The sequence below is a fragment of the Salvelinus alpinus genome, chromosome 2 (assembly GCF_045679555.1).
Source record: "Salvelinus alpinus chromosome 2, SLU_Salpinus.1, whole genome shotgun sequence".
Lineage (NCBI taxonomy): Eukaryota > Metazoa > Chordata > Actinopteri > Salmoniformes > Salmonidae > Salvelinus > Salvelinus alpinus.
The window spans coordinates 48713308-48785396 of record NC_092087.1 but is presented as its reverse complement, the minus strand read 5'-3'; the positions used below and the strand labels follow the sequence as shown (position 1 = coordinate 48785396).

At 43.0% G+C, this 72089-nt stretch overlaps 1 protein-coding gene and 3 long non-coding RNA genes across 7 annotated transcripts; 2 read left to right on the top strand and 2 right to left on the bottom strand.

Moving 5' to 3' along the window:
- Nucleotides 1-848: 848 nt before the first annotated feature.
- Nucleotides 849-1345, top strand: LOC139550972 (uncharacterized). The gene is made up of 3 exons (XR_011670168.1): nucleotides 849-927; nucleotides 1143-1204; nucleotides 1300-1345. It is a non-coding gene; the product is annotated as an uncharacterized lncRNA (long non-coding RNA).
- Nucleotides 1346-23899: 22554 nt separating this feature from the next.
- Nucleotides 23900-71067, bottom strand: LOC139564012 (uncharacterized). 2 transcript variants are annotated; one of them, XM_071383144.1, is made up of 6 exons: nucleotides 70745-71067; nucleotides 70190-70471; nucleotides 69641-69925; nucleotides 66930-67241; nucleotides 66728-66784; nucleotides 66135-66226 (listed from the first exon to the last, which is right to left on the bottom strand). In XM_071383144.1, exons 1-6 carry the CDS (start codon nucleotides 70968-70970, stop codon nucleotides 66147-66149), a joined length of 1242 nt encoding a protein of 413 aa, XP_071239245.1. In that variant the 5' UTR covers nucleotides 70971-71067; the 3' UTR covers nucleotides 66135-66146. The 2 variants fall into 2 exon arrangements, with proteins under 2 accessions (XP_071239256.1, XP_071239245.1); XM_071383155.1 differs by lacking the exons at nucleotides 66135-66226; nucleotides 66728-66784 and adding an exon at nucleotides 23900-24014.
- On the top strand, nucleotides 48704-49204 carry LOC139550967 (uncharacterized). Its single transcript, XR_011670163.1, has 3 exons — nucleotides 48704-48782; nucleotides 48998-49059; nucleotides 49159-49204. It is a non-coding gene; the product is annotated as an uncharacterized lncRNA (long non-coding RNA).
- Nucleotides 61046-65996, bottom strand: LOC139564005 (uncharacterized). Of its 3 annotated transcripts, none has more exons than XR_011672686.1 (5): nucleotides 65971-65996; nucleotides 65663-65710; nucleotides 65413-65466; nucleotides 62279-64970; nucleotides 61046-61300 (listed from the first exon to the last, which is right to left on the bottom strand). It is a non-coding gene; the product is annotated as an uncharacterized lncRNA (long non-coding RNA). The 3 variants fall into 3 exon arrangements; XR_011672685.1 differs by having other exon boundaries at nucleotides 61048-62183; XR_011672684.1 differs by having other exon boundaries at nucleotides 61048-64970.
- Nucleotides 71068-72089: the final 1022 nt, after the last annotated feature.

Genomic DNA, 72089 nt, shown 5'->3' with positions numbered 1-72089 from the left:
GTGCAAATCAAACTGAGCGAAGAGGCTATCTACACCCTATATCAGAGACACAGATTCACTGAATCATCATGGTAAAACCTATCAGAGACACTTTGAATCGCCACGGTAACCCACAGAGATACAGTACACAGGGTTAACTAAATAGATCTATTGAGTGGGGTGTGGGGGTGGAAAATAGGCTGCAGATGACACTCAATCACAAGTTAGGGAGAGTGAGCTACTGTATATTAGAGAAGCTGGGTTGTGTTGTACAGCTCATCTCTCTCACTGCTGTCTGTAATTAATGTGCCCCACTTTCTTCCCACTGAGGGACGGAGAGGATCAGGATCACACTGTTGTTCCCTGTTGTCTACCAGCCTCTTCCTTCCTCTAACTGCTCTCATCCCTTAGTCTGTTGTAAAATATCCCTCCTTTACTATCACCTCCCCTGTTTAATACTGTAACCTCCTCCAACAATCCGTGTCCCCAGAGGTTCTGTAGATCTAGTACCAGAACTGTTTATTTTCATAAGAACGCATCACTCTCTCTGTGTCAGAATCACTTCAAACACCCTGGTTGTAGGCTACTGATGGGATTCCATCACTGAGTGTAGTGCTGTGGGTTGCTATTGCCTGCTGAAATCTGTGGGTATGGCGCCATCTTTTGGCTTGAAAAGGAGTATTCCCTTTTGTTTCTGTGACTTGGTTTTCCAGCTGTGATTAATTATGCTGAGGTGCTGAGGGTGGAATGGAATATATAGTGTATTTTATAAGATCTATTGAAAAAGTAGGAATTGTTCTTTTCCATTTACACAACATTTGTTGATTGAGGCTAATATCGGTGCTTCTCTGTGTTCCTGTTTTACTCCAGGAAATGAGAATAAGAGTGTGGTTTGGGCCAGCACTGCCATACAACTGCTGGATGACAGGAAGTCGCCTATTGTTGCTTGTAAGCTCCCTGAAAAGCCCCTAACTTCTCCCTTAACTTCTCCCTGACATAGAGAGCTACTGTACCTGTTATAGGCTTGTAACTGTAATGTTTTAAACGATATTAAGCCTCCTTTGAAGACGTGAAGAAACTCTTTAATACATTTTTAAATCCTCTTCTAGATGTACAGTGTGCTGATTGTGTTCTGTTTGTGTTTTTGTTAAAACCCACTATAGGCGTTGGGATTCAGATGAAGCTGGAATTCTTTCAGAGGAAGTTCTGGACCGCTAGTAGACAGGTAGACACACACACACACACACACAATATCCAGTGCTGTGAGACATGCTTTATGGATTATTCTAATAATTTATTCATCTTATTGATTCGATCCAGTGTGCTGCTCTGGATGGGAAGTGCTCCATTAGCTGTGATAATGAGGTAAGACCAGACAGTAGCTGTCTGTCACTGGCTCATGCTACTTCCTGTTTCTTAGCCTGTGGTCCGTGTCTCAGCTTTTCTACTTCCTGTCTGTACTGTCTGTGACCTTTCTCTGTTTCCTCTCAGTGTTGAATTATTAAATGATGTCATGCTTTGAAGATCTGAATTAATGTTCCTTTCTTTTTTTCTAACAGGACATCAAGTGTTACCTTATAGACAACAACGGATTTATTCTGGTCACAGAGGACTACTCTCAGGTACCATTAATAATATACTAGATGTGTGTCCTGTAGCTCCCCTGGTTCCTAGTATTTACATTTAAATAAACATCTTCTTCCTCAGACGGGGCTGTTCTTTGGAGAGGTGGAGAGTGCTGTTATGAACAAGCTGCTTCTCATGGGTTCCTTCAAAAGGTTAGAGGAGAAATCATGTTAAAGTCATACCCTGAACACACACACACACACACACACACACACACACACACACACACACAATGAATGGTCTATTTTTTCTTCTCTCTAGGATCACTCTGTATGACTACCAGGCTCTCTGTAGAGAGTATGCTGGCAGCAGTGACAGCGCACGCTCTCTATCACATGTACGTACTGCCCCTAAATATTGTCACATGTAAGTACTGCCCCTAAATATTGTCACATGTAAGTACTGTCCCTAAATATTGTCACATGCAAGTACTGTCCCTAAATATTGTCACTTGTAGTACCGTCCCTAAATATTATCACATGTACATACTGTCCCTAAACTACTCATCAGACTTACATACATCCAGTCAATGCTAATTATTTAATGTCTTCTCTCCCAGCCCTGACCAAACTTGTCATGTGAGAATAATAAAATAATCACCGTGATACGATAAAATAATGAGATGCACTGATTATCATCCATGGTACATATTATGGTACTATTATATCAATGTATGTTTGTGTTTTCCTTATCAGTTTCCTGCTGGAGTTCAACCTTTACAACTGGTGGCATGTTGATCTCTCTGTCAAAGGTCAGTGTGTGTAAGAATATACCTTGAGGTGTGTGTGTGTGTGGGTGCAGGCACACATGCATGTGTGTGTGTGAGTCTTTCGTGTTTTTATTATGTTAAGATTTACATGTCCCATTTCCAGCCCAAAGGTCAAGGGGAAAGACCATGATGGTGCCATGTGACACGGAGTACCCTGCCTTCGTCTCTGAGCGTACCATCAAAGAGACCACGGGAAACATCGACAGTAAGGGCTGTGCCAGGTACTTGTAACACAGTTAGCTTACCTGTGTATTAGGCACCGATAAACTCACTTAACCTGTGTGTTGATGGTGTATACACAATACAGGGTAATTTCATGCGTTAGGTCTGGGATAGGCGTCCCGCTAGCGGGACAACTTCCGGTGAAACTGGAGGATACGCAATTCAAATAAATAATCATAAAATTATGGATATTAAACATTTGGGTACATACAATCGTCTTATATCGGTTGAAAGCTTAAATTCTTGTTAATCTAACTGCAGTGTCCGATTTACAGTAGGCTTTACAGCGAAAGCCTGCCATATGATTGTTTGAGGACGGCGCCCCACATCAAAATATTTTTCCACCGGCACAGGTTTCATAAATTCACAAATAGCGATTAAATATTCACATACTTTTTGAAAATCTTCCTCTGATTTGTCATCCAAAAGGTCCCAGCTATAACATGTAGTGTTGTTTTGTTAGATAAAATCCTTCTTTATATCCCAAAAAGTATTTTGTTGGCGCCATCGATTTGAGTAATCCACTCGTTCAACGTGCCAAGATAGGAATCCGAAAATCTACCCCTAAACTTTGTTTCAACAAGTCAAAATATGTTTCTATTTAATCCTCAAATACCCTAAAATGTAATTAAACTATAATATTTCATATGGAAAGAATTATGTTCAATAGGAAAACGATATTAGCAGGTGCGTGTCCTCATCATCGCGCGCATACACAGATTTCCAAGTCTGTATCATTTTTCTTACTCGTTTTGTAAGAAACAAGCCTGAAACCTTGAAAAAAGACTACTGACACCCAGTGGAAGCCATAGGAATTGCATACTGGGAGCTAGATTTAATTATTTCCCTATCCGTTCCATTGTAAGAGCATGGGCTCCCCCCCAAAAAACATTACAGGTTGGTTTTTCTTTGGATTTTCTCCGACCATGTCTATTGTGTTATAGTCTCCTACATTATTTTAACATTTCTACAAACTTCAAAGTGTCTTCTTTCCAATGGTACAATTATATGCGTATTCTGGCTTCAGGGCCTGAACAACAGGCAGTTTACTTTGGGCACGTCAGTCAGACAGGAAGTGGAGAAAATAGGGACCTAGCCTTATGTTAAAAGTATCAACTGAATCAGCTCAACTCTCTTTCTCTCTCTCCCTCCTCAGATCTTTTGTAATTCAGCAGATTCCCAGCAGTAATCTCTTAATGGTTGTCGTGGACAACAAGTGTGACTGCAGCTCTGCAACCCTGGTTTCCATGGATCCCATCGAGATTATGTATATCCTTTACTAACCCTCAATAAGTTTGAGGTGTTTGAGTGGATTTTTTGTGCAAAGCTTTTGTGTGTTTTTTAGTATAAATGTTTTGTAAGTAAATGGGTTTTGTAAGTTAACAGTAAGTGAACTCTGAACTTAGACTTTAGTTTTGTGTGAATGTGAATAGCTTCTTCATTGTCAGAGGTATTAATCCATATCTCATACATGTAGCTATTTATGAAGCGTGCATTACGGTTTGGTTTTCTCATCATGCTAGAATGATGTTGCAGAAACGGTCACCACAGTATCAGTTAAATGTATCTGAGGTGTGGTTCATCATCAGTATTTCTATCCTTAACCCCTCTGCACACAATGAGTCTCTGAAATGTGATAGGCTGAGGTTTCAGAAAGACAGAAAGCGGCCAGAATCGTGTCATCCTTTTCAACCTGAGGTACGCAGTATGTAGATATGTGTGTGCGTATGCGTCACAATTCTGTGATTACACAGAAAGTACATGAACGCCTGTTTATGAGTGTTTAATAACACGACATTAATCATATATGTGACCATCTGTATATTGTCTGAACCATATAGATACATAGTGTATGTATTCATTCATTTCTATGGTCTGAAACTCCTGTGATGCCCCCTGTGTCTGATGCAGGAGAATGCCATGGAGTGTGGAGGAGCAGCAGGCCTCTCTGCCCCCCTTACAGCAGCACTGCTCCCCCTACTGGCCACTCTCATTAGCAGGTGACCACACCGCCCTCGAGGCCCACCGTCCTGGACCCAACACTGGACCTAACACTGGAGAGATTGATAGACTGGCGCACCATCATAATGTTAGTAACTATTCACACAAGATCATGACATTATTACTTCAGATCAGACATCTTATTGAGCTCACGTTATTTAGTAGCAACGGCAATACCCCTCTAGGCAAAAAACTACATATTCAAAAGTAGAATGGACTGATAAATTGAGACATCAACTTACAACAGTTATAGCTGTAGACTACTACAAGAACTTGGAATGGAAGAATAACTCACAGACAAGGAGGATGACCAAAAACAGATGACCAGCCATATCAGGGGTGAACAACACCATTTTCACAGATCCTCCGACTCTCACAAACTACTAGGAGTATGGTGTCTGTGACTGAGAGAACGGTTTGAATAGAGAGGTAGATGAGAAACTTCCTCGCAGGAAAACCACTAAGTCCATTAACTATCAAGTAGTGTCTCACATCATGAGGTTGGGGGAAGGTCAATCAGTCAAAGTTCTGTAGTTATATTTTGATCCTAAAATATAAAATGAACCTAAAAGCATTAGCTTCACTGTCAGAGTAAATTCATATGTTTTATTTGAGGCCTTTTTGACTGTGACAACTTTGATAAAAGTTAACAGTTAATATTCTGGCTGTGACTCCATGTCTGGCTCTGAAACTCAACAACACTACATTTCTGTTGACATCTTGAGGTGCTTACAGTAATTGTCAGAAGCACTCATTTGTTTCTCATGTTGGTATTTTTAGAGGCTGTATTTAGTTTGGGTTTTCATATCTAAATAGTCTGGTAAAGATGTTAAATGTAACCATAGTGTCTGTTGAATGTATCTGAGGTTTGGTTCAACTTCAACAGTTGCTTTTATGTGTAAGGTGGATGTTGGTGTTGTTTTACAGTTTGCTTAACTGACACCTAATGGAATTAGCTAAACAAATGAATAAAAAGCCAATATACTTATCAAGCCACCTCAGTTTATCAGAATAAAAACATGAGAAATAGAAATACAATAACAGAGACAAGCGTAAGAGATAGGTAGGTGTTTAACAGAAAGTCTTATTGTCTGACCATTAAACTCAAGACATGCTCTATATACAGCATCCTGTGAGATGAGCATTTAACTTGTTGAGCGGAACATACATATGACATTATATAAGAGGGGTATTCTGGGATCTGTAGCTAGAGAAAGTGACAGTTGTGGTTTCACTATGAGTTTGCTGGTCTGTCGGGGATTGAGCTGAACATGTGGTGCATATCAGAGTACAAGACAGAAAGAGACAATTTGACAAATAGGCCTACAGTATTTTGCATATAAATGATATGGTAAGAACATTTTAAAGAAGTGCAGAACACATTCACATGGGTGATGGTGAATGAGACAAACTATGGCTATCATTTTTATTTGTGCTGTACTTTTTGAGATGCCTGCGTATCCACTCCAACAGTGGGCATTAATGCGGATGGTACAGAAGTGATCAGTTTCCTGTATCCCCTGAATCCACCTGGAAGAGAGAGAGAGAAAAATAGATCTTACTTATCCTGTCTGTCTGTCTGTCTGGAACAGCAATCAACCAACTGTTGGTTTGAAACTTGAATGTTCAAGGGTCATTCTTGAATTGCGGTGGCATTTGGGCATTAATACATTTTTGTTGATTATGTATTAATTTAAATGTATTTGGGTACATCTTCCCATTATAAATCAACTGATATGGCAGCTTAATGACTTTAAATCATGTTTACCATTATGGTAACATTGTGACACCAGTAGAGTAACACCAATGACAATGTTTTGGTCGTTTTAGTTAATTACCCGTTAAAAATAATTGACTAAATCGATGTGATTAATCGTTTTGCTCACAATTAAATTGAGTTACACCAATGGCACTTTGTATTTAACACATCAAACGATCAATGGAGTCCTCAAGTGTACGGCACAATAAAAGGGAGGGAATCTTTTAGAATGTTCTTTAATGGCCTCCTGAGTGGCGCAGCGGTCTAAGGCACCGCGTTGCGGGGTCACTACAGCCTGGGGTTCGATCCCGTGTGTCACGATCGGCTGTGATTGGGCAGTCCCATAGGGCGGCGCACAATTGGCTCAGCATTGTCCGAGATTGGCTGGGGGGTTGGCTGGGGGGGGCTTTACTTGGCTCATCACGCTCTAGCAACTCCTTGTGGTGGGCTGGGCACCTGCAGGCTGACTCCGGTCATCAGTTGAATGGTGTTTCCTCTGACACATTGGTGCAACTGGATTCCAGTTTAAGCAAGCGGGTGTTAAGAAGCACGGCTTGGTGGGTCATGTTTTGAAAGACACATGACTTGACCTTCGCCTCTCCTGAGCCAGTTGGGGAGTTGCAGCGATGAGAAAAGATCGTAGTCACGAAATTGGGGAAAATACAAATTCATTCTTTAATATAGACCCCTCCCCTGCAGGGCCGTAAAAACATAGGAGCGCACCAAGATCTAGACCTCTGTAATTTCCTCTAATTTAAAACATATTTAATAGTAAAAATATATATTTTGTACACAGTAAAGAAAATCAATTATGGGCCAACATCTATATATTGCTCCCAGCGCCTATCTTTTTGATCTGTCTGAGGTCTAATCGTGCATGCCTCTGTGAACGAGTGGAATTATTAACAGTGATTTGGTCGTTAGCAGCATATTCACCACTCTCCAGAGCCGCTGGAAGTAGTTAGCCGCGTTGAAGACATCTATATCAGTGCGCTAATACAGGACTAGTAATGGCCCAGTGGACTACTTTTGTGAGAATCTTTTTTACTTAAAGTATTTGTGTGTTTACAGCATTTTTTTACTTGTGTCTGATAATTATCTGAAGAAAAGTTAATCTGATAATACCTGTGGAATATAAAAATACTTGCTTGATATACACTACCGTTTAAAAGTTTGGGGTCACGTAGAAATGTCCTTGTTTTTGAAAGAAAATAAAATGTTTTATCTATTAAAATAACATGAAATTGATCAGAAATACAGTGTAGACATTGTTAATGTTGTAAATGATATTTGTAGCTGGAAACGGCTGATTCTTTATGGAATATCTACATAGACGTACAGAGGCCCATTATCAGCAACCATCACTCCTGTGTTCCAATGAAACGTTGTGTTAGCTAATCCAAGTTTATCATTTAAAAGGGTAATTGATCATTAGAAAAACCTTTTGCAATTATGTTAGCACAGCTAAAAACTGTTGTTCTGATTAAAGAAGCAATAAAACTGGCCTTCTATAGACTAGTTGAGTATCTGGAGCATCAGCATTCATGGGTTCGATTACAGGCTCAAAATGGTCAGTCTATTCTTGTTCTGAGAAATGAAGGCTATTCCATGCGAGAAATTGCCAAAAAACTGAAGATCTCGTACAACGCTGTGTACTACTCCCTTCACAGAACAGCGCAAACTGGCTTTAATCAGAATAGAAAGAGGAGTGGGAGGCCCCGGTGCACAACTGATTAAGAGGACAAGTACATTAGAGTGTCTAGTTTGAGAAACAGACGCCTCACAACTCCTCAACTGGCAGCTTCATTAAATCTTACCCGCAAAACACCAGTCTCAACGTCAACAGTGAAGAGGCGACTCCGGGATGTTGACCTTCTAGGCAGAGTTCCTCTGTTCAGTGTCTGTGTTCTTTTGCCCATCTTAATCTTTTATTTTTATTGGCCAGTCTGAGATATGGCTTTTTCTTTGCGACTCTGCCTAGAAGGCCAGCATCCCAGAGTTGCTTCTTCACTGTTGACGTTGAGACTGGTGATTTGCGGGTACTATTTAATGAAGCTGCCAGTTGAGGACTTGCTGCCAGAGAGACTAGGCGATCACAAACTGTCTCCCCAACTCCCAGTGACCTCTGTTACCAGGCCACCAATAGGTTGCTAGGGAGCAGGACACCTGACAGTCCTTCTGCCTGCTCAGGTCAGAGCCTCCTCAGTCTTTCTCCAAGTGGACAAGAGTGATGGAGTGCGTGGACAGAAGTGAGTGATGTTGTTATTGAAAGTTGTGCATTTACTGTTGGTTGTTACTTTTGCTGGTGGTTAATAGTAGTTGATGCTGTGTCTTATACAGTCCTTTGCTTATGTCACTATCTCCTTATACAGTTAATTTTATTATTGCTCATGTGCTGTTACTCATTCCTTCTCATGCTATGTTTATTAGTATATTCATTCATATTATTCTCTGTTCAGAACCACATCCATCTCATATGTCCTCTGGAAATTAAGTTATTTAGTGTGAGTAACGCTGTGCGGTTGCCGTAATCCTCTGACTGGGAAAGGTGGGTTTTTCATGCTCAGCAGTTTACCGTGTGTATCAATAATGATCTACCACCAAATGGACATCTAGCCAACTTGACACAACTGTGGGAAGCATTGGAGTCAACATGGGCCAGCATCCCTGTGGAACGCTTTCGACACCTTGTGGAGTCCATATTTTGAGTCTCTTATTTTCCCTCAGACTGTCTGTCTGTCCGTCCGAAAACCAGTATGTATCTACAGTGAGGGAAAAAAGTATTTGATCCCCTGCTGATTTTGTACGTTTGCCCACTGACAAAGAAATGATCAGTCTATAATTTTAATGGTAGGTTTATTTGAACAGTGAGAGACAGAATATCAACAAAAAAATCCAGAAAAACGCATGTCAAAAATGTTATGAATTGATTTGCATTTTAATGAGGGAAATAAGTATTTGACCCCTCTGCAAAACATGACTTACTACTTGGTGGCAAAACCCTTGTTGGCAATCACAGAGGTCAGACGTTTCTTGTAGTTGGCCACCAGGTTTGCACACATCTCAGGAGGGATTTTGTCCCACTCCTCTTTGCAGATCTTCTTCAAGTCATTAAGGTTTCGAGGCTGACGTTTGGCAACTCGAACCTTCAGCTCCCTCCACAGATTTTCTATGGGATTAAGGTCTGGAGTCTGGCTAGGCCACTCCAGGACCTTAATGTGCTTCTTCTTGAGCCACTCCTTTGTTGCCTTGGCCGTGTGTTTTGGGTCATTGTCATGCTGGAATACCCATCCACGACCCATTTTCAATACCCTGGCTGAGGGAAGGAGGTTTTCACCCAAGATTTGACGGTACATGGCCCCGTCCATCGTCCCTTTGATGCAGTGAAGTTGTCCTGTCCCTTTAGCAGAAAAACACCCCCAAAGCATAATGTTTCCACCTCCATGTTTGACGGTGGGGATGGTTTCTTGGGGTCATAGGCAGCATTCCTCCTCCTCCAAACACGGCAAGTTGGGTTGATGCCAAAGAACTCCATTTTGGTCTCATCTGACCACAACACGTTCACCCAGTTGTCCTCTGAATCATTCAGATGTTCATTGGCAAACTTCAGACGGGCATGTATATGTGCTTTCTTGAGCAGGGGGACCTTGCGGGCGCTGCAGGATTTCAGTCCTTCACGGCATAGTGTGTTACCAATTGTTTTCTTGATGACTATGGTCCCAGCTGCCTTGAGATCATTGACAAGATCCTCCTGTGTAGTTCTGGGCTGATTCCTCACCGTTCTCATGATCATTGCAACTCCACGAGGTGAGATCTTGCATGGAGCCCCAGGCTGAGGGAGATTGACAGTTCTTTTGTGTTTCTTCCATTTGCGAATAATCACAGAAACTGTTGTCACCTTCTCACCAAGCTGCTTGGCGATGGTCTTGTAGCCCATTCCAGCCTTGTGTAGGTCTACAATCTTGTCCCTGACATCCTTGGAGAGCTCTTTGGTCTTGGCCATGGTGGAGAGTTTGGAATCTGATTGATTGATTGCTTCTGTGGACAGGTATCTTTTATACAGGTAAGAAACTGAGATTAGGAGCACTCCCTTTAAGAGTGTGCTCCTAATCTCCGTTCGTTACCTGTATGAAAGACACCTGGGAGCCAGAAATCTTTTTGATTGAGAAGGGGTCAAATACTTATTTCCCTCATTAAAATGCAAATCAATTTATAACATTTTTGACATGCATTTTTCTGGATATTTTTGTTGTTATTCTGTCTCTCACTGTTCAAATAAACCTACCATTAAAATTATAGACTGATAATTTCTTTGTCAGTGGGCAAACGTACAAAATCAGCAGGGGATCAAATACTTTTTTCCCTCACTGTATATCCAAGGTAATTAATTTTTGCTGTACTTACATCTTCATTTGCAGATAGCTGCACAGGACCTGCACCTCACAGAGAGAGACAAAGACACAAGTAAGAGTTTTTTTCTGGGGGGCAGAAGAAGTGAATATAACAGGTCTTGATGTCACATCACACTTCTCCTCCTGACTCAAACCACCCTGGAGACTTACAGCTCTGTTCTCACGCTTTCAAGATGCTCTGACTAAAAAATGTAAGTTAGTATGGTTGGCATTGAGTGATTAAGTGTTATTGTACTGAGGGTCCCAAATTCACATCCCAGGTCAGGAAGACAGGGACAGAAGACCTTCTGTTACAAACTCACCTGAGGGCAAAAATGTGGACGGTACATAGGTGATGAGAGAATAGATCCCAGCATCCCTTGAATCCAACATGCCTGCACTGCTCATAGCTCCCATCACCAAATCATCTACAACAGAAACAAAATGAAAATGAAATTAGAATATGTGTTTGTACATGCATGTGTGTAGTTGTGTTAGTAGTGTGTGCAGTGTTTGATATATTTTGTTTGGAACATACATTGTCTGTGATCATCCTGTCTGGCTGTAGGTCTGTACAACATAAAAGTATAAGAAGGTTGTGGTAAGAACATCTCATCATGGACAATACAGAACTAAAGGTTGATACAATCTGCATCATATTCACAAGGAGAATTCTTACCTCTGAGAATTGGTTTTCTCTGAAAAACAGATTAGGCTAAATGAATGATATTGAATATAGCTTACACTACACAATATCACCAAAAGGAGTTGAAAGATTAACCCATGTCAAAGGCACTTACATTAATATGAGAAAGGAAAATGTTTGCAAATTATTTGTTATGCAGAAACAGAAGTACTCACTGGTCCTCCTGTAGAGACAGACAGCTGTCAATCCCATCAGGAACACCCCCACTCCAGAAGCCATACCCACTGCTGCCTGCCATAATTGCACCGCTGTTTGGTGACATGATGACATCAGAAGAGGTCATTAGCTCTTAATCCAAATGTAAATACTTCAATGGTAGACAGGTGTTAGAATACCACTTTATTATTAGTCTTGGTAAATGTTTCCGTTTTCATATGTGAGAAAAGTTAGCTAAACATTCTACATTTGAGTCTGTGAAGGAAAATGTTATGTTTGTGCTTTTCTAATAACCAATTAGACTGGGTTCATGCAAGTGACTGATTGATCGTGACTGGGAGGAATCCTCACTATCAGTATAAGCAATTTGGCAGTGCGCCAAGAACATTGTTTTGAAAACCGAAAGGGGTGTCTCAGTTTCAAGGTCTCAGCTTGAAGAGAAGAAGCCTCGTGAGGTATTGGTTGGTCACATGCATGAACCAAACGTTAATGATGAATTCATTATGAATAATGAATAAGCTAAATCTTGCAAATATAACTTGTCTCTTTAAGCAGCATATAAGACAACTAATGGGACTTCCCCGGCCGACCGACGTGTACTATAGTACATTAAGTTTGTTGGAACCTCTCCAGCTTGCTGATAATAAATAATTATTCATTTCATATTGACTTCAGGTGTCCCTGATAGAAATTTCCACGACAAGTCATTTAGCAGAGGCTCTTATCCAGAGTGACGTACATTAGTGCATTCATCTTAAGATAGCTTGGTGAGGGAACAACATATCACAATCACAACAAGTACATTTTCCATCAACAAAGTAGTTATCAGCAAAGTCAGTGCTAGCAGGAAAAGACAAGTGCATTTTTGCTGTGGGATTACTAAATAAGGATACTTATCCTTATACTGTTTGAATTCACAACGCTGTCTATGGAGCTTTGACCTCCTGTGCACATGCAAGATAGAGACGGTTTGTTAACAGTTAACACACATCACAACTTAATAAACACCAATAAACTAAAATCGTGTGGCCATACTCACTTTCAGTTGGACTCTTTGGTGTGTCAGTTGTCAAAGTAAGACTAACAGTCGCATCTAGTGCAAAGCAAAGTCATTGGATCTGGTTATATGGGATGATTTAATCAATCCAATATCAACCTCTTTTATAGTAATTAGGCACATTTGTGATGAAAAAATAATACAAAGACCTGGGTAAGACAAAATATGTCTTTTTTTTCTCAGTTGTACTAACTAAAGATGACCAACACACCTGATGTAGGATTCACTGCTGTGCTGGGGGCCAAAGGAGATGAGAAGAGAAATGTACATTTGTTTCATATCAAATAACAGCCCCGTCAATGTGAATGGGAGCGTGCTTGTTGTCTTGGCATCACACTGCCAGGTCTCTGACCTAATCCCTATAGGCTGTCTCATCATTGTCGGTGATCAGGCCTACCACCATTCTGTCGTCGGCAAACTTAATGATGGTGTTGGAGACGTGCATGACCACGCAGTTGAGGGTGAACAGGTAGTACACGAGGGGACTCAACACGCACCTTTGACAGGCCCCTGTGTTGAGGATCAATGAGGCAGATTTTGTTGTTGCCTACCCTTACAACCTGGGGAAGGCCCATCAGGAAGTCCAGGATCCAGTTGCAGAGGGAGGATTTTAGGCCCTGGGTACTTAGTTTAGTGATGAGCTTGAAGGGGAACTATGGTGTTGAACGCTGAGCTTTAGTCAGCAAACATCATTCTCACGTAGGTGTTCCTTTTGTCCAGGTGGGAAAAGGCAGTGTGGAGATAGCGATTGCGTCATTTGTGGATCTGTTGGAGCGGTATGTGAATTGTAGTGGGTCTAGGGTTTCTGGGTTGATGGTGTTGATGTGAGCCATGACCAGTCTTTGAAAGCACGTCATGGCTACCGATGTGACTGCTACGGGCCAGTAGTCATTTAGGCAGGTTACCTTGGTGTTCTCGGGCACAGGGAATATGGTGGTCTGCTTGAAACATGTTGGTATTACAGACTCGGTCAGGGAGAGGTTGAAAATGTCAGTGAAGACACTTGACACTTGTAATCCATCTGGCCCTGCAACCTTGTGAATGTTGACCTGTTTAAAGGTCTTACTCACATAGGCTACGGAGAGCGTGATCTCACATTCATCCGAAACAGCTGATGATCTCATGCATGGTTCAGTGTTGCTTGCCTTGAAGCAAGCATAGAAGGAATTTAGCTCGTTTGGTAGGCTTTCGTCACTGGGCAGCTCACGGTTGGGTTTCCATTGTAATCCGCAAATCTGCCACATCCGACAAGCGTCAGAGCCAGTGTAGTAAGATTCAATCTTAGCCCTGTATTACTGCTTTGCCTGTTTAATGGTTCGTCTGAGGGCATAGCGGGATTTATTATAAGCGTCCGGATTAGTGTCCCGTTCCTTGAAAGCGGCAGCTCTAGCTTTTTGCTCAGTGCGGATGTTGCCTGTAATCCATGGCTTCTGGTTGGAATATGTATGTACAGATGAAGTCGGTGAATGATGTGGTGTACTCCTCAATGCCATCAGATGAATCCCAAAACATAATTCCAGTCTGTGCTAGCAAAACAGTCCTGTAGCTTAGTATGCGTGTCATCTGACCACTTCCGTAATGAGCGAGTCACTGGTAAGTCCTGCTTGCGTTTTTACTTGTTAGCAGGAATCAGGAGGATAGAATTATGGTCAGATTTGCCAAATGGAGGGCGAGGGAGCTATTTGTATGCATATCTGTGTGTGGAGTAAAGGTGGTCTAGAGATTTTTTTCCCTCTGTTTGCACATTTGACATGCTGGTAGAAATTAGGTAAAATATGTTTACGTTTTCCTGCATTAAAGTCCCCAGCCACTAGGAGCGCCGCTTCTGGATGAGCATTCTCTTTTTACAGCTCGTTGAGTGCGGTCTTAGTGCCTGCATCGGTTTGTGGTGGTAAATAGACAGCTACGAAAAATATAGATGAACTCTCTTGGTAAATAGTGTGGTCTACAGCTTATCATGAGATAGTCTACCTCAGACGAGGAAAACCTCTAGACTTCCTTAATATTAGAGATTGCGCACCAGTTGTTATTGACAAATAGACACAGACCACCAGCCTTCGTCTTACTGGAGGTTTATTGTTCAATCTAGCCGATGCACGGAAAACCCAGCCAACTGTATATGATCCATGTTCTCGTTCAGCCATGACTCAGTGAAACATAAGATATGGATGGTAAAGCAGGATTATTGACTTGCAGATGAAATCTCACCAAGCATCAGGATCTGCGGCCCCTGTATCGGCATCTCCTCTTCATGTGAATGATCTTTCTCCTTCAATTCATTAAAGAAAAAATCTTCGCCCAGTGAGTAATCGCTGTTCTTATTGTCCAGAAACTATTTTCGGTCATAAGAGACGGTGGCAGAAACATTATGTACAAAACAAGTTACAAACAACGCAACAACAAAAACACCCAGAATGACACAATTGGTTAGGAACCTGTAAAACGGCAGCCATCCCCTCCGGGGGCCATTCATATCTAAGAAAAGTACAACAAAGTAGAGTGACCGTACAAGCAGCCATGAATAAGTCTATGAGTAAACCTGTTGGAGCTTTAGTGAATGAGAGTGAACTAAAAAATGTAATTGTAAAGTAAGGGATACTTACTAGTTGGTCTCACCGTGATGTCAGGGGTCAAAGTAGAAGTAACAGTCGAAACTGCTGGAAAGTAATACAAGTCAATTCTGTATCTGATTACACAAATAGAAAGGTATTCATTATTTCTGTTAGAGAACAACACAACTCAGTCAGTAGAAAGATTAAATGCTCACAATTACATAATTTGGCATATTACTGTTAAAACCCAGAACCTTAAAAGCTTATGGTGTACCATGGGATGCCCCGTTAACATCCCACATAATGCTTACATGGATATTCCCTACATTAACTTCTAGAATGGTCTCTGCCACTTATGATTGCCTGCTGTCTGTTAAATTGTCACGTTCTGACCATAGTTCTTGTGTGTTTTGCTTGTTTTAGTGTTGGTCAGGACGTGAGCTGGGTGGGCATTCTATGTTGTGTGTCTAGTTTGTCTGTTTCTATGTTTGGCCTAATATGGTTCTCAATCAGAGGCAGATGTTTTGTGTTGTCTCTGATTGGGAATCATATATAGGTGGCTTGTTTTGTGTTGGGGTTTGTGGGTGGTTGTTTCCTGTCTCTGTGTTTTCTCTGCACCAGCTAGGACTGTATCGGTTTGCCACATTTATTATTTTGTTATTTGTAAGTGTTCACAGTTTCGTAACCTGTTGGGGACCAGGGGGTGCTATTTTAACTTTTGGTGAAAATCGTATGATTTTTAAACGGCCTCGTACTCAATTCTTGCTCGTACAATATGCATATTATTATTACTATTGGATAGAAAACAGTCTCTAGTTTCTAAAAACGTTTGAATTATTTCTCTAAGTGGAACAGAACTCCTTTTACAGACCATTTCCTAACCGGAAGTGAGATTTCCAAAAGCGAACTCTCTCTTCAAGAGCTTGTCTATAAAAGGGCATGTCACTTATGACTGTAGAAACACGTCATACGCCTTCGCCTGGGTGTCATGCGGAAGTGAGAGAAAAAATCAGTTGATTATCTCGACCAGGGACTGAACACAACCTCTTGGACTGAGACGTGCGCACTTGTATTTTTTTCCTGGGCGCGAAATAGGACCTGTACTCGGCTCATGGAAGAACCTTTTTAAACGTGAATATGATCTCCGGCTTCGATTTTCTTTGATACATGTCATAATATCATCCTAAAGTATGTTTTTTCAATATAGTTTAATTATATTATTGAAATTTATTCTGGACTTTAGACGTAATGCGTCGCAAGAATTGGTTCAAGAACGAGAGGCTAGCAACGCACTGCCAGTGTGTTTGCTAATTCTGAGGGAAATCGTTCGTTATGGATCCAAATAAAGTCGGTTCTGAACAAAGGACCCCTTGGAGAACATTCTGATGGAAGATCAACAAAGATAAGGACCCAATTTGGGATGCTTTTTCATATATATCTGTCAAACTGTGCTATGCTACCGTTTGACTAGAATCACTGCTGCTGTGTGCTAGCTATTGTAGTAAGCTAATATAACGATATATTGTATTTTCGCTGTAAAACACTTCAAAAATCGGAAATATTGGTTCTGTTCACAAGATCTTATTCTTTCATTAGCTATCCACCATATATTGTTCTGAAATGTTTTATGATGTGTAATTAGTAGTTGACGTTGGTGTCTGTATTTTCTCTGGCTACTGCCGTGCGATTTCTGACTGTAGCTGTGATGGTGGCTATGATGGTAGCAGTAATGTAAAACTGATTTATAGCTAAAATATGCACATTTTTCGAACAAAACATAGATTTATTGTGTAACATGTTATAGGACTGTCATCTGAGGGAGTTTTTTCTAGGTTATTTAGGTTGGTTCTAGGTTAGTTAGGTTAGCTACTTGCATGCTACCGTTGCTGTGAAAAACTGTCTGTCTGTCTTTTGTATTTGGTGGTGAACTAACATAAATATATGTGGTGTTTTCGCTGTAAAACACTTCAACAATCGGAAATATTGTCTGTATTCACAAGATATTTGTCTTTCATTAGCTATCCACCATATATTTGTCTGAAATGTTTTATGATGTGTAATTAGGTAGTTGGTGTCTGTATTTACTCTGGCTACTCCCGTGCGATTTCTGACTGTAGCTATGATGGTAGCAGTAATGTAAAACTGATTTATAGCTAAAATATGCAATTTTTTTTAACAAAACATAGATTTATTGTGTAACATGTTATAGGACTGTCATCTGAGGGAGTTTTTTCTAGGTTATTTAGGTTGGTTCTAGGTTAGTTAGGTTGGCTTGTGCATGCTACCTGCAGCCTACTTGTGCTGTGAAAAATGTCTGTCTGTCTTTTTTTATTTGGTGGTGACCTAACATAAATATATGTGGTGTTTTCTCTGTAAAACATTAAAAAAATCGGACATGTTGGATGGATTGACAAGATGTTTATCTTTCAAATGCTGTATTGGACTTGTTAATGTGTGAAAGTTAAATATTTCAATTATTTTTTTTGAATTTGCCGCTCTGCCTTTTCAATGGAATGTGGGAGGAGTGCCGCTAGCGGCACCCCTGGCCTAAACAGGTTAAACATGTTGAGCACTGGTTACGCTGCGTGTTGGTCTGATCCTTGCTACACCTTCTCTTCACGTGAAGAGGAGGAAGGCTGCCGTTACAGAACCACCCACCAAACTCGGACCAAGCAGCGTGGCTACGGGCAGCAGCAGCAGCGAGTTCAGGAATGGACATGGGAGGACGAGCTGGACGGAAAAGGACCCTGGGCAGAGCCAGAGGAATGTCGCCGCCCCAAAGCAGAGCTGGAGGCAGCAAAAGCAGAGAGGCGGCATTATGAGGCGCTAGCAAGGCAGAGCGGCTGGAAGCCCGAGAGGCTCCCCCAAAAATTTATTGGGGGGGGGATAAAGGGAGGTGTAGCTGGGTCAAGTAGGAGACTTGAGCCAACTCCCCCTGCTTACCGTAAGGAGCCAAGGATGGAACCAGAGCCGGTGAGGGCGGTATTGGAGGTGAGCGAAGTAGAGACTGTGAAGGATCTAATGGGGAAATTGGAGGAGAGAGAAATGAGGGATTTGCTGGTTTGGTGCATGAGACACGACATCCGCCCGACGGAGCGTGTCGGGGATTTGATGTCACCGGAGTCAGCTCTCCATACTCATCCTGAGGTGCGGGCTAGCCGTCTGGTGAAGACTGTACCAGCCTCACGCACCAGGCCTCCTGTGCGCCTCCCTAGCCCTGCACGTCCTGTGCCAGCTCAGCGCACCAGCTCTCCTGTGGCAGCCCCATGCACCAGCTCTCCGGTGCCAGCGCCACGTACCAGGCCTCCACTTTCAGCACCCCGCACTCGCCTTGAGGTGCGTGCCCTCAGCCCAGTACCATCGGTGCCAACACCACGCACCAGGCTTCCAGTGCGTCTCCAGAACTCTGTTGCTCCTCCACGCACTCTCCCTGTGGTGCGTGTCTCCAAGCTTACTGTGCGTATCCAGAGCCCTGTACGCACTGTTCCTTCTCCCCGCACTCGCCCTGAGGTGCGTGCCCTCAGCACGGTACCACCAGTGCCGGTACCACGCACCAGGTGTATAGTACGCCTCGAGAGTCCACTGTGCCCTGTTCCTGCTCCCCGCACTAGCCTTGAGGTGCGTGTCTACAAACCGGTACCACCAATTCCGGCAACACGCACCAGGCCTACTGTGCGCCTCAGCAGGTCTGAGCTGCGTGCCTGCCCAGCGCCGTCTGAGCTGCCTGCCTGCCCAGCGCCATCTGAGCTGCCTGCCTGCCCAGCGCCATTTGAGCCATCCGTTTGCCCAGCGCCATCTGAGCCATCCGTCTGCCCAGCGCCGTCTGAGCCGCCCGTCTGTCCCGAGCCGTCAGAGCCGCCCGTCTGTCCCGAGCCATTAGAGCCGCCCGTCAGTCAGGAGCCGCCAGAGCCGCCAACCAGTCAGGAGCCGCCAGAGCCGCCAGCCAGTCAGGAGCCGCCAGAGCCGCCAGCCAGTCAGGAGCCGCCAGAGCCGCCAGCCAGTCAGGAGCCGCCAGAGCCGCCAGCCAGTCAGGAGCCGCCAGAGCCGCCAGCCAGTCAGGAGCCGCCAGAGCCGCCAGCCAGTCAGGAGCCGCCAGAGCCGCCAGCCAGTCAGGAGCCGCCAGCCAGTCAGGAGCCGCCAGCCAGTCAGGAGCCGCCAGCCAGTCAGGAGCCGCCAGCCAGTCAGGAGCCGCCAGCCAGTCAGGAGCCGCCAGCCAGTCAGGAGCCGCCAGAGCCGCCAGCCAGTCAGGAGCCGCCAGAGCCGCCAGCCAGCCAGGAGCCGCCAGAGCCGCCAGCCAGCCAGGAGCCGCCCAAGCCGCCAGCCAGCCAGGAGCCGCCAGAGCCGCCAGCCAGCCAGGAGCCGCCAGAGCCGCCAGCCAGGAGCCGCCAGAGCCGCCAGCCAGTCAGGAGCCGCCAGAGCCGCCAGCCAGGAGCCGCCAGAGCCGCCAGCCAGTCAGGAGCCGCCAGCCAGTCAGGAGCCGCCAGAGCCGCCAGCCAGTCAGGAGCCGTCAGGAGCCGCCAGCCAGTCAGGAGCCGCCAGGAGCCGCCAGCCAGTCAGGAGCCGCCAGAGCCGCTAGCCAGTCAGGAGCCGCCAGAGCCGCCAGCCAGTCAGGAGCCGCCAGAGCCGCCAGCCAGTCAGGAGCCGCCAGAGCCGCCAGCCAGTCAGGAGCCGCCAGAGCCGCCAGCCAGTCAGGAGCCGCCAGAGCCGCCAGCCAGTCAGGAGCCGCCAGAGCCGCCAGCCAGTCAGGAGCCGCCAGCCAGTCAGGAGCCGCCAGCCAGTCAGGAGCCGCCAGCCAGTCAGGAGCCGCCAGCCAGTCAGGAGCCGCCAGCCAGTCAGGAGCCGCCAGCCAGTCAGGAGCCGCCAGCCAGTCAGGAGCCGCCAGCCAGTCAGGAGCCGCCAGAGCCGCCAGCCAGTCAGGAGCCGCCAGAGCCGCCAGCCAGCCAGGAGCCGCCAGAGCCGCCAGCCAGCCAGGAGCCGCCCAAGCCGCCAGCCAGCCAGGAGCCGCCAGAGCCGCCAGCCAGCCAGGAGCCGCCAGAGCCGCCAGCCAGGAGCCGCCAGAGCCGCCAGCCAGTCAGGAGCCGCCAGAGCCGCCAGCCAGGAGCCGCCAGAGCCGCCAGCCAGTCAGGAGCCGCCAGCCAGTCAGGAGCCGCCAGAGCCGCCAGCCAGTCAGGAGCCGTCAGGAGCCGCCAGCCAGTCAGGAGCCGCCAGGAGCCGCCAGCCAGTCAGGAGCCGCCAGAGCCGCTAGCCAGTCAGGAGCCGCCAGAGCCGCCAGCCAGTCAGGAGCCGCCAGAGCCGCCAGCCAGTCAGGAGCCGCCAGAGCCGCCAGCCAGTCAGGAGCCGCCAGAGCCGCCAGCCAGTCAGGAGCCGCAAGAGCCGCCAGCCAGTCAGGAGCCGCCAGAGCCGCCAGCCAGTCAGGAGCCGCCAGAGCCGCCAGCCAGTCAGGAGCCGCCAGAGCCGCCAGCCAGTCAGGAGCCGCCAGAGCCGCCAGCCAGTCAGGAGCCGCCCGCCAGTCAGGAGCCGCCCGCCAGTCAGGAGCCGCCCGCCAGTCAGGAGCCGCCCGCCAGTCATGAGCCGCCCGCCAGTCATGAGCCGCCCGCCAGTCATGAGCCGCCCGCCAGTCATGAGCCGCCCGCCAGTCATGAGCCGCCCGCCAGTCATGAGCCGCCCGCCAGTCATGAGCCGCCCGCCAGTCATGAGCCGCCACTCAGTCATGAGCCGCCCGCCAGTCATGAGCCGCCACTCAGTCATGAGCCGCCCGCCAGTCATGAGCCGCCCGCCAGTCATGAGCCGCCCGCCAGTCATGAGCCGCCCGCCAGTCATGAGCCGCCCGCCAGTCATGAGCCGCCCGCCAGTCATGAGCCGCCCGCCAGTCATGAGCCGCCCGCCAGTCATGAGCCGCCCGCCAGTCATGAGCCGCCACTCAGTCCGGAGCTGCCTCTCTGTCCTGAGCTACATCTCTGTCCTGAGCTACCTCTCTGTTCTAAGCTGTCTCCTCAGTCTGATGGGGCCCTTTGTGAGGGTTCCTAGGCCAAGGTCGGCGGCGAGGGTCGCCACTCAAAGGACGCTAAGGAGGTGGACAAAGACAATGGTGGAGTGGTGTCCTCGTCCAGCGCCGGAGCCGCCACCGCGGACAGATGCCCACCCAGACCCTCCCCTAGAGTTTTAGGGGGTGCGTTCGGAGTCCGCACCTCAGGAGGGGGGTACTGTCACGTTCTGACCATAGTTCTTGTGTGTTTTGCTTGTTTTAGTGTTGGTCAGGACGTGAGCTGGGTGGGCATTCTATGTTGTGTGTCTAGTTTGTCTGTTTCTATGTTTGGCCTAATATGGTTCTCAATCAGAGGCAGATGTTTTGTGTTGTCTCTGATTGGGAATCATATATAGGTGGCTTGTTTTGTGTTGGGGTTTGTGGGTGGTTGTTTCCTGTCTTTGTGTTTTCTCTGCACCAGCTAGGACTGTATTGGTTTGCCACATTTATTATTTTGTTATTTGTAAGTGTTCACAGTTTCGTATTAAACATGTTGAGCACTGGCTACGCTGCGTGTTGGTCTGATCCTTGCTACATCTTCTCTTCACGTTAAGAGGAGGAAGGCTGCCATTACATAAATGCTCTACATTGAGTGTCACTCTAATATGGAACCGTGAAATGCAAGGATTGGGGCACAACCTGAACTGGGATACCATTTGGGAAAATGTATTTGTTACCTCTAAAAACCAAGCACACCAGCTTGTACATTATAAGCTTATACATAGAAGTTATGCAACACCATTAAATGTTAAGATGAAGCTGATTCCTACTCCAATATGTGAGAGATGCTGTATGAATACTGTTGTAACACTAATGTTTTGGGAATGTCCTGTGGTGTCCCAGTTCTGTTCACATGTTCCAAATGTCCTTACAAAAATGTGTTTCCCTGTGAATATCCACTTAAATTTTGGTTGAATGATAACTGGTTCAGAAAATAATCATTAATGCTGGGTTAACAACAGCAAAAAAGGTTATCCTTAGTGGATTACCCCTACAATCCTCTTGCCTCAAACACGGTTATCATATTTTCAAGATATTGTTCGTATAGAGCGATCAGTGGCCATGATAAACAAATCTCGGGCAAATACAATTGAGGCATGGGATGTATTAACCAAAACTCTATCAGATATCAACACCTCTTGAACAAGCAATGGACCTACATGGTAAGGGAGTTGGAGATAGACATTTTATTTTCTGAGAATAATATAGAATATTTTTTATTGTAAACTTCACTTCCTTCCTGTAAATGTCTAATTTGTCTGAGAAAAGACAGGTAGTCAGCTAGAGATGGATGCTTACCCAGAACGCTTTCTGTGGAGCTTTGACCTCCTGGGCACATGCAAGAGAGAGACTGTTTAATAACAGGTAACACACAACACAACTTATTACGCCACTAAACTAAAATCATGTGGACTCTTTGGGGTGTCAGTTGTCAAAGTAGAACTAGTAGTTGAACCTGGTGCAAAGCAAAGTCATTGGATCTGATTATACAAAAATAAAGGTATTTAAATGGGTTGATTTAATTAATGAAATATCAACCTCTTTTTTTAATCAGGGGAAATTTGTGAGTAAGAACCTGGGTAAAATAAAGCTAGTCAATTTGTTTAGGTCCTATCTGCTAACTAGAAAAAGATGACCAACACACCTGATGTAGGATTCACTGCTGTGCTGGGGGTCAAAGGAGAGGTCAAACCTGGTGAGAAGAGATTACACAAGAACGCGTGTAAATTAATTTAAGATCTGAGGTTATTCAATAAGGAGAAAGAGAAGTACACTACACATTACCTTCAAATCAGATGGACTAAAAGTACACATCTGGACTGAAATTACAAGCAGCTATGAGTGGGTCAATTCATAAATCGGATGGAGCTTTAGTGAATTAATGTTAACAAAAATATACATGTAAGTTAAAATTAGTGGGCCTACTTACTGGTAGTTGATCTCACTGTGGTGTCTGGGGTCAAAGTAGAAGTAACAGTCGAAACTACTGGGAAGCAATATAATTACACAAGAATAAGGTTTTACATTAACATTTTGTTCACTTCATTTTACAGGCTTGTAATCTAAACTCTTGACTACAATTGGTATTTGCTGAGATGGTCATTTAGAGGCCCAACACACCTTCTGTAGGACTCACTGTCATGCTGGGAGGCAAAGTAGATCTAGGACCTGGAGCCAAACCCACTGAGAAAACACATATTAATGAAATTAGCATTTTATTAATGATCGTATTAATGATTATCATGGTGTTGTTGGCCTTTTGAAATACCTTTAAAAAAGTATTTTCAAAATGGGCAAAGTAGGACTATAAAAATCACTACGGACAGGTGGCTTCTAGCCCTGGTAGATTATATTTCTTCTCATTATAGAGATGATAAGACCAATTCATAAGGTGATAAAGTCTTTCAGGACAGATAAGGTGTTGATTGGTGTTGACAGCTTCCTAGAATAAAGTCTCCATGTTATCTAACAGCAGAAGCATAACAGCGCATAGATACGATCTAAACACTCGACTAGATGAACACAGACATTCTATTACTTGTGCTGATGATCCCAGACATTGGTGTTGAGGCTGGTGTCATATCTATAGAACAGCTTAATTATCTAACAGAACAGCTTCATTTACACATTAACACAACTATTCTTATTGCTGAAACTTGCTTTGCTTTAAAATAACAGCAGTGCCACTTTAAAAGCACAAATATGTGGCCTACCTGCTATAGAAGGTGTCTGTATAGTTGTTGGATCACTGATGTGAACTCCCACCAGATCTGAAATGATTTGGGATTGAAATGTAGTATTTAGTTTGTTGGTCAGAATTAACATAGTCATACTAAGAAGATGCTAAAATCAAAGTGAGTCAGATCATGAAGACCTGCAGCCCTGATAGATTTGTTTAGATAATGACTCACGTGCAAAGCTTTTCCCATCACTGCGTGGAGAGAGAGAGTTTGGTCCTGAGCTCACTCTGTAATCACAGCTCACCTCTTCACGCCTCACTGACTGAAGACTACTGACCAGGTCACTCTCAGTTACAGTGAATCTACAAAACCCCTGATTGGAAGCTTTGCTTTTTTCTTTCCAGATCTTTACTGTGAAGGATGGCTGACTCTCCTCTCCAACATACAGGTTACAGGTGGTGTCAGGACTGACGGATCCACGAATCAAACAGATGACGGTGAAGTACACATCAAAATTGACTGTAATATCTGGTTTTGGATCTGTTAGTAAAGAACAGAGACTCCTTTTTGCATCACTCTCTTTGAATGTAATGTATATGTCACAAGTGACACTGACTCTTACTAAACTAGAGCCTGCCATTCTCTTTATAGTACGTATCAGCATGTCTTATTTGATATCATGCCTATTTATGATGTTTAATCATGTGTGCTGTGTGTTTACAACGATTGCCTTTCACTTAATTCCTTACGTTCTCACGTGTGAAATCAAATTGAATCGCATGGAATGTTTTGCTTGCTTGTATGGTGTGCTATGATTCCACAGATTCGCATGGACTAAAGTGACATTGAAACAGCTGTTGCCAGCTAACAGCTATCACCTCCTCCCTCCCCAAACCAATTGCTAAATACGCCCCAGAATTAGAGTTAAAAGGAGCTGAACCAAGGACCTCTCGACCGATTCGCTGCACCTCTCTGCTGGTCCCCTGCTGTGGGAAAGACACAAATCACAACGCTCTCTACAGCACTATTAAAGGAAAGTACTTGTTTCGAACGTGGGAGTGTGATCCCAATTGTTGGCCAGTACATGCTGTTCTAATTGTATGTTTTCTGTCCCCCACGACTACAGACACGGGGGACACACCTGACGCATCTGAGAGGCTACACCCAACTCTACCACGCAGCCAGGCCGGTGCAAAGCGAGGGACAGAAGGAGACCTACCATTGAACACCAAACCAGCAATCGACTACCAGACCAGCCATCGACTAACGATCCCTGCTCGGGAGGAAGAGCCAAACCCTGATCGGGTAGAGCCGAACTAATCCTGCTCGGGTAGAACCGAACGAACAAACCCTGGGTAGAGCCGAAACTAATCCTGCTCGGGTAGACCCGAACGAACAAACCCTGCTCGGAAGGACCCGAATGAACATTGGTCACCGATCGGGAATCAACTGCTGTGTTAGTTTGGCTCATTGCTTCTAGTTAGCCTACAGCCCTAAATCCCAGCCTATTTATACGGTTCTAATAGGGCCGTATTGATAATGTGTATTACTGTGTCAAGCTGAGTTTATAAAGAACCTTTGATTGTACTTTGGCCTGTCTCTGTGGTTGTTTGCCGTGGGATCCTAGAACTCTATTTTCGACATATACATTTCAAATATTTATTGTCTTCACAACAACTATTTTATAAATGACATTGGATGAGATTGTGATTTAAACAGAATCATTCAAGACATTCTGAATATAACATTTCTCAACAAGAATAGTGAGAGAGACAGAACCACTTTGCATCGATGGATAGTAAGTTTCTACTGTGTAAAAACATCTCAGTTTGATCTCAGCAGATGAACTTTGACCTGCCCTGGAGAGCAGCTCAGTCCCCGTGAGTGACCGCATACAGGGTGAGTATTTAGGATCTCTCCCCTCTATGTAGAAGTAACAGTGAGACACAGTGACAGATGGAGGAGTCTGACAGCTCAGCTGAACTGAGTCTCTCTCTCTGATGACTGTAGAACTGACTGTCAGCCTGGGAGGAGGTGGGTCTCTTTGAACGTTGCATTTAAAAAACATTACAGGTAATCCATACATACTAACAGTATAGAAAATCCATTAATCAAATCTTCAACTATGTCAGCATTTATGTTTGTACAAAGTACAGTAAATCCTATCATTATGTGAAATGAAGGAGTTTAGGAAATACGACAGAAGATCTCATTTTCAGAACGAGCATAATTAATACGGTATAACTGTCACGACTTCCACCGAAGATGGCTCCTCTCCCTGTTCGGGCGGCGCTCGGCGGTCGTCGTCACCGGTCTACTAGCTGCCACCGATTTCTTTTTCTTTTCTGTTAGTTTTGTCTTGATTGTTTTCACCTGTTACTTATTTGTTGTTAATTATGGCCTATTTAAACTTCCAGGGCCCGCCTGCTTTTGTGCGAGCTTATTCTCACTGTCAGTGGTGAAATTGTTTTGCTTATACAGTACGTATTTTGCTGTCTGCTATTTTTCCCTGGTTTTGGGGACATACCTGTTTATTGGTCATTTTGCCTGTTTGTTGCCTAGACCCAGCTTAATAAACGTATGCATTGGAAGCAATGCTTTCTGCGCCTGACTCCACACCCACCACTCCTAGCTATCCATGACAGAAGCCCGCACCAGAAGCCATGGAGTCAGCAGGAGCAGCTGCGCCCCCTCTCCCATCCATAGCAGAGTGTGTCCTCCAACACACAGCCATCCTACACCGGATCGGGACGGCGATGGATCAGATGATGGAGAAAATGGACATATGGGAGAGGAGCGGCCTCCCTACTTCGTCTCCAGCTCCTCTTCAGCCTGCGCTACCAACTTCTCTGGTGGCGTCCGGACCCAGTGCTCTTCGGCTCGCGCCCCCGAGGGAGTACGATGGAACGGCTGCCGGGTGCAAGAGATTCTTGCTTCAGCTAGAGCTTTACCTGGCTACCGTTCGCCCGACTCCCTCTGGAGAGGAGAGTGTGAGCGTCCTCGTCTCCTGCCTGATGGTCAGAGCCCTGGAGTGGGCCAACGCGGTCTGGGAGGGTCCAGACTCACGAGGGACCACTACCCTGAGTTCACCCGCCGATTCCGGGCTGTGTTCGACCACCCACCGGAGGGTCAAGCGGCGTGTGAACGGCTGTTCCACCTTAGGCAGGAGACGAGGGGTGCGCAGGACTTCGCGCTGGAGTTTCGGACCCTGGCCGCTGGAGCGGGGTGGAACGACAGGGCCCTGATGGACCACTACCGGTGTAGCCTCCGGGAGGACGTCCGCAGGGAGCTAGCTTGTCGGGACGCCACCCTCACCCTAGACGAACTCATCGACATGTCAATCCGTCTGGATAACCTGCTAGCTGCTCTCGGGCGTCCAGAGCGGGTCCGGTTTGTTCCACCCCCCAGCACTCCCGCTTCAACACTCATGGAGTTAGGGGGTGCTGAATCTAGGGGAACCGGAGGAGGAGTCTCCTCCTGCACCAGTTGTGGTCGGAGAGAGCACACTGCCGATCGGTGCTGGAGGAGCTCGTCTGGGAGTCGAGAAGGCAGGCAGAGCACTGCTCGGACACCCCAGGTGAGTCAGCACCAGACTCACCCAGAGCTCCCTGTTGGTCATATGTTTGTCACTAATCTCTTTTCCTGAGTTTTCCCCCTCTTCCCAGCATAAGGCGCTAGTCGATTCAGGTGCAGCTGGGAGTTTTATGGACCACGGGTTCGCTCATAGGTTAGGGATTCCGTTGGTGCAGTTAGGCCAACCCTTCCCCGTGCACTCCCTAGATAGTCGACCGTTAGGGTCAGGGCCGGTCAGGGAGGCCACGGTTCCACGGGACATAGTAACGCAGGGGGGTCATAAGGAGCGGATTAGTCTCTTCCTCATCTCCTGCGTTTCCAGTGATGCTGGGGGTTCTCTGGTTGGCTATTCACAATCGTTAAGATTTCATGGAAACAGTGGGCTCTAAGGGGGTGGTCAGAGGAGTGTTCAGGTAGGTGTATAGGAGTTTCCATCGGTGCAACGACGGTGGAGAGTCCAGACCAGGTTTCCACTGTGCGCATTCCCTCAGAATATGCCGATTTGGCTATCGCTTTCTGTAAAAAGAGGGCGACCCAATTACCACCTCATCGTCGATGGGATTGTGCGATAAACCTCCAGGTAAACGCAGCACTTCCCAGGAGTCAAGTGTACCCGCTGTCACAGGAGGAGAAAGTGGCTATGGAGACATATGTCACTGAATCTCTGGGACAGGGGTACATTTGGCCCTCCACGTCACCCGTCTCCTCGAGTTTATTTTTTGTGAAGAAGAAGGAGGGAGGTCAGCGTCAGTGCATTGATTATAGAGGTCTAAATTCCATCACAGTGGGGTTCAGTTACCCGCTACCTCTCATCACTACGGCGGGGGAATCATTTCACGGAGCACGCTTCTTCACAAAACTGGATCTCAGGAGCGCGTATAACTTGGTGCGTATCCGGATGGGAGATGAGTGGAAAACCGCGTTTAGTACCACATCTGGCCATTATGAGTACCTCGTCATGCCGTATGGGTTGAAGAATGCTCCAGCCGTCTTTCAATCCTTCGTAGACAAGATTCTCAGGGACCTGCACGGGCAGGGTGTGGTGGTTGATATCGATGACATTCTGATTTATTCCGCCACACGGAATGTGTGTCTCTGGTACGCAGGGTACTTGGGCGACTGTTGGAGCATGACCTATACGTCAAGGCTGAGAAATGTGTGTTCTCCAAGCAAGCCATCTCTTTCCTGGGGTATCGCATTTCCACATCTGGGGTGGTGATGGAGTGGGACCGCGTTGCAGTCGTGCGTTACCGACCACGGTAAAGGAGGTGCAGCGGTTCTTAGAGTTTGCCAATTACTACCGGAGGTTTATCCGGGGTTTTGGCCAGGTGGCTGCTCCCATTACCTCACTGCTGAAGGGGGGGCTGGTGCATTTGCGGTGGTCAGTGGAGGCGGGCAGAGCGTTTATTCGTCTGAAGGAGCTGTTTACCGATGCTCCCGTATTGGCGCATCCAGACCCCTCTTTAGCATTCATGGTGGAGGTGGATGCGTCCGAGGCTGGGGTTGGAGCCGTGCTATCACGGCGCTTGGGCACGCCACCGAAGCTTCACCCCTGCGCTTTTTTTCGAGGAAGCTCAGTCCGGCGGAGTGAAACTATGACGTGGGGGACCGGGAGTTGCTGGCTGTGGTAAAAGCTCTGAAGGTGTGGAGACATTGGCTTGAGGGGGCTAAACACCCTTTTCTCATCTGGACTGACCACTGTAATCTGGAGTACATCCGAGCAGCGAGGAGACTGAATCCTCGCCAGGCAAGGTGGGCCATGTTTTTCACTAGATTTCGGTTCACCATCTCTTATAGACCAGGTTCCCTTAAGACTAAGGCCGACGCGCTGTCCCGTCTCTATGATACCGAGGAGCGGTCCACCGATCCTACTCCCATACTTCCGGCCTCATGTCTGGTGGCACCGGTGGTATGGGAGGTGGACGCGGACATCAAGCGGGCGTCAAGGTTAGAACCCACGCCACCACAGTGTTCAGCGGGCCGAAAGTACGTGCCGCTTGGTGTTCGTGACAAATTGATCCTGTGGGCCCACACACTACCCTCCTCGAGTCATCCGGGAATTGAGAGGACGGTGTGGGGTCTTAGGGGGAAGTACTGGTGGCCACTGTAGCGAAGGACGTGAGGTTTTATGTCTCCTCCTGTTCGGTGTGCGCTCAGACTAACGCTCCTAGACACCTGCCTAGAGGGAAGTTACAGCCCCTCCCCATTCCACAACGGCCTTGGCCACATCTGTCGGTGGACTTCCTCACCGACTTTTCCCCCTCTTAGGGGAACTCCACGATCCTGGTCGTTGTGGATCGGTTTTCGAAGTCCTGCCGTCTCCTCCCGTTGCCCGGTCTCCCTACGGCCCTGCAGACTGCGGAGGCCCTGTTTACCCATGTCTTCCGGCACTACGGGTTGCCTGAGGACATAGTTTCTGATCGGGGTCCCCAGTTCACGTCCCGGGTTTGGAGGGCGTTCATGGGGCGTCTGGGGGTCTCGATCAGCCTGACCTCAGGTTTTTCACCCCGCAATGGGCAGGTGGAGAGAGTGAACCAGGATGTGGGTAGGTTTCTGCGGTCGTATTGCCAGGACCGGCCAGGAGAATGGGCGAGGTACGTCCCATGGGCGGAGGTGGCCCAAAACTCACCCCGCCACTCCTCCACAAACCTGTCGCCTTTCCAGTGCGTGTTGGGCTACCAGCCGATCCTGGCACCGTGGTATCAGAGCCAGACCGAGGCTCCTGCGGTGGAGGAGTGGGTGCAGCGCTCAAAGGATACCCGGAGAGCCGTCCAGGAATCGCTAAAACGGGCTGGTGGGGGGCAGAAGGTGAGTGCTGACCGCCACCTTAGTGAGGCCCCCGTGTTCGCACCGGAGGACCGGGTCTGGCTCTCGACCCGAAACCTGCCCCAGAGCCTGCCCTGCCGGAAGCTGGGGCCGCGGTGTGTGGGGCCATTTAAAGTCCTGAGGACGATAAACGAGGTGTGCTATAGGTTACAGCTCCCTCCTTACTATCGCATTAACCCCTCGTTTCATGTGTCTCTCCTCAGGCCGGTGGTAGCTGGTCCCCTGCAGGAAGGTGAGGTGCCGGAGGAACCTCCGCCCCCTCTGGACATCGAGGGGTCCACAGCGTACACGGTACGTTCCATTCTGGACTCTAGACGCCGGGTGAGGGGCCTGCAGTACCTCCTGGATTGGGAGGGGTACGGTCCGGAGGAGAGGTGCTGGGTACCGGTGGAGGACATCTTGGATCCATCACTGCTGAATGATTTCCACCGCCTCCATCTGGATCGCCCTGCGCCTCGCCCTCCGGGTTGTCCTCGAGGCCGCTGTCGGCGCGCTGCGGGAGCCGTGCGTCAGGAGGGGGCACTGTCACGACTTCCACCGAAGGTGGCTCCTCTCCCTGTTCGGGCGGTGCTCGGCGGTCGTCGTCACTGGTCTACTAGCTACCACCGATTCCTTTTTGTTTTCTGTTACTTTTTTCTTGATTGTTTTCACCTGTTACTTATTTGTTGTTAATTATGGCCTATTTAAACTTCCAGGGCCCGCCTGCTTTTGTGCGAGCTTATTCTCACTGTCAGTGGTGAAATTGTTTTGCTTATACAGTACGTATTTTGCTGTCTGCTATTTTTCCCTGGTTTTGGGGACATACCTGTTTATTGGTCATTTTGCCTGTTTGTTGGCTAGACCCAGCTTAATTCTTGGCGCACGGATCTCTTTAACGGGATCATTTTCGTAAACAACCGCTGAATTGCAGAGCGCCAAATTCAAAAAAGATTACTAAAAATATTTATTTTCATGAAATCACAAGTGAAATATACCAAAACACAGCTTAGTTTGTTGTTAATCCACCTATCGTCTCAGATTTTGAAAATATGCTTTACAGCGAAAGCAATCCAAGCGTTTGTGAGTTTATCGATCACTAGACGAAACATTACGAACAGCTAGCAGCAATGTAGATTGGTCACGAAAGTCAGAAAAGCAATAAAATTAATCGCTTACCTTTGATGATCTTCGGATGTTTGCACTCACGAGACTCCCAGTTACAGAATAAATGTTCCTTTTTTTCGATAAATATTATTTTTATATCCAAAAACCTCCATTTGGTTGGTGCGTTATGTTCAGAAATCAACAGGCTCGAGTGGTCATGAAGGGCAGACGAAAATTCCAAATAGTATCTGTAAAGTTCGTAGAAACATGTCAAACGTTTTTTATAATCAATCCTCAGGTTGTTTTTAACATAAATAATTAATAATATTTCAACCGGACGGTAAACTATTCAATACAATAGATAAAGAAAATGTTGAGCTACAACTTTCGCGCGCATGTACTAATCAAAGGACACCTGGCTATCCACTGACGCGTTTTGATAAATCTCGCTAATTTTTCAGAATAAAAGCTTGAAACTATGTCTAAAGCCTGTTCACAACCTGTGGAAGCCATTGGAAAAGGAATCTGGTTGGTATCCCTTTAAATGGAGGATAGGCAGGCAATGGAACAGGGATTTTTCAAAATAAGAGGCACTTCCGGGTTGGATTTCCTCAGGTTTTCGCCTGCAAAATCAGTTCTGTTATACTCACAGACAATATTTTGACAGTTTTGGAAACTTTAGAGTGTTTTCTATCCTAATCTGTCAATATCCTAGCATCTGGGCCTGAGAAATAGGCCGTTTACATTGGGAATGTTATTTTTCCAAACAAAAAAAATCTGCCTCCTAGCGTCAAGAAGTTAATAAACGTATGCATTGGAAGCATTGCTCTCTGCGCATGACTCCACACCCACCACTCCTAGCTATCCGTGACAATAACAGTGAAGTGTATAATTTTATAAACCACCTACTTACCCAAAACAGTGACTGAGACAGGGTTACTTAAAGGAGATGTGTGAGACCTCCCTACAGCGTAGTAACACGTCAATTTGACCACAGCTGGTAATGTTTGATCTGCCCTCTTGAGCAGCTCTGTTCCTGTTATTGTCTGCATACACGATGAGTCTAGAAGATTTTTACCCCCCTCTCTGTAGAAGTAACAGTGAGACACATGGAGAGATGGAGGAGTCTCACAACTCAGCTGAACTGATTCTGTCTCTCTGATGACTGTAGAACTCACTGTCACCTGAGGAAGGTCTGTGAGAATAGAGGAATTTAGCATTTAGTGGTTTTGGGAAATGTACTGATTCCCTAATCCCTCCTTGTTATTTCAGACTTGAGGATCTTGAGTCCATTACCTCATGCAGCGACAGTATGGGAAATTAAGGAGATATAATATATTGCTTGATTGTTTCATGTAATAGCTTATGACAACACACAGTATGATAACATATCACAAGAGGAACATGGTAATGATGGCACAACAGTACATTGTTTACAACCATTGAAATAGTCTTCTTACCCTGAATTGTGACTGTTGACGGCTCACTGTATATGGATATAAACTGTGAACCTGTAGCACTGTACTGACATTGTATTTTGACCTCAGCTGGTGAACTCTGACCTGTCCACTTCACCAGTTGTGTTCCTGCGAGTGTCTGTTGACAGGGTGATGGTAGGGTGAATTCCACTTGCCCTTCCATTTTGAAGTAACACTCAGAGACAGATGGAGGAGTCTGACAGTTCAGCTGAACAGAGTCTCTCTCATTGATGACTGCAGGAATCACTGTTAGACTGGGCTGAGGAAGATCTGTGAGATCAGAGGGATGATGGAGTGTCTTTTTTAATTGAATTATAAATTCATTCAATGTTTAACTACTCATACTCATACAGATAACGTACCACTTAATATTATATGAGTTTGAAAGAGAAAAACAATTAAGACACTGTTGTCTATTTAAGCAATAAACAATGAGAACGTGCCAGGAACAGCCCTTAGGGGGGAGTTATCACACAATAATCCTCGGCTTCGATGGGCATTTAGCTTTTTGTAAAACGGTTGCCAACATTTAAACAAAAGATTAAGGACATGTCTTTCATTAAAGACCTATTATTGTGAAGTGTGTCTGTGCTTGTGCTGCAGCAGCAGGTGCACAAGACAAAACTTTACCAGCGTCATTCATATCGGTGAATCGCTGTGACATATGAAATACATGTGATAGTGTAATCAATCTGTAATAACTACGTAAAAAAGTTACGAACGTGTTAAATTATTATGTGACGTACAGTCATATCCAGGTCCTGATTGGTCAACAAGCTTATTTTACGCTTCAAATAGTGTTATTTGACGCATCAAACAGTGTTATTTCACGTGTATCTTGTTTGAAATGCAAAGACCCAAATGGCTTTCCATACTTTCCGGTGAATGACACAGTGACTTCATGTACAGATGCGCGCAACTCTTGGCTGTAGTAAGAAAGCCACGCCATCTGCGCCCATTCAACATAGCCTAGATTTACGTTTTTATTACTTCTAAACTAAATAACTTTTGGGGGGCTCTCCTACGCTTACAATGATGTGTTGATTCTTGCTTGAACAGTCACTAAGATTATATTTGGTTGTGATCTTTGTAAAATAACTATTTTGGATGCAGCAAGTTGTTAGCTAGAATTCTAACACTCACTGACATGGCCATAGGCTGTAGCAAAAGATAGCCAAAGAGACATTTTACTGGTTGAAGTTTAAGTTATTTTAAGTATACTGCAGTTGATTTGCAATGATGACACAAACATTATATTAAGCAGGACATTCATACAAGCCTTCAACTCCAATTATAATCCAAAAGTAGTATGAAATGCAAACATATGCAACATGTAAATAAAGGCTTTTTTTGTTGGCGTTCTAGAAAAACTCCCCCATGTTCTGTCACCATGGTGGATTGAGCAGTCAAATGGAATAGTGAATAGACTATTTTTGTGTTTGCAAACGTTGCCGCATGAGGGAGATGCGCCAAACGTTTGCAAACACAAAAAAATAGTCTATTCACTATTCCATTTGCCTGCTCAATCCACTATCTCATCAGCCCAGCCAGGCAATTTATAAACTTGATCTCCACTGTAAAAAGCATTTAGATATTATATCCCATTTATTTTAGACTAGCATTTGGTTTTCAACAGCAGAGATTTGTATTAACCTTGCTGTCTGTCTCCGACGTTTGCAACATTGTTTCAATATTGAAATTTGATCACCTCCAGCTGCCCCATACTAATGAACGAATGTCACGGGATGAGACAGTCTGGCAGCTTTTCTTAGCCAGTCAAAATCAGGAATCAGTATAATTTTTATGGATATATTCAAAGAAATGCCAATAGAAAAACACGAAATGCAGCTAATTTACTGTCATTCCAGCTTCAGTTTGAAGTGATTATGTTAGCTGTGTATTGTAGTTGGCTAGCTCCTCTGAATAGTGTCCTGGAGAGAGAGAGCACATTTTCTATGCTAGGCGAAATCTTGCATCGAGTCATTAGCTCATTGTTATGGATAAATCCCCCCCCCCCCCAAATTATGGAAAACAGCTTAAACAAATGCAAATGCAGCTTCTTTGCTGTTATTCTGGCTGCACTGATTGATGTGACTGTGTTAGCCGAAGTTTCCTAGCTAGCAAGCAAGGGATTAGAACGTTGACAGCCATCATGGCAATGGAACATTTAGAATGATCGACCAGCTGGCTTGGGTACCAACCCTAGATTTGTGTCGGGACTACACAGAGTGTACCAAACAGTCGGGGCATGGATTTTACAATGTGTCGAAAGCATTCCACAGGGATGCTGACCGATGTTGACTCCAATCCTTCCCACAGTTGTGTCAAGTTTGCAGGATGTCCTTAGGGTGGTGGACCATTCTTGATACATACAGGAAACTATTGAGCGTGAAAAACCCAGCACTGTTGCAGATCTGGCACCTACGACCATATCCCGTTCAAAGGCACTTAAATCTTGCCCTTTCCCCCTCTGAATGGTATACATACACAATACATGTCTTCAACCTGTCTCCTCCCTTTCATCTATTTATTGATTTAAATGGCTTTAACAAGTGACATCAATAAGGGATCATAGCTTTCACCTGGATTTGCCTGGTCAGTCTATGTCATGTTAATGTTTTGTATACCCAGTGTATACAGCATCTCGTGGAAGGATGAAATCTTATGGATGAATTCATCGAAATAACGTTTTTATTGAAAATATGTCAATTATTATTTGAATATTTTGGTAACCCGTTGTTTTGTCTGGTAGCCCAAAAAGTTACACATTGCAGCTTTAAATTCATAATAATGATACTGACCTTTGGCTTTGATGTACTGGAAGGTATCTGGACATAACAAAATGGGTCATTATCATGCTCTTTTTGCCATTATGAAAAATAAGAAAACATGAGATGGGAACACTTTACACAAGTTGGCGAAGCGGAACAGTCTGTAATGCATTCACAGCCATGTTATCAAGCAGTGGTCATTCTTATCTGAACAAAATGTAAAATAATGACAGAGAAATATAAATCAAAAGGATGATCACTGGAATAAGACACACTTATTATAACCATAACATGTTGAAATATTAAGAGTTCCTAAAGTAAAAGACTAAAAGACTAGAAAGAAGAATGAAATATCCTGTAGCACAAACAGATGGAGCGGAAAAATAACTCACCGAAAAGGAGGATGAGCAAAAACAGATGACCAGCCATATCAGGGATGAACAATGTAATTTTGTAGAGAGCTACATACATACTGTTAGTCTGACTTCACAGAAGATGGTGGCTGTGACTGGGACAAAGAATACATGTTTCAATAGAAATGTAGATGTGGGGCTTGTTCACAGGAAAACCACAGATGTCTCATATGACAACTGTGGGCTAATGTCATGTTGCAGAGGACAAGGAGGCTGAACATTCAGAATCATTTATCTGTAATTATTTTTAGGTTCTCAAGCTATCTGTCTTTAACAGATGTTATTTTGCATTATTATTGATGACAATTTGATTTTTAAAACCAAACTAACTTGTCTGTTTGAGAATTAATTTTATCTTCGACTTTTTGTTTTAAGTTTTTAACTGCTGCACAAAGTTTAACTACAAAAACCTTGCATTTGTGGTTAAGAGTTTGATGGTCTCTAAAATGTAGAAGGGTTTTCATATTTCATTTAGGTTTGGTGAGTCATGTTTAATAATATGCCAGAGCAGTGAAGGTAAACTGATAAGCTCAGTAAAGGAAAGGAAAGGATGGAAGGGAGGAGAGAAGAAGAAGCGAGTTCACACTACTCGGACTGATCAGTTTACCTTGAATGCGCTAACTGGTACCTAAATGTCAGCGCCTGTTCAGGTAAACCGCGTGCTTTGCTTGAAGTGCATAACATTGAACGTGTGTAGGCTGAGAGTGCAGTTGCTGTTTATAAACTAACGTTTTTATGTAGCCTAACTTTGAGAGTAACCGTTTGATCATGTGACCTAAAAAAAAAAGCAGCAGCCGAAGAAGTAACTTCATCTTCTGACGTGCCCAAAAAATATGAAAAAGTGTCGGGAAAAGCTAAACCGGGTTTGTAAAACCATGTGCGGTTTAGGCCAATTTGAGTAGCCTAATTTGACGGTATTTGGTTAGATTACGGTTGATACATTTGTCCATTTCATTGTTAGAATCCAGCAAAGCACCTGCTGTGGCACGGAGAACTCCTCTTCATCCACCTACGATGGTGATGGTTAACGAAGCGCTGAAGGAGTTGGACTCTCGAAAGGGGGTCTCCTCGCAGGCCATTCGCGGATACATAACAGAGAAATATCCATCTGTGGACCTGGTGAGGTTGAAATACATGATACGCAAGACCCTGAAAAAAGGATTCGAGGGCGGGGTATTGGTGAGGACATCAACTCGAAAGCAAACGGAGCACAGGGGAGGTTTCGGGTAAGTGACCCATGCATGTCTAAATCTTAAAGTAAATGCCCAGTGTTTCCAGATTTCTATGAAAAATTACCAATAATTTACAATATGAGTGAAATGGTTTTCCTTCCCAAAAATTGTAATTGAGTATGTCAAAGCAGCTTTCCTGTTTGAATTGTGTTTTTTATTTATATATTACTACATTGGGCAATTACATACCATTTCCAGTGGCACACTGACTCACGTAATGATGAAGCCATAGGCTACTACTCACCGTGATGGCCATGGCGCTCCTCTTGGCAATAGCCTATCTCAAGATGAGCTACTTTGAAAAACAGTGCTGCTGGTCACAAAAAATTGGGAGTTGAGAATTATATTGGTTCTACAGACAGTCTTCTATTTTCAGCAGTAGGCATTTGCTTTCCAAACTATGTTTTTTCCCTGCGATTTGTATTTTGAAATGTGCAAACAGACAGCTGCAACCAACTATCTACATATAATCCATGGATGGCAGTTCCCATTCAAATCAGGACTGGCAGCCATTGCTAGAGTACCCATGAGTTACCACTCAAATGTCCAGGGTAAGAGGTTCCAAAGATCAATGTATTCTGTCTATGGCCACAACACAACAAGCTGTACATTTGGCATGCATGCTGCCCAAATTGCAGCCTTCCCGACAGTAGGCAACCAGTAACTGCCAAAATAAAGGAAACAATTGAGTAAATGAGGGACACAAAGTTTATGGTGTGTGTGTGGGGTGTGTTTTCCTGCCATGGTTTAGGTCAGTTTGTATAATTTATGCCAAGGCGTTTTGAAGCTGTTCTTGCAGCTGGTGGAGGCCAAACACCCTTTTTAAGACACTTTGTTGGCGTTTTCTTTATTTTGGCAGGTACCTGAATGCGCTTGTGAGAACAAGACAGTTATTTTTGAGGAACTATTGATATTCTGTGGCTAAATATGTTCTCTGGTGTATTTTGAACATTGAGAACAGGCTCCCTTGGTTGGTTATAAAATAAGTAATTTGTTTTTTTGCCTCTTGGGCCCAGCCCCTGACTCACATAATTGACCAGTCACATTTAGTTATTATGCAGTTTATTTTCTCTGTTACCCAATCAAGGCAGGGCCCCACATCTACCCACATGGGGCCCATACCTCTCCTCCCCCCCATCTGATGATTAGCAGAGTGGCAGCAGGAAGCTGTCTACACTAATTGACAGTGTGGCAAAAGGTCACTGAGAACACTGATCCCCATGTGGAGACGGCTCCAAAGGCTGCAAAGGTCGGAGCCAAGAAGACTAAGGACCAGGAAGTCGGTAAACTGAATCGATTGTGCTCATCACTCCTAGGATTTAGACATCACCCTATAATCTGCCCAATTGTATGGGATCATTGTTATTGAGCTACACCCATTGTAATGGAGGACATTTAACATTGCTCATTCAATGACTTGTATGGGTATCTCACTTCTCCTCATTGTGTCCATGATTGCATGCATACACACACATCACTAACTTTTGTCTCTAGAAGCTGAGAAGAAAAAGGCTACAGCCAAAAAGCAGAAGGAGAAACCTTCAGAGGCAAGTGTGGTGTCAGTTATGTTCAGACTATTGGCATTGTTCAAGTGGTTTTGGTGTATAGGGACTTTTTTTACACTTTTGTCATTGGTACTGTTCCTAATTGGGCTTTACCATGGTTAAATTGAATCTCAAATGGTAAATGCTACCACAAACCAGCAGCATTGCAAACCTGTCATTTTCATCTTTCAGGATGCAAAACTCAGGAAGTCCACAAAAGCAAGCTAGCCTTTGCTTTCCTGACTGACTGTGTGTATTGGTTCCTGACTTCCCTGAAAAGCTGCATATCGTGGGGACTATTCGATGCTATTGCAGTCCGCCACAGGATGTTTTTGTGCTGGTCAAGGGCAAACAGGTCTGGAGTGAACCAAGGGCTATATCTGTTCTTAGTTCTATATTTTTTGAAAGGGACATGCTTATTTAAGATGGTGAGGAAATTACTTTTAAAGAACGACCAGGCATCCTCGACTGACGGGATGAGGTCAATATCCTTCCAGGACACCTGGGCCAGGTCGATTAGAAAGGCCTGCTCGCAGAAGTGTTTTAGGGAGCGTTTGACAGTGATGAGGGGTGCTCGTTTGACCGCGGACCCATAGCGGATGCAGGCAATGAGGCAGTGATCGCTGAGATCCTGATTGAAAACAGCAGAGGTGTATTTGGAGGGCAAGTTGGTCAGGATAATATCTATGAGGGCGCCCATGTTTACGGATTTAGGGTTGTACCTGGTAGGTTCCTTGATAATTTGTGTGAGATTGAGGGTATCTAGCTAGATTGTAGGACTGCTGGGGTGTTAAGCATATCCCAGTTTAGGTCACTGAACAGAACAAACTCTGAAGATAGATGGGGGGCAATCAATTCACATATGGTGTCCAGGGCACAGCTGGGAGCTGAGGGGGGTCTATAACAGGTGGCAACAGTGAGAGACTTATTTCTGGAGAGATTCATTTTAAAAATTAGAAGCTCGAACTGTTTGGGCATAGACCTGGAAAGTATGACAGAACTTTGCAAGCTATCTCTGCAGTAGATTGCAACTCCTCCCCCTTTGGCAGTTCTATCTTGACGGAAAATGTTGTAGTTGGGTATGGAAATCTCAGAATTTTTGTTGGCCTTCCTAATCCAGGATTCAGACACGGCAAGGACATCGGGGTTGGCGGAGTGTGCTAAAGCAGTGAGTAAAACAAACTTAAGGAGGAGGCTACTGATGTTAACATGCATGAAATCAAGTCTTTTTCGATTACAGAAGTCAATAAATGAGAGTGCCTGGGGACACGCAGGGACTTGCTTAGCCTCCACATCACCCGAGGAACAGAGGAGGAGTAGGATGAGGGTACGGCTAAAGGCTAGCAAAACTGGTCGTCTAGTGCGTTGGGGACAGAGAATAAAAGGAGCAGATTTATGGGCGTGTTAGAATAGATTCAGGGCATAATGTGCAGACAGGGGTATGGTGGGGTGCTCGTACAGTGGAGGTAAGCCCAGGCATTGAGTGATAATAAGAGAGGTTGCATCTCTGGACATGCTGGTAATACTGGGTGAGGTCACCGCATGTGTGGGAGGTGGGACAAAGGAGGTATCTAAGGCATGTACAGTGGGACTAGGGGCTCCGCAGGAAACTAAAACAAGGATAATTATCCTAAACAACAGTATACAAGGCATATCGACATTTGAGAGAGACATAAAGCGAGGCATAAAGCAATCACAGGTGTTGATTGGGAGAGCTAGCTAAGTCAACAACGGGTAAGACAACAACAGCTAATCAGCTAAGTCAACAACAACAGGTAAAATGGCGATGAATGGGCAGGGAGGGTCGGTTAACTACACACAGGGCCTGAGTTCGGGGCTAGGGCGACAGATAAACATAGGTAAACAAAGTGGAGTACCGTGATAAATGAACAGTCCAGCAGGCATCAGCTATGTAGCCAAGTGATCATAGGGCCCAGTGTACAGCAATATATGAAACAGGGAAACCGCTAGGTAGTCGTTACTACGCTAGCATGCGGGAGACATAGCGTTTAAAGTTAGCAGTCCGGGGTAGGTAGAAGCATCTGCTCCGTCGTCTGTCAAATGCCGGTTGAAGGCACAGCTGATGGAATTACGTCTGCAGACCAGTCGGGGTGGTACGACGGGGCGCCATGTCGACGAAGGGACCGAGCCAGATGGCGAAAGAGGTATTGTAGTTGTAGGAATTTCGTTTGCTAGCCGGGAGATGCGCCTGGCTCAGAGCTAGCTTCGGGGCTGGGTCACTCAGTTGAAGATAGCTAGCTGTGATGATCAATGGTCCAGGGGTTTACGGCAGGAATCTGGCGTTGTAGTGGAGAAAAACAGTCCTAGGCTGGCAGGTATTATACAGGCTAAAAAAAACGGCTGGTGCCTGAGCAGAGGGTAAATGCCGCTAGCAGTGGCTAACAATGACTAAATGGCTAGTAACTTAGCTAATTAGCTGGCTACCTTCTGATGAAAGTTTGGGCTATAGGGTCTAAAAAAAATAGCGGGTCCGAGTGAGGCGGGTAACCGGAAGGTATATTTATTTTAAAAATGGAAAAAGAGATTGAAAAATAAATTGGAATATATACAAAAAAGACGAAAAATACAAAAAGTAAACGAGAGGACAACAAACCACGTCTGCACTGCTACACCATCTTGGAATTGGAATCTATGACTCGGTCACACTTATCTGCCATCATTGGCTAGAAAGGTCTTGCCTGCCTTCCATCTTCGAGAACATTGTTAGAGCTCGACTAGCTTGTCAATATTGGCAATATTTTCTACACATCAAAAACATGAGGTTGAAATAGAAACTGGGTGTGTTGACTCAATCCTTCATTTTTAAAACTGCATGTTTATTTGTTTAAAAAAATCAAAAGTTTATATTTCACTGACACTCATAGAAACAGTACGGAAGCACTGAAAGACTGAGCAGTTTCACAGCTCTTCAAGTATGTTTATTCAGTTTATAGATTAGTTTATAGTCTCAGCAGGGGCAGATCCAACAGGCCAGGCCAAGAGTGCGGGGCTTCAAGCTGAGCATATTCCGACTCAGTCCTGAACCAATCAGGCCCAACGTCGCGTTTAGCTCGTCCAATAGAATTAAGTCAAGAACCCATCACTTGCTTGATCCAGTGATACATTTGATTTTGTCCACAGCAGTGCACTGTAGCTAGTCACATCAATCCTCCCAGAAAGAAGAGTGATTTGGTGAAATGGGCAAAGACTGGCGTGATTGAAAAGAGGGGCAGAGGAAGACAAACACGGAAGAGAACATATTGGGAGTAAGAAAAGGGAGAAAGGAGAGATTTTAGAGTTAAAGAGAGAAAAGGAAGAGAGATTTTGGGTGGAGAGAAAAGGAGAGCAAAAAAAGGGTAAAGTCACTAGCCATGTGGATCATCAACATGCCAGCTGTTTACCTTCCCAATCCTGCCACAAGAGAAAGACCTCAAGCATCTCCATTAAGGACTGCAATAACAATAAGTAACAAATTCAGTACCACTTGAATCAATTCTAAAGCAAGAAAATGTATTCCACGTGTAAACAATTTCACTGGCTCCTCATCATCCTCCTCCTTTCCGCTAAGCCCATCCTTTGTGCTGGCCTGGCTCCACCACATGCATCAGAGGCAGAGTACGGGTTTGTTAACTTCTTGTCAATATGGGGGCGCTGTTTCCACTTTGGAAAACTCGTGCCCAAATTAAACTGCCTCGTACTCTATTCTAGATCGTACAATATGCATATTATTATTACTATTGGATAGAAAACACTCTCAAGTTTCTAAAACTGTTTGAATTATATCTGTGAGTAAAACAGAACTCATTTGGCACGATGCTCTGTTCCAAGGCCTGCCTATTCAATTGCCTAATTTCTATGGATTTGCATGCACTGCATACGCCTTCCGCTAGATGTCAACAGGCAGTGGAAGGTGGAATGGGGTGTCTAGCTTGATCTGAGGTCGAACAAGAGCTCTTGGAATGACGTGACCACAATTTCCTTTCTCTACCTAGGCGCGGGAAGGACATCGACATTGGCTTCTGAAAAGCGTTCGGTATACACGGTAGGTATCTCCGGCTCTGATTTTATTTGATAGATGTGATGAAAACATCATAAAGTAGTTTTTTTCAACCGAGTTGTATCAGTTTATTCAACGTTTATTGCGAGTTTTGGAATTTTCCTTTCTTTGCGTCAGGAGAATTGGGGCATGTTCGCGCCACATGGCTAGCTAAGGTTGCTAATTCGACAGGAGAAGAGGACATTCTAAAACCAAACAACGATTTATTCTGGACCTAGGACTCCTTGTACAAGATTCTGATGGAAGCTCAACAAAAGTAAGAACAATTTATGATGTTATTTCGTATTTCTGTGGAAAATGTTTAGTCCTATTCTCCGCCCTTTTAGCGGGCGCTGTCTCGCAATAACGCAAGCTGTATGTCGTACTAAAGTTATTTTTAAAACTCTATCACAGCGGTTGCATTAAGAACCAGTGTATCTTTCATTTGCTGTACAACATGTATTTCTTAGTAAAGTTTATGATGAGTTCTTTGATTAGATTAGGTGACTGTCCAAAATATCTCCGGAGAATTTTGTGCATTTTGGCTACGTATTCACAATGTAAAACCACAATTTGTACCTCTAAATATGCACATTTTCGAACAAAACATATATGTATTGTGTAACATGATGTTATAAGACTGTCATCTGATGAAGTTGGTCAAGGTTAGCGATTAATTTTATATCTTTTGCTGGTTTTTGCTAATGCTATCTTTGCGGTGAATAAATGCGGTTGTGTGTTTGGCTATTGTGGTAAGCTAATATAATGCTATATTGTGTTTTCGCTGTAAAACACTTAAAAAATCTGAAATATTGGCTGGATTCACAAGATGTTTATCTTTCATTTGCTGTACACCATGTATTTTTCATAAATGTTTTATGATGAGTATTTAGGTATTTCACGTTGCTCTCTGTAATTATTCTGGCTGCTTTAGTGATATTTTTGATGGTAGCTGCAATGTAAAACTATGATTTATACCTCAAATATGCACATTTTCGAACAAAACATACATTTATTGTATAACATGTTATAAGACTGTCATCTGATGAAGTTGTTTCTTGGTTAGTGACTAATTATATCTCTATTTGGTCGGTTTTGTGATAGCTACCTATGCGGTAGAAAAATTGTGAAAATATGCGGTTGAGTCTTTTGCTATTGTGGTTAGCTAATAGAAATACATATTGTGTTTTCGCTGTAAAACATTTTAAAAATCGGAAATGATGGCTGTATTCACAAGATGTTTATCTTTCATTTGCTGTATTGGACTTGTGATTTCATGAAAATTATATTATATGATATCCCTGTCGCGTTAGGCTAGGCTATGCTAGTCAGCTTTTTTGATGAGGATGCTCCCGGATCCGGGATGAGTAGCAATGAAAGGTTAATCAGTCATACCCCGCCCCTCACACCAGGCCCCGCCTCTGTCCCTCATTGTTCAGGGAGCCACAGCCCGCCGTCGCCTCCCTTCCTCACTCATTGAGAGAGCCCCACCCCTGTAGGTCAAATCGGGGACATCAGGAAGCCATCCAGTTACTGCGAGATGACCTCCCAGTTCTTCCACAGGAAAGCGAGAAGGACGACAAAGAGCAGCGTGGAGAAGGTGCGGCTGCGCGTCATTAAACTCTGTAACTGTTTTAAAGTCACCATTGGCCTCATGGTAAAATCTCTGAGCGAGTTTCTTCCTCTCCGGCAGCTAAGTTAGGAATGATGCCAGTATCTTTGTTGTGACTGTTTATATTGATACACCATCCAAAGTGTAATTGTGCAATTTTACCAATAAGTGTCCTTTGTGAGGCATTAGACAACCTCCCTGGTATTGTTGGTTGAATCTGTGTTTGAAATTCACAACGCGACTGACCGACTTTACAGATAATTGCATGTGTGGGGTACAGAGATTAGGTAGTCATAAAAAATCACGTTAAACACTATTATTGCACACAGAGTGAGTCCATGCAAAGTATTATGCAACTTGTTCAGCAAAATTTTACTTCTGAACTTATTTTTGATTTCCATAACAAAGGTGTTGAATACTCATTGACACTTTTTTTTTGCTGACATAATTCCACTTTGACATGATTTATTTAAATGTTTTATTTGACCTTTATTTAACTAGGCAAGTCAGTTAATAACAATTTCTTATTTACAATGACAGCCTAGGAACAGTGGGTTAACTTCTCTAGGGTAGGGGGCAGCATTTTCACGTTTGGATAAAAGCATACCCAAATTCAATTGCCGGCTACTCATCCCCAGGAGATAAGATATGCATATTATTCCTAGATTTGGATAGAAAACACTCTGAAGTTTCTTAAACTGTTTGAAACATGTCTGTGAATATAACAGAACTTATTTAGCAGGCGAAACCCCGAGGACAAACCATTCCGAATTCTTTTTTTTGAGGTCACTGTCTTTTTAATGAGGTTTCACTGAGAAACCAGATTTCTAAGCGAATTGCTTGCAGTTCCTATGGCTTCCACTGGATGTAAACAGTCCTGAGAAATAGGTTGAGGTTATTCCTTTGTGTAATGAAGAAATACGGCCATCTTGAAGTCGAGTCACTCCAGGTGTCCTGGACATGCGCTTCAATCAAACAGAAGGCATGCTACATTTCGTTTTAATCCTGTATTGAACACAGATCATCCCGTCTTCAATTTTATCGATTATTAACGTAAAAAAATACCTAAAGTTGTATTACAAAAGTAGTTTTAAATTTTTTGGCTAAGTTTACAGGTAACCTTTGAGATATTTTGTTGTCACGTTTGAGCAAGTTGGAACCTGTGTTTTTCTGGATCAAACGCGCCAAATAAATGGACATTTTGCATATATATCGACGGAATTAATCGAACAAAAGGACCATTTGTGATGTTTATGGGACATATTGGAGTGCCAACAACAGAAGCTCGTCAAAGGTAAGGCATGAATTATATTTTTATTTCTGCGTTTTGTGTCGCGCCTGCAGGGTTAAAATATGCTTCTCTCTTTGTTTACAATGTTGCTATACTCAGATAATAGCATTGTTTGCTTTCGCCGAAAAGCCTATTTCAATTCTGACATGTTGGCTGGATTCACAACCAGTGTAGCTTTAATTTGGTATCTTTCATGTGTGATTTAATGAAAGTTTGATTTTATAGTAATTTTCATAGTGATATAAATATGAACTTTACCGAACAAAACATACATGTATTGTGTAACATGAAGTCCTATGAGTGTCATCTGATGAAGATCATCAAAGGTTAGTGATTAATTTTATCTCTATTTCTGCTTTTTGTTACTGCTCTCTTTAGCTGGAAATATGGCTGTCTTTTTCTGTGACTTGGCTCATACCTAACATAATCGTTTGGTGTGCTTTCGTCGTAAAACCTTTTTGAAATCAGACACTTTGGCTGGATTTACAAGTGTATCTTTAAAATGGTGTAAAATACTTGTATGTTTGAGGAATTTAAATTATGGGATTTCTGTTGTTTTGAATTTGGCGCCCTGCAGTTTTACTGGCTGTTGACGAGGTGGGACGCTATCGTCCCACATTCCCTAGAGAAGTTAACTGCCTTGTTCGGGGGCAGAACGACATATTTTTACCTTGTCAGCTCCGGGATTTGATCTAGCAACTTTTCGATTACTGGCCCAATACTCTAACCAATGATGAGTCGGACCACAGAGTGAAGGAAAAGCAGCCAACAAGTGCTCAGCATATGTGGGAACACCTTCAAGACTGTTAGAAAAGTATTCCAAGTGAAGCTGGTTGAAAGAATGCCAAGAGTGTGCAAAGCTGTCATCAAGGCAAAGGGTGGCTATTTGAAGAATCTCAAATATAAAATATATTTTGAGTGAAGGAAAAGCAGCCAACAAGTGCTCAGCATATGTGGGAACTCCTTCAAGACTGTTAGAAAAGCATTCCAGGTGAAGCTGGTTGAAAGAATGCCAAGAGTGTGCAAAGCTGTCATCAAGGCAAAGGGTGGCTATATGAAGAATCTCAAATATAAAATATATTTTGATTTGTTTAACACTTTTTTGCTTACTACATGATTCCATATGTGTTATTTCATAGTTTTGATGTCTTCACTATTATTCTACAATGTAGAAAATAGTACAAAATAAAGAAAAACCCATATAAGAGTAGGTAGTTTATACAAATAATTTACTTTGCAATCTCATGGTAATTTTTATAATTAGTATTACCCTATGCCATACTTCTACCATGTTCCAATGCATCATTATATATTACAAGATAGGTAATCATTTAATGTAATTCAAACAATATCAGTGCTGCTTTTCACATGTATTCTTATAACAAGACATGGGCTAGTTGTAAAACACAGTATGTAATGTGACTGACGCAGAACCTACATCTCCATGTAAATACAACTGGTATCTTAGTGGAAGTCACACGAATAATACAGTTTGAACTCCGCTTCACTGTCAGTAATTACACTGCTCTTTTATTAATAACATACATGAGAAGAATAGTAAACTAAGCAAACACTGCTCTTTGCTTTGGTATTACCCTGCCATTTGGAACATATCATGCCAAGGAAGAAGGCAGTAACTGCTGTTTAAGGGTCAAAGGTCATGTCAGAGGTCAGGGTCAACATGAATAAAATATTAACTAATAGTAAGGCCACATCACCACATCTCAAATGATCTCCCCAGAATTCATTTGGCTGGACAATTCAACTTGGAAGCCATTTTTCTCAGTTCCACGCTGTGAGTAGTTACTGCCTTTTTGCTTGGTAGGGCAGAATATTAATTTATAAACATAATGAATAAATATATCATAACCATTGCATAATCAATTCCTCACCTTTTCTGGCCATGAAGAGTTCATATTCACAAAGTAATATGACAAACTACCATGACATCTGGTACAGATTTGCCTTGTGACGGGAAAAGTTTCACGGAAATAGGTAAATCAGAGGGGCTGATAAATATGTTTTCGGGGTACGGGATGTCGCCTGCAGTGACAGGAGACTAGATTAATGTGTGCAAGTCAAACTGAGTGAAGAGGCTATCTACACCCTATATCAGAGACACAGATTCACTGAATCATCATGGTAAAACCTATCAGAGACACTTTGAATCGCCACGGTAACCCACAGAGATACAGTACACAGGGTTAACTAAATAGATCTATTGAGTGGGGTGTGGGGGTGGAAAATAGGCTGCAGATGACACTCAATCACAAGTTAGGGAGAGTGAGCTACTGTATATTAGAGAAGCTGGGTTGTGTTGTACAGCTCATCTCTCTCACTGCTGTCTGTAATTAATGTGCCCCACTTTCTTCCCACTGAGGGAAAGAGAGGATCAGGATCACACTGTTGTTCCCTGTTGTCTACCAGCCTCTACCTTCCTCTAACTGCTCTCATCCCTTAGTCTGTTGTAAAATATCCCTCCTTTACTATCACCTCCCCTGTTTAATACTATAACCTCCTCCAACAATCCCTGTCCCCAGAGGTTCTGTAGTGCTCTGTACCAGAACTGTTTATTTTCATAAGAACACATCACTCTCTCTGTGTCAGAATCACTTCAAACACCCTGGTTGTAGGCTACTGATGGGATTCCATCACTGAGTGTAGTGCTGTGGGTTGCTATTGCCTGCTGAAATCTGTGGGTATGGTGCCATCTTTTGGCTAGAAAAGGAGTATTCCCTTCTGTTTCTGTGACTTAGTTTTCCAGCTGTGATGAATTATGCTGAGGTGCTGAGGGTGGAATGGAATATATAGTGTATTTTATAAGATCTATTGAAAAAGTAGGAATTGTTCTTTTCCATTTACACAACATTTGTTGATTGAGGCTAATATCGGTGCTTCTCTGTGTTCCTGTTTTACTCCAGGAAATGAGAATAAGAGTGTGGTTTGGGCCAGCACTGCCATACAACTGCTGGATGACAGGAAGTCGCCTATTGTTGCTTGTAAGCTCCCTGAAAAGCCCCTAACTTCTCCCTTAACTTCTCCCTGACATAGAGAGCTACTGTACCTGTTATAGGCTTGTAACTGTAATGTTTTAAACGATATTAAGCCTCCTTTGAAGACGTGAAGAAACTCTTTAATACATTTTTAAATCCTCTTCTAGATGTACAGTGTGCTGATTGTGTTCTGTTTGTGTTTTTGTTAAAACCCACTATAGGCGTTGGGATTCAGATGAAGCTGGAATTCTTTCAGAGGAAGTTCTGGACCGCTAGTAGACAGGTAGACACACACACACACACACACACACAATATCCAGTGCTGTGAGACATGCTTTATGGATTATTCTAATAATTTATTCATCTTATTGATTCGATCCAGTGTGCTGCTCTGGATGGGAAGTGCTCCATTAGCTGTGATAATGAGGTAATACCAGACAGTAGCTGTCTGTCACTGGCTCATGCTACTTCCTGTTTCTTAGCCTGTGGTCCGTGTCTCAGCTTTTCTACTTCCTGTCTGTACTGTCTGTGACCTTTCTTTGTTTCCTCTCAGTGTTGAATTATTAAATGATGTCATGCTTTGAAGATCTGAATTAATGTTCCTTTCTTTTTTTCTAACAGGACATCAAGTGTTACCTTATTGACAACAACGGATTTATTCTGGTCACAGAGGACTACTCTCAGGTACCATTAATAATATACTAGATGTGTGTCCTGTAGCTCCCCTGGTTCCTAATATTTACATTTAAATAAACATCTTCTTCCTCAGACGGGGCTGTTCTTTGGAGAGGTGGAGAGTGCTGTTATGAACAAGCTGCTTCTCATGGGCTCCTTCAAAAGGTTAGAGGAGAAATCATGTTACTGTCATACCCTGAACACACACACACACACACACACACACAATGAATGGTCTATTTTTTCTTCTCTCTAGGATCACTCTGTATGACTACCAGGCTCTCTGTAGAGAGTATGCTGGCAGCAGTGACAGCGCACGCTCTCTATCACATGTAAGTACTGCCCCTAAATATTGTCACATGTAAGTACTGCCCATAAATATTATCACATGTAAGTACTGTCCCTAAATATTGTCACTTGTAGTACCGTCCCTAAATATTATCACATGTACATACTGTCCCTAAACTACTCATCAGACTTACATACATCCAGTCAATGCTAATTATTTAATGTCTTCTCTCCCAGCCCTGACCAAACTTGTCATGTGAGAATAATAAAATAATCACCGTGATACGATAAAATAATGAGATGCACTGATTATCATCCATGGTACATATTATGGTACTATTATATCAATGTATGTTTGTGTTTTCCTTATCAGTTTCCTGCTGGAGTTCAACCTTTACAGCTGGTGGCATGTTGATCTCTCTGTCAAAGGTCAGTGTGTGTAAGAATATACCTTGAGGTGTGTGTGTGTGTGGGTGCAGGCACACATGCATGTGTGTGTGTGAGTCTTTCGTGTTTTTATTATGTTAAGATTTACATGTCCCATTTCCAGCCCAAAGGTCAAGGGGAAAGACCATGATTTTGCCATGTGACACGGAGTACCCTGCCTTCGTCTCTGAGCGTACCATCAAAGAGACCACGGGAAACATCGACAGTAAGGGCTGTGCCAGGTACTTGTAACACAGTTACCTTACCTGTGTATTAGGCACCGATAAACTCACTTAACCTGTGTGTTGATGGTGTATACACAATACAGGGTAATTTCATGCGTTAGGTCTGGGATAGGCGTCCCGCTAGCGGGACAACTTCCGGTGAAACTGGAGGATACGCAATTCAAATAAATAATCATAAAATTATGGATATTAAACATTTGGGTACATACAATCGTCTTATATCGGTTGAAAGCTTAAATTCTTGTTAATCTAACTGCAGTGTCCGATTTACAGTAGGCTTTACAGCGAAAGCCTGCCATATGATTGTTTGAGGACGGCGCCCCACATCAAAATATTTTTCCACCGGCACAGGTTTCATAAATTCACAAATAGCGATTAAATATTCACATACTTTTTGAAAATCTTCCTCTGATTTGTCATCCAAAAGGTCCCAGCTATAACATGTAGTGTTGTTTTGTTAGATAAAATCCTTCTTTATATCCCAAAAAGTATTTTGTTGGCGCCATCGATTTGAGTAATCCACTCGTTCAACGTGCCAAGATAGGAATCCGAAAATCTACCCCTAAACTTTGTTTCAACAAGTCAAAATATGTTTCTATTTAATCCTCAAATACCCTAAAATGTAATTAAACTATAAAATTTCATATGGAAAGAATTATGTTCAATAGGAAAACGATATTAGCAGGTGCGTGTCCTCGTCATCGCGCGCATACACAGATTTCCAAGTCTGTATCATTTTTCTTACTCGTTTTGTAAGAAACAAGCCTGAAACCTTGAAAAAAGACTACTGACACCCAGTGGAAGCCATAGGAATTGCATACTGGGAGCTAGATTTAATTATTTCCCTATACGTTCCATTGTAAGAGCATGGGCTCCCCCCCAAAAAACATTACAGGTTGGTTTTTCTTTGGATTTTCTCTGACCATGTCTATTGTGTTATAGTCTCCTACATTATTTTAACATTTCTACAAACTTCAAAGTGTCTTCTTTCCAATGGTACAATTATATGCGTATTCTGGCTTCAGGGCCTGAACAACAGGCAGTTTACTTTGGGCACGTCAGTCAGACAGGAAGTGGAGAAAATAGGGACCTAGCCTTATGTTAAAAGTATCAACTGAATCAACTCACCTCGCTTTCTCTCTCTCTCTTTCTCTCTCTCTCCCTCCTCAGATCTTTTGTAATTCAGCAGATTCCCAGCAGTAATCTCTTAATGGTTGTCGTGGACAACAAGTGTGACTGCAGCTCTGCAACCCTGGTTTCCATGGATCCCATCGAGATTATGTATATCCTTTACTAACCCTCAATAAGTTTGAGGTGTTTGAGTGGATTTTTTGTGCAAAGCTTTTGTGTGTTTTTTAGTATAAATGTTTTGTAAGTAAATGGGTTTTGTAAGTTAACAGTAAGTGAACTCTGAACTTAGACTTTAGTTTTGTGTGAATGTGAATAGCTTCTTCATTGTCAGAGGTATTAATCCATATCTCATACATGTAGCTATTTATGAAGGGTGCATTACGGTTTGGTTTTCTCATCATGCTAGAATGATGTTGCAGAAACGGTCACCACAGTATCAGTTAAATGTATCTGAGGTGTGGTTCATCATCAGTATTTCTATCCTTAACCCCTCTTCACACAATGAGTCTCTGAAATGTGATAGGCTGAAGTTTCAGAAAGACAGAAAGCGGCCAGAATCGTGTCATCCTTTTCAACCTGAGGTACGCAGTATGTAGATATGTGTGTGCGTATGCGTCACAATTCTGTGATTACACAGAAAGTACATGAACGCCTGTTTATGAGTGTTTAATAACACGACATTAATCATATATGTGACCATCTGTATATTGTCTGAACCATATAGATACATAGTGTATGTATTCATTCATTTCTATGGTCTGAAACTCCTGTGATGCCCCCTGTGTCTGATGCAGGAGAATGCCATGGCCTCTCTGCCCCCCTTACAGCAGCACTGTTCCCCCTACTGGCCACTCTCATTAGCAGGTGACCACACCGCCCTCGAGGCCCACCGTCCTGGACCCAACACTGGACCTAACACTGGAGAGATTGATAGACTGGCGCACCATCATAATGTTAGTAACTATTCACACAAGATCATGACATTATTACTTCAGATCAGACATCTTATTGAGCTCACGTTATTTAGTAGCAACGGCAATACCCCTCTAGGCAAAAAATTACATATTCAAAAGTAGAATGGACTGATAAATTGAGACATCAACTTACCACAGTTATAGCTGTAGACTACTACAAGAACTTGGAATGGAGGAATAACTCACAGACAAGAAGGATGACCAAAGACAGATGACCAGCCATATCAGGGGTGAACAACACCATTTTCACAGATCCTCCGGCTCTCACAAACTACTAGGAGTATGGTGTCTGTGACTGAGAGAGCGGTTTGAATAGAGAGGTAGATGAGAAACTTCCTCGCAGGAAAACCACAAACAAAGTCCATTAACTATCAAGTAGTGTCTCACATCATGAGGTTGGGGGAAGGTCAATCAGTCAAAGTTCTGTAGTTATATTTTGATCCTAAAATATAAAATGAACCTAAAAGCATTAGCTTCACTGTCAGAGTAAATTCATATGTTTTATTTGAGGCCTTTTTGACTGTGACAACTTTGATAAAAGTTAACAGTTAATATTCTGGCTGTGACTCCATGTCTGGCTCTGAAACTCAACAACACCACAATTCTGTTGACATCTTGAGGTGCTTACAGTAATTGTCAGAAGCACTCATTTGTTTCTCATGTTGGTATTTTTAGAGGCTGTATTTAGTTTGGGTTTTCATATCTAAATAGTCTGGTAAAGATGTTAAATGTAACCATAGTGTCTGTTGAATGTATCTGAGGTATCTGAGGTTTGGTTCAACTTCAACAGTTGCTTTTATGTGTAAGGTGGATGTTGGTGTTGTTTTACAGTTTGCTTAACTGACACCTAATGGAATTAGCTAAACAGATGAATAAAAAGCCAATATACTTATCAAGCCACCTCAGTTTATCAGAATAAAAACATGAGAAATAGAAATACAATAACAGAGACAAGCGTAAGAGATAGGTAGGTGTTTAACAGAAAGTCTTATTGTCTGACCATTAAACTCAAGACATGCTCTATATACAGCATCCTGTGAGAGATGAGCATTTAACTTGTTGAGCGGAACAGACATATGACATTATATGAGAGGGGTATTCTGGGATCTGTAGCTAGAGAAAGTGACAGTTGTGGTTTCACTATGAGTTTGCTGGTCTGTCGGGGATTGAGCTGAACATGTGGTGCATATCAGAGTACAAGACAGAAAGAGACAATTTGACAAATAGGCCTACAGTATTTTGCATATAAATGATATGGTAAGAACATTTTAAAGAAGTGCAGAACACATTCACATGGGTGATGGTGAATGAGACAAACTATGGCTATCATTTTTATTTGTGCTGTACTTTTTGAGATGCCTGCGTATCCACTCCAACAGTGGGCATTAATGTGGATGGTACAGAAGTGATCAGTTTCCTGTATCCCCTGAATCCACCTGGAAGAGAGAGAGAGAAAAATAGATCTTACTTATCCTGTCTGTCTGTCTGTCTGTCTGGAACAGCAATCAACCAACTGTTGGTTTGAAACTTGAATGTTCAAGGGTCGTTCTTGAATTGCGGTGGCATTTGGGCATTAATACATTTTTGTTGATTATGTATTAATTTAAATGTATTTGGGTACATCTTCCCATTATAAATCAACTGATATGGCAGCTTAATGACTTTAAATCATGTTTACCATTATGGTAACATTGTGACACCAGTAGAGTAACACCAATGACAATGTTTTGGTCGTTTTAGTTAATTACCCTTTAAAAATAATTGACTAAATCGATGTGATTAATCGTTTTGCTCACAATTAAATTGAGTTACACCAATGGCACTTTGTATTTAGACACATCAAACGATCAATGGAGTCCTCAAGTGTACGGCATAATAAAAGGGAGGGAATCTTTTAGAATGTTCTTTAATGGCCTCCTGAGTGGCGCAGCGGTCTAAGGCACCGCGTTGCGGGGTCACTACAGCCTGGGGTTCGATCCCGTGTGTCACGATCGGCTGTGATTGGGCAGTCCCATAGGGCGGCGCACAATTGGCTCAGCATTGTCCGAGATTGGCTGGGGGGGGCTTTACTTGGCTCATCACGCTCTAGCAACTCCTTGTGGTGGGCTGGGCACCTGCAGGCTGACTCCGGTCATCAGTTGAATGGTGTTTCCTCTGACACATTGGTGCAACTGGATTCCAGTTTAAGCAAGCGGGTGTTAAGAAGCACGGCTTGGTGGGTCATGTTTTGAAAGACACATGACTTGACCTTCGCCTCTCCTGGGCCAGTTGGGGAGTTGCAGCGATGAGAAAAGATCGTAGTCACGAAATTGGGGAAAATACAAATTAATTCTTTAATATAGACCACTCCCCCGCAGGGCCGTAAAAACATAGGAGAGCACCAAGGTCTGAATTTCCTCTAATTTAAAACATATTTAATAGTAAAAATATATATTTTGTACACAGTAAAGAAAATCAATTATGGGCCAACATCTATATATTGCTCCCAGCGGTGATCAAAGCTCAGAATGCTTATCTTTTTGATCTGTCTGAACTCTAATCGTGCATGCCTCTGTGAACGAGTGGAATTATTAACAGTGATTTGTTCGTTAGCAGCACATTCATCACTCTCCAGAGCCGCTGGAAGTAGTTAGCCGCTTTGAAGACATCTATATCAGTCCGCTAATACAGGACTAGTAATGGCCCAGTGGACTACTTTTGTGAGAATTTGTATTTGTGTGTTTACCAGCATTTTTTTTTTACTTGAGTCTGATAATTATCTGAAGAAAAGTTAATCTGATAATACCTGTGGAATATAAAAATACTTGCTTGATATACACTACCGTTTAAAAGTTTGGGGTCACGTAGAAATGTCCTTGTTTTTGAAAGAAAAGCAAATGTTTTATCTATTAAAATAACATGAGATTGATCAGAAATACAGTGTAGACATTGTTAATGTTGTAAATGATATTTGTAGCTGGAAACGGCTGATTCTTTATGGAATATCTACATAGACGTACAGAGCCCATTATCAGCAACCATCACTCCTGTGTTCCAATGAAACGTTGTGTTAGCTAATCCAAGTTTATCATTTAAAAGGGTAATTGATCATTAGAAAAACCTTTTGCAATTATGTTAGCACAGCTAAAAACTGTTGTTCTGATTTAAAGAAGCAATAAAACTGGCCTTCTTTAGACTAGTTGAGTATCTGGAGCATCAGCATTCATGGGTTCGATTACAGGCTCAAAATGGTCAGTCTATTCTTGTTCTGAGAAATGAAGGCTATTCCATGCGAGAAATTGCCAAAAAACTGAAGATCTCGTACAACGCTGTGTACTACTCCCTTCACAGAACAGCGCAAACTGGCTTTAATCAGAATAGAAAGAGGAGTGGGAGGCCCCGGTGCACAACTGATTAAGAGGACAAGTACATTAGAGTGTCTAGTTTGAGAAACAGACGCCTCACAACTCCTCAACTGGCAGCTTCATTAAATCTTACCCGCAAAACACCAGTCTCAACGTCAACAGTGAAGAGGCGACTCCGGGATGTTGACCTTCTAGGCAGAGTTCCTCTGTTCAGTGTCTGTGTTCTTTTGCCCATCTTAATCTTTTATTTTTATTGGCCAGTCTGAGATATGGCTTTTTCTTTGCGACTCTGCCTAGAAGGCCAGCATCCCAGAGTTGCTTCTTCACTGTTGACGTTGAGACTGGTGATTTGCGGGTACTATTTAATGAAGCTGCCAGTTGAGGACTTGCTGCCAGAGAGACTAGGCGATCACAAACTGTCTCCCCAACTCCCAGTGACCTCTGTTACCAGGCCACCAATAGGTTGCTAGGGAGCAGGACACCTGACAGTCCTTCTGCCTGCTCAGGTCAGAGCCTCCTCAGTCTTTCTCCAAGTGGACAAGAGTGATGGAGTGCGTGGACAGAAGTGAGTGATGTTGTTATTGAAAGTTGTGCATTTACTGTTGGTTGTTACTTTTGCTGGTGGTTAATAGTAGTTGATGCTGTGTCTTATACAGTCCTTTGCTTATGTCACTATCTCCTTATACAGTTAATTTTATTATTGCTCATGTGCTGTTACTCATTCATTCTCATGCTATGTTTATTAGTATATTCATTCATATTATTCTCTGTTCAGAACCACATCCATCTCATATGTCCTCTGGAAATAAAGTCGTTTAGTGTGAGTAACGCTGTGCGGTTGCCGTAATCCTCTGACTGGGAAAGGTGGGTTTTTCATGCTCAGCAGTTTACCGTGTGTATCAATAATGATCCACCACCAAACGGACATCTAGCCAACTTGACACAACTGTGGGAAGCATTGGAGTCAACATGGGGCAGCATCCCTGTGGAACGCTTTCGACACCTTGTGGAGTCCATGCCCCAACGAATTGAGGCTGCCCTGAAGGCAAAAGGGGATGCAACTCAACATTAGGAATGTTTTGCACACTGTTTTGATGATACTCTTATTCATAACAAAAAAAAAGGTAGCTAAATATAATGTGCCTTTAATGATGTCACGACTTCTGCTGAAGTCGTTGCCTCTCCTTGTTCGGGCGGTGTTCGGCGGTCGACGTCACCGGTCTTCTAGCCATCATTGATCCATTGGTTTTGTCTTGTCTTCTCACACACCTGTTTTCAATCCCATCCATTACATGTTGTGTATTTAACCCTCTGTTTCCCCTCATGACTTTGTCAGAGATTGTTTATTGTCAGTGTTGTTTTTATGTGTATAGGTGCGCGACGGGTCTTCGTACCCATATTTGTTTATGTTCTTTTCTTATTAGTGTTATGGAGCATGTTACTTGGACATTCATTAAAAGACTCCATTTTACACTCCGTTTGACTCTCCTGCGCCTGACTTCCCTGCCACCTATACACACAACTCTGACAAATGAGAAGAGTTCAAATCTAGGCCTATTTATTTCTTCTTTGGATTCTAAAATTGTTTGAAATCGGCATCTATCTATACATTGCAGAACAAATTCCTCACCTTTACTGACTGTGACTGTTTCATACTTGCGAAATAGCTTATAGGCCCTCTACAGCAGCGCTGCCCAACCCTCTTAAGTCCAACCCTAATTTAACACACCTGATTCTACTAATTAGCTGCTCAAGACGTTAACTAGCTGAATCAGATATGCTAAATTAGGGTTGGACTGAAAACCTACAGGACAGTAGATCTCCAGGAAGAGGTTTGGGCAGCACAGCTCTACAGGATCGGTGTTTACAGGTCCAAAACAGCAAATGTCACTGCAAAAGAAAACATTTTGCAACCTCCAAAGACTCGGCTGGTTTAAGGAAGAAATTCAGTCATCATTGTCCAAGACCAAGTCAAGACCGAGTGAGAATGGATCTGAGACCGAGACACTCAATATGTGGTATCGAGACCGAACTCGAGATTAAGAAAAGGAAATTAAAAACATGGTGGGGATATTATTCTTGAGAACAAACGTTTAACATTTGTATCGATTGGCATCAGTCAAAGTGCACCAGTAACATCATGTTAGTAACTACCCACTGGGCAAAAACTGGTTGAATCAACTTAGTTTCCACATCATTTCAACCAAAAAAACTCAATGCGATAATGTTGAATCAATGTGGAAAACTGATTGGATTTGAAAAATGTATTTGATCTTTTTTCACACTACTTTTCACCTAAATCCAATGAAATTGGTGAAAGACCATGTGTTCTTAATGTTTTGTATACTCAGTGTACAATATTCACATGAAATATGATCAAATTAGACACTCAATACCAATGATGTAGCTGTATGCAGTGTATATATACTAGTGCAAGAGTTGGATCAGAGGAATAACTCACAGCAAAGGAGGATGATCAAAAACAGATAACGAGCCAGATCAGGGGTGAATAACGCCATGTTTCAGAGAAACAGACTATCACAAACTACATAATAAGTACGGTGTCTGTGACTGAGAGAATGCTTTTAATAGAGAGGAAGACGAGGAGCCTGCTCACAGGAAAACCACAAAGAAAGTCCATCAACTGATGTGATTAGAGGTAAATGTCTCCTGCTCCTAACATGAGCTAAAATCATTTGCTTATCTGTCAGAGGAAATAACTATATTTTATTCATGCTTTCTTTTCAACTACACTGCACAATAAAAAGCAGGTTTCATGTACAACTACAGTATATATTGCCAACATCCAAAAGTAAGAAACAAGAAACAGTCTTGCTGTGGCTCCATATGACTCTCCACAGTGTGCATTAGAAGCAATATTTCTCCTATCTACTGTAGTTATTAGCTTAATAAGATAATAGAGGTGCAGATACATAAGCAGTAAACAACGACACTGAACATTTCCATGGAATTATAGCATGAGAAGTGGGGTTTCATCACTCGTGAGATGCTTGTTGTAATGGTCAGAAGCATTAATACATTTCTCATATTGGTGTTTTTTGGGGGTGAATTTAGATTCGTTTTTTTATATCTTGCTAAAATTAAAAACAAAGTTGATTTTTGGGTGCATCTGGATTATATTAGAAGCATATTTCAACGCAAAATGAATTTCACCAAGAAAAATGTCTTTCCACTTTGGATCTTAATGACTTAATTGATCTTAATTTCCTAATTTACCTGTTTTTTGCATTGTGTGAATATGTTATATATTTCTTTATTTTAAATTGTCTGTATCTATCGATTTTGATCACAAATATACTTTTTTTAGTAAACTGTATCAAACCGTTATGGAAGGAGACATCACACAGATGACAGAATAGATATAAATACACTATATATTTACTTGGGCATTTACTTAAAAATGTTTTGGACCCCTCCAAAATCCCCAAATAAAAATACTAACACATTAACAGATATTATGGATAGTATGTAACACAAGCCAGGTGTCCATTTGTGATACAGTGAATTACGGCAGTTCTAAGCGAGATTTGCCCACCTCGTCGACAAAACATTTTAGTGGCCCCGCTCATGGCGGCGGAGAGAAACATTTGGAGCTTTAAAGTTAATGTCCTGCAATTCTACTCATTTTGCCATGGGGCAGAGAGAACTTTGCAGTTATTAAGCAAATTTCCTGAAATTCAACACGTGGTGCCATTGTCGTTGAAATAATTAAAATTCAGTTTTAAAGCTAATTTACTGCAATTCTAAACATTTTGCCATGACTTATGCCATCTTCATTTGATATCTGAGTGAGAGTGACTAACAAAATCATTGGGGGCCCCCTGGAGGTCAGGGCACCTGGGCAGTAATTTGGCCATTACTACAAGACTTAGATAGCTGGCGAGACTAACTGGGCCTAGCAATCTATAAAATCTTAGCTGACATGGGATAATTGAGTGACTGTCAGTGACTGACATAACAAGAGAAAAACTGCTGATGCAGAACCACATTTCAACTGCACGTTGTGTGTTCTACTATCCTACGTTTTTTTCTGGAGGGGCCTCTAGCGGCTGCTTACTGTATGTCGCTTATCAATAGAAACGGCACTGCAGTAGATGTATTAGATACTTAGTTACAGTAACATGATGTGTGATAAATAAAGGACATCCTGAAAGAAAGAGTATTTCTGTGAGACATACAGAGAGCCAGTGGTGTAGTTTCAGTGTGTCTGCAGAAGACTGTACAACCCATCCGGCTGGGCTGAGGTTGCTGGTCTGCCGGGGATTGAGCTGTATACGTGGTACGTATCAGACTAGAGAAAAGAAACAAACAGTTTAACTTCAGTCCTTTAATTCTACAGTACTGTAAATGTAATGTATTCTAAAAGGAAGTAACATCAATCTGAAACTGAGAGCCGTTCACAATCATCAAACACAGTGGGTGATTCTGAACTTACATTGTCGTTTTCAGATTACTTTCCATTTTCTTCAAAAGGACCTGTACAACACAGAGGGAGCCTGAGTGAGTGTTTGTGTGTGTGTGTGTGTGTGTGTGTGTGTGTGCACGTGTCAGTGTGGGTGTGGTTCTGCGTGTCACTTTGCTGTGCTTAATGTCCCTTCACACTTCTCCTCCTGACTCAAACCACCCTGGAGACTTACAGCGCTGTTCTCACGCTTTCAAGATGCTCTGACTAAAAAATGTAAGTTAGTATGGTTGGCATTGAGTGATTAAGTGTTATTGTACTGAGGGTCCCAAATTCACATCCCAGGTCAGGAAGACAGGGACAGAAGACATTCTGTTACAAACTCACCTGAGGGCAAAAATGTGGACGGTACATAGGTGATGAGAGAATAGATCCCAGCATCCCTTGAATCCAACATGCCTGCACTGCTCATAGCTCCCATCACCAAATCATCTACAACAGAAACAAAATGAAAATGAAATTAGAATATGTGTTTGTACATGCATGTGTGTAGTTGTGTTAGTAGTGTGTGCAGTGTTTGATATATTTTGTTTGGAACATACATTGTCTGTGATCATCCTGTCTGGCTGTAGGTCTGAACAACATAAAAGTATAAGAAGGTTGTGGTTAGAACATCTCATCATGGACAATACAGAACTAAAGGTTGATACAATCTGCATCATATTCACAAGGGGAATTCTTACCTCTGAGAATTGGTTTTCTCTGAAAAACAAATTAGGCTAAATGAATGATATTGAATATAGCTTACACTACACAATATCACCAAAAAGAGTTGAAAGATTAACCCATGTCAAAGGCACTTACATTAATATGAGAAAGGAAAATGTTTGCAAATTATTTGTTATGCAGAATCAGAAGTACTCACTGGTCCTCCTGTAGAGACAGACAGCTGTCAATCCCATCAGGAACACACCCACTCCAGAAGCCATACCCACTGCTGTCTGCCATAATTGCACCGCTGTTTGGTGACATGATGACATCAGAAGAGGTCATTAGCTCTTAATCCAAATGTAAATACTTCAATGGTAGACAGGTGTTAGAATACCACTTTATTATTAGTCTTGGTAAACGTTTCCGTTTTCATATATGTGAGAAAAGACAGCTAGTTAGCTAAACATTCTACATTTGAGTCTGTGAAGGAAAATGTTATGTTTGTGCTTTTCTAATAACCAATTAGACTGGGTGCATGCAAGTGACTGATTGATCGTGACTGGGAGGAATCCTCACTATCAGTATAAGCAATTTGGCAGTGCGCCAAGAACATTGTTTTGAAAACCGAAAGGGGTGTCTCAGTTTCAAGGTCTCAGCTTGAAGAGAAGAAGCATCGTGAGGTATTGGTTGGTCACATGCATGAACCAAACGTTAATGATGAATTCATTATGAATAATGAATAAGCTAAATCTTGCAAATATAACTTGTCTCTTTAAGCAGCATATAAGACAACTAATGGGACTTTCCCGGCGGAGCTCCCCGGCGGAGCTCCCGACCGACGTGTACTATAGTACATTAAGTTTGTTGGAACCTCTGCAGCTTGCTGATAATAAATAATTATTCATTTCATATTGACTTCAGGTGTCCCTGATGGAAATTTCCACGACAAGTCATTTAGCAGAGGCTCTTATCCAGAGTGACATACATTAGTGCATTCATCTTAAGATAGCTTGGTGAGGGAACAACATATCACAATCACAACAAGTACATTTTCCATCAACAAAGTAGTTATCAGCAAAGTCAGTGCTAGCAGGAAAAGACAAGTGCATTTTTGCTGTGGGATTACTAAATAAGGATACTTATCCTTATACTGTTTGAATTCACAACGCTGTCTATGGAGCTTTGACCTCCTGTGCACATGCAAGATAGAGACGGTTTGTTAACAGTTAACACACATCACAACTTAATAAACACCAATAAACTAAAATCGTGTGGCCATACTCACTTTCAGTTGGACTCTTTGGTGTGTCAGTTGTCAAAGTAAGACTAACAGTCGCATCTATTGCAAAGCAAAGTCATTGGATCTGGTTATACAATAAGGCATCTTAATGGGATGATTTAATCAATCCAATATCAACCTCTTTTCTAGTAATTAGGCACATTTGTGATGAAAAAATAATACAAAGACCTGGGTAAGACAAAATATGTCTTTTTTTTCTCAGTTGTACTAGCTAAAGATGACCAACACACCTGATGTAGGATTCACTGCTGTGCTGGGGGCCAAAGGAGATGAGAAGAGAAATGTACATTTGTTTCATATCAAATAACAGCCCCGTCAATGTGAATGGGAGCGTGCTTGTTGTCTTGGCATCACACTGCCAGGTCTCTGACCTAATCCCTATAGGCTGTCTCATCATTGTCGGTGATCAGGCCTACCACCATTCTGTCGTCGGCAAACTTAATGATGGTGTTGGAGACGTGCATGACCACGCAGTTGAGGGTGAACAGGTAGTACACGAGGGGACTCAACACGCACCTTTGACAGGCCCCTGTGTTGAGGATCAATGAGGCAGATTTTGTTGTTGCCTACCCTTACAACCTGGGGGCGGCCCATCAGGAAGTCCAGGATTCAGTTGCAGAGGGAGGATTTTAGGCCCTGGGTACTTAGTTTAGTGATGAGCTTGAAGGGGAACTATGGTGTTGAACGCTGAGCTTTAGTCAGCAAACATCATTCTCACGTAGGTGTTCCTTTTGTCCAGGTGGGAAAAGGCAGTGTGGAGACCAATAGCGATTGTGTCATTTGTGGATCTGTTGGAGCGGTATGTGAATTGTAGTGGGTCTAGGGTTTCTGGGTTGATGGTGTTGATGTGAGCCATGACCAGTCTTTGAAAGCACGTCATGGCTACCGATGTGACTGCTACGGGCCAGTAGTCATTTAGGCAGGTTACCTTGGTGTTCTCGGGCACAGGGAATATGGTGGTCTGCTTGAAACATGTCGGTATTACAGACTCGGTCAGGGAGAGGTTGAAAATGTCAGTGAAGACACATGCCAGTTGGTCAGTGCATGCTCTCAGTATGCGTCCTGGTAATCCATCTGGCCCTGCAACCTTGTGAATGTTGACCTGTTTAAAGGTCTTACTCACATAGGCTACTGATGATCTCATGCATGGTTCAGTGTTGCTTGCCTTGAAGCAAGCATAGAAGGAATTTAGCTCGTTTGGTAGGCTTTCGTCACTGGGCAGCTCACGGTTGGGTTTCCATTGTAATCCGCAAATCTGCCACATCCGACAAGCGTCAGAGCCAGTGTAGTAAGATTCAATCTTAGCCCTGTATTACTGCTTTGCCTGTTTAATGGTTCGTCTGAGGGCATAGCGGGATTTATTATAAGCGTCCGGATTAGTGTCCCGTTCCTTGAAAGCGGCAGCTCTAGCTTTTTGCTCAGTGCGGATGTTGCCTGTAATCCATGGCTTCTGGTTGGAATATGTATGTACAGATGAAGTCGGTGAATGATGTGGTGTACTCCTCAATGCCATCAGATGAATCCCAAAACATAATTCCAGTCTGTGCTAGCAAAACAGTCCTGTAGCTTAGTATGCGTGTCATCTGACCACTTCCGTAATGAGCGAGTCACTGGTAAGTCCTGCTTGCGTTTTTACTTGTTAGCAGGAATCAGGAGGATATAATTATGGTCAGATTTGCCAAATGGAGGGCGAGGGAGCTATTTGTATGCATATCTGTGTGTGGAGTAAAGGTGGTCTAGAGATTTTTTTCCCTCTGTTTGCACATTTGACATGCTGGTAGAAATTAGGTAAAATATGTTTACGTTTTCCTGCATTAAAGTCCCCAGCCACTAGGAGCGCCGCTTCTGGATGAGCATTCTCTTGTTTACAGCTCGTTGAGTGCGGTCTTAGTGCCTGCATCGGTTTGTGGTGGTAAATAGACAGCTACGAAAAATATAGATGAACTCTCTTGGTAAATAGTGTGGTCTACAGCTTATCATGAGATATTCTACCTCAGACGAGGAAAACCTCTAGACTTCCTTAATATTAGAGATTGCGCACCAGTTGTTATTGACAAATAGACACAGACCACCAGCCTTCGTCTTATTGGAGGTTTATTGTTCTGTCTTGCCGATGCACGGAAAACCCAGCCAACTGTATATGATCCATGTTCTCGTTCAGCCATGACTCAGTGAAACATAAGATACGGATGGTAAAGCAGGATTATTGACTTGCAGATGAAATCTCACCAAGCATCAGGATCTGCGGCCCCTGTATCGGCATCTCCTCTTCATGTGAATGATCTTTCTCCTTCAATTCATTAAAGAAAAAATCTTCGCCCATTGAGTAATCGCTGTTCTTATTGTCCAGAAACTCTTTTCGGTCATAAGAGACGGTGGCAGAAACATTATGTACAAAACAAGTTACAAACAACGCAACAAAAACAACACCCAGAATGACACAATTGGTTAGGAACCCGTAGAACGGCAGCCATCCCCTCCGGGGGCCATTCATATCTAAGAAAAGTACAACAAAGTAGAGTGACCGTACAAGCAGCCATGAATAAGTCTATGAGTAAACCTGTTGGAGCTTTAGTGAATTAGAGTGAATTAAACATGTAATTGTAAAGTAAGGGATACTTACTAGTTGGTCTCACTGTGATGTCAGGGTTCAAAGTAGAAGTAACAATCGAAACTGCTGGAAAGTAATACAAGTAATACAAGAAGAAAGGTATTCATTATTTCTGTTAGAAAACAACATAACTCAGTCAGTAGAAAGATTAAATGCTCACAATTTCATAATGTGTCATATTACTGTTAAAACCCAGAACCTTAAACTTTTGGTGTACCATGGGATGCCCCGTTAACATCCCACATAATGCTTACATGGATATTCCCTTCATTAACTTCTAGAATGGTCTCTGCCACATGATTGCCTGCTGTCTGTTAAATGCTCTACATTGGGTGTCACTCTAGTATGGAACCGTGAAATGCAGGGTTTGGGGCACAACCTGAACCATTGTTTGATTAATCCTAAACCTTTGACTGAATTCACATTTGGCTATATTTGCAAAACTGGTTTATGCTTTAATAGACAAAAATATTTAGCAAACCAAATTAAACTTATTGGCTATACTTACTTTCAGTTGGGCTCGCTGGGGTGTCAGTGGTCAAAGTACAGCAAACAGTCGACCCTGAGGCAAAGCAAATCATTGGATATGATTATACAAAAATACATCTAAATGGGTTTATTTTAATCAATCAAATATCAACCTCTTTTTGTAATGAGGCAAATTTGTGATGGAAAAAAACTTACAAAAACATGGAGAAGATAAGCTACTCTATTTGTTTTACTTATATTTTCTAACTAGATAAAGATGACTAAGAGACCTGATAAAGGATTCACAGCCGTGCTAGGGGTCAAAGGGGAGGTCAAACCTGGTGAGAAGAGATTACTCATATTATACAAGAACAAATGTAAATAATTGTAATATCTTAGGTCTTTCAATAAGCAGAAAGAGAGAAGTACACTACACATTACCTACAAATCAGATGGACTAAAAGTGGTTAAAAATCTGGACTGAAATTACAAGCAGCTATGAATACATCTATTAGTTAACCGGTCAAAGCTTTAGCGAATGAATGTGAACAAAGATATTGTATTTGCAAACTAAGTTAGAATTGGTGGATCTACTTACTGGTAGTTGGTGTCACTGTGGTGTCTGGGGTAAAGGTAGAAGTAACAGTCGAAACAAGTGGGAAGCAATATGATTACACAAGAATAAGGTATTACATCCACATTTGGGTCACTTAATTTTACAGGCCTGTAATCTAAAGTCTTGACTGTTTAATTACTATTTCCAGAGATGGTCATTTAGAGGCCAAACATACCTTCTGTAGGACTCACTGTCGTGCTGGGAGGCAAAGTAGATCTAGGACCTGGAGTCAAACCCACTGAGTAAACACATAATAAAGAAATTAGCATTTTATTCATGATCGTATTAATGATCATCATGGTGTTGTTGCCCTTTTGAAATACCTTCATGATTTATCTATTCAAAGTGGGCAAAGTAGGACTATAAAAATCACTACGGACAGATTGTTTCTAGCCCTGGTAGAATATATTTCTCTTCAGTATAGAGATGATAAGACCAATTCATAAGGTGATAAAGTCTTTCAGGACAGATAAGGTGTTGATTGTTGTTGACAGCTTCCTAGAATAAAGTCACCATGTTATCTAACAGCAGAAGCATAACAGCGCATAGATACGATCTAAACACTCGACTAGATGAACACAGACATTGGTGTTGAGGCTGGTGTCATATCTACAGAACAGCTTAATTATCTAACAGAACAGCTTAATTTAGACATGAACACAACTATTCTTATTGCTGAAACTTGCTTTGCTTTGAAATAACAACAGTGTCACTATAAAAGCACAAATGTGTAGTCTACCTGCTATAGAAGGTGTCTGTATAGTTGTTGGATCGCTGATGTGAACTCCCACCAGATCTGAAATCATTTGGGATTGAAATGTGGTATTTAGTTTGTTGGTCAGAATTACCAATCTTCTTAATACTAAGAAGATTTTAAAATCAATGTGAGTCAGATCATGAAGACCTGCAGCCCTGATAAATTTGTTTAGATAATGACTCACCTGTAAAGCTGTACCCATCACTGCGTGGAGAGAGAGAGTTTGGTCCTGAGCTCACTCTGTAATCACAGCTCACCTCCTTACTCCTCACTGACTGTAGACGACTGATCAGATCACTATTGTTTGGAAAGAATTGACAGAACCACTGTATGGATGCTGAGGTGGCTTTTCTCTTCTTGATCTCTGCTGTGAAGGATGGCTGACTCTCCTCTCCAACATACAGGTTACAGGTGGTGTCAGGACTGACTAATCCACGAATCAAACAGATGACGTTGAAGTACCCATCAAAATTGACTGTAATGTCTGGTTTTGGATCTGTTAGGAACGTACAGAGACTCCTTTTTACATCACTCTATTTGAATGTAATGTATATGTCACAAGTGACACTCTTAGTAAACTAGAGCCTGCCATTCTCTTTACATTAACTAACAGCATGTCTTATTTGATATCATTCCTATTTATGAGTGCCATTTAATCATGTGTGCTGTGTCTTTACAACGATTGCCTTTCACTTAATTCCTTACATTCTCACAATCAATCGCATGGACTACTTTGCTTGCTTGTAATGGTGTGCTGTGATTCCACAGATTAACACGGACAAAAGTGACATTGAGACGATTCTCTATCCCCTCATCCCTCCCCAAACGAATTGCTAAACACGCCCAGAACTAGAGTTAAAGGAACTGAACCAGGGACTGACTTGCTGCCCGTCTCCGCTGGTCGCCTGCTGTTGGAAAGACACAAATCACAATGCTCTCTACAGCACTACTTAACCTGTTTTGGAGATTCGTTTTTGTTTGGAATTTCGGGTGACTGACATGCCCAAAGTTAACTGCCTGTTACTCACTTCGGCTACTACGGAGAGCGTGATCTCACAGTCGTCCGAAACATGTAAAAGTGTTAAAAACTTGTCTGTAAGTATAACGGAACTGATATGGCAGGCAAACACCCGAGGAAAATACATCCGGAATTATTTTTGTTGTTGTTGAGGTCACAGGATATTTCAATGGTTGCCTATGGGATATACAAATAGATAGGACCCAGATTGCAGTTCCTATGGCTTCCACTAGATGTCAAGAGTCTTTAGAAAGGGTTTCAGGCTTGTTTTTTGAAAAATGAACAAGTAGTTTGAAGAACTCCAAGGAGTCTCTCTCTAGAAAAGTGGTCTTATAGGCGCGTGAATGAGGTGCGTGCACTTCGTTATTTATCTTCCCTATTCACATACTATTCTCCGTCTTATATATTATCATTTATTTAGATATTAGAGTACCTGAGGATTAATTAGAAACATCGTTTGACTATTTTGGACGAACTTTACTGGTAACTTTTTGGATTTGTTTGTATGCATGTTGAAAGAGTGGATTACTGAGATCATTGGCACCAACTAAACAGACTTTTTTGGATATAAAGAGGGACTTTATCGAAACAAACAACCATTCATTGTGTAGCTAGGGCCTTGGGATTGCAAACAGAGGAAGATCTTCAAAGGTAAGTGATTTATTTAATCGCTATTTGTGATTTTGTTCCACCTGTGCTGGTTGAAAAAGTATTTTGGTGTGGGGCGCTGTCCTCAGATAATCGCATGGTATGCATTCGCCGTAAAGCCTTTTTGAAATCTGACAACGAGGATGGATTAACATGAAGATAAGCTTTTAAATTATGTATGACACTTGTATTTTCATGAATGTTTAATATTCCGCTAGCGGGACACTGCTCCAAAATAAGTTTTAAGGAAAGTGCTTGTTTCGAACGTGTGAGTGTGATCCCCAATTGTACATGCGCTAATTGTATGTTTTCTGTCCACCACGACTACAGACAAGGGGGACACGCCTGACGCAGCTGAGAGGCTACACCCAAATCTACCACACAGCCAGGCCGGTGCGGAGTGTGAGGTTCTGAGTTATGCACTATAACCCAATACTATATCACATGTGATTGAATATTAGCAACTGTTGGCCTGGGCGCCTGAGTGTCTGTGTGTGTGTGCTGGAAGTAACAGTTAGCCTCAGATAAGTGTGCTGGGAAGCTGTGGTTAGTCTTGAGTGAGAACAGTGTGCTTTTGTATACAGGTGCAAATAGCGCAGACAATGTTGCAGAGCTGTCTGACCTCAGTCTCTGGGGTGAGGGAGCGTAATCTACACAGCAACAGCGCCGGGACACCAAAGAGGCTAGGACTAGCCTGAGCGCCGGCGATAGGCTGGGTGAGTCTAAACCACGCCCAGTCTCTACTCTGTGACAGGCCGGCTCGGAAGCAGGAACTACCACTGTCAGAGTATATTATAATATCTTTGTCAGGAACAAGTCAGTTCCCTGTTCTACCCTGCGGGGTGGTACAGTGAACCCGTATATACGAAAATTGCATTTGCCATTTATTGCTTAGTTAATAAAAAATACATAGCATACAATCGGTGACTCATTGTCATACTTATCCTTGTACCAGATTGAATTGACGCAACCCTAACAGGAGCGAGGGACAGAAGGCGACCTGCCATTGAACACCAAACCAGCAATCGACTACCAGACCAGCCATCGACTAACAATCCCTGCTCGGGAGGAAGAGCCGATCCCTGTTCGGGTAGAGCCGAACTAATCCTGCTCGGGTAGAACCGAACGAACAAACCCTGCTCGGAAGGACCTGAATGAACATATACATTTCAAATATTACATGGATTTTAACAGAATCATTCAAGACAATATGAATATTAATTTCTTACCAAGAATAGATAGAGAGACAGAACCACTGTGCATCGATGGAAAGTGAGTTTCTACTGTGTAAAAACATCTCAGTTTGATCTCAGCAGATGAACTTTGACCTGCCGACGAGAGCAGCTCAGTCCCCGTGAGTGAACTCGTACAGGGTGAGGGTTTAGGATCTCTCCCCTCTGTGTAGAAGTAACACTGAGACACAGAGACAGATGGAGGAGTCTGACAGCTCAGCTGAACTGAGTCTCTCTCTCTGATGACTGTAGAGCTGACTGTCAGCCTGGGAGGAGGTGGGTCTGTGAGATCAGGAGAATAGTGTCTATTTGAAAGTTGCATTTAAAAAAACATTAGAGGTAATCCATACATACTAACAGTATGTAAAATCCTTTCATCAAATGTTCAACTATGTCAGCATTTATGTTTGTACAAAGTACAGTAAATCCTATCATTATGTGAAATGAAGACGTTTAGGAAATACGACAGAAGATCTCATTTTCAGAACAAGCATAATAAATACGGTATAACAGTGAAGTGTATAATTTTATAAACCACCTACTTACCCTGAACAGTGACTGAGACAGGGTTACTGAAAATAGATATTTGAGACTCCCCTACAGTGTAGTAACACGTCACTTTGACCACAGCTGGAAATGTTTGATCTGCCCTCTTGAGCAGCTCAGTTCCTGTTATTGTCTGCGTACACGAATGGTCTGGAAGATTCTTCCCCCCCTCTATGTAGAAGTAACAGTGAGACACATGGAGAGATGGAGGAGTCTCACAACTCAGCTGAACTGATTCTGTCTCTCTGATAACTGTTGAACTCACTGTCAGCTGAGGAATGTCTGTGAGAATAGAGGAATTAAGCATTTAGCATTTTGTGGTTTTGAGAAATTTACTGATAGCCTAATCCCTTCATGTTATTTCAGACTTAAGGATCTTGAGTCCATTACTTTATGCAGCGACAGTATGGGGAAATTAAGGAGATATAATATATTCCTTGATTGCTTCATGTAATAGCTTATGACAACACACAGTATGATAACATATCACAAGAGGAACATGGTAATGATGGCACAACAGTACATTGTTTACAACCATTCAAATAGTCTTCTTACCCTGAATTGTGACTGTTGAAGGCTCACTGTATATGGATCTAAACTGTGAACCTGTAGCATTGTACTGACATTGTATTTTGACCTCAGCTGGTGAACTCTGACCTGTCCACTTCACCAGTAGTGTTCCTGTGAGTGCCTGTTGACAGGGTGATGGTAGGGTGAATTCCACTTGCCCTTCCATTTTGAAGTAACACTCAGAGACAGATGGAGGAGTCTGACAGTTCATCTGAACTGAGTCTCTCTCATTGATGACTGCAGGAATCACTGTTAGACTGGGCCGAGGAAGATCTGTGAGATCAGAGGGATGATGGAGTGTCTTTTTTAATTGAATTATAAATTAATTTTCAATGTATAATAACTACTCAGATATATAATGTACTACTTAATATGATATGAGTTTGAAAGAGAAAAACAATTAAGAGACTGTTGTCTATTTAAGCAATAAACAACGAGAACGTGCCAGGAACAGCCCTTAGGAGGGAGTTATCACACAATAATCCTTGGCTTCGATGGGCATCTAGCTTTTTGTAAAACGGTTGCCAACATTTAAACAAAAGATTAAGGACATGTCATTCATTAAAGACGTATTATTGTTCTGAGTAAATGTGTTTTATTTTCATCCTTCCACCAGGACATATGCTCATTTTGGAACGTGGCTATATGGGCGCAGCCAAACAACGGAAGTGATGGATATTTTTCTGACCAGAACTGTCCCAGAGCTTGGGGAAGTGTGTCTGTCAGCTTGTGCTGCAGCGGCAGGTGCGCCAGACAAAAAACTTTACTAGCATCATACATATCGGTGAATCGCTGTGACATATGAAATTCAAGTGATAGTGTAATCAATCTGTAATAACTACGTAAAAAAGTAACGAACATGTGACGTACAGTCATATCCAGGTCCTGATTGGTCAATAAGCAGACTTGACCCTTCAAATAGTGTTATTTGACGCTTCAAACAGTGTTATTTCACGTGTATCTTTAAAAAAATGCAAAGACCCAAATGGCGTTCCATACTTTCCAGTGAACGACACACTGACATCACGTACAGATGCGCGTGACTCTTGGCCGCAGTAGGAAAGCCACGCCATCTGCGCCCATTCAACATAGCCTAGATTTACATTTTTATTACTTCTAAACAAAATAACTTTTGGGGGGCTCTCCTACGCTGACAATGATGTTTTGATTCTTGCTTGAACAGTCACTAAGATTATATTTGGTTGTGATCTTTGTAAAATAACTATTTTGGATGCAGCAAGTTGTTAGCTAGAATGCTAAACACTCACTGACATGGCCATAGGCTGTAGCAAAAGATAGCCAGATACATTTTACTGGTTGAAGTTTAAGT

Bases quoted from the DNA above. Each gene is read 5' to 3' on its own strand.
- LOC139564012 (XM_071383144.1), bottom strand. From the start codon at position 70,970: ATGAACTGTCAGACTCCTCCATCTGTCTCTGAGTGTTACTTCAAAATG. The intron at 69,926-70,189 runs GTAAGTAGGTGG...CTGATCTCACAG, and splicing joins TGTCTCAGTCACTGTTCAGG to ACCCACCTCCTCCCAGGCTG. The intron at 67,242-69,640 runs GTAAGAAATTAA...CGTTCCTAACAG, and splicing joins TGTCTCTCTATCTATTCTTG to ATCCAAAACCAGACATTACA.